The sequence below is a fragment of the Papaver somniferum genome, chromosome 9, assembly GCF_003573695.1.
Source record: "Papaver somniferum cultivar HN1 chromosome 9, ASM357369v1, whole genome shotgun sequence".
Taxonomy (NCBI): domain Eukaryota; kingdom Viridiplantae; phylum Streptophyta; class Magnoliopsida; order Ranunculales; family Papaveraceae; genus Papaver; species Papaver somniferum.
The window spans coordinates 48,207,358-48,279,446 of NC_039366.1; the positions used below are offsets into that span (position 1 = coordinate 48,207,358).

The window sequence follows — 72,089 nt, forward strand, 5'->3', positions numbered from 1 at the left end:
TAATGTTGATGGTGGTTTTCAGTTCAGGGCTAAAATTGTGAAACCTTGTATTTAATGTGTTGCAATCCTGCAAAGGAGCATAAGCCATGTAAAAGTAATGAGTGCCCAGGCCTCTTCGCTCATATATGTATTGAGCAATTCAATATATTTATATGTATAAAATTCACTCAGAATGGTGCGTATAGCAACAATCCTAAATATTCTATGAATTTTATCTCCCGCCGGCATTATTCACTAATGCATGGCCTGCCTAGTATTTTCCTATGCTATGTTCCCAGCCGAACTCTCAATATTCATATGACATGACGATTAATGTTCACTCACAGCGGAGTAACACGAATCTCCTGAAGTGTTAGTATTAAGATCTGCGTGAAAATACTCAGGAGCACACAGGCTACGTCACTCTCTGATAAAGAGATTTCCTTGGCGTCAACATGCTCTTAGTTAAAAGTGCATGGTTGACGCGCTTAAATTCCTTAAGAAAAATAAGCCTAGACTGACCATGTCAGTCTTAAAACAATCACGGCCACACGATTTGGCCGGCCAATTCAACAAGCTTAGCCTCTTCCTAGCGGAACTAGGAAAATTCCGTGACGTCCACCGGCGGACCCACTATTGTCCCAGCCAATTGGAATCCTCTAAACCCGCAAGTAGCATCCATAATCGCTAGCCAGAACTAGGCTAGTTGCGTTGCAAAAGAGAAACTCCAACGAGTTAAGACCGACCATAACGGTCTCAAAGCCATCGGGTCCTCCCAACTTAGACAGCCTGGTTGGACAGCTTAGATAGTATTTCGAATGATCAAAGAGGTGCCAGTGTGCTCACCGGCGATTCACCTCCATCCCAAGCCGATCAAACTACACACGAAAATCCAAGAGTGCACCAAACCTCTTTCCCAAAGTAGGGTGAACATGTTGTTTTGGAAACCCTAATTTGCATTGCGGCAGTGTGCTACTGTCGTAAAACGATCACAACCGTCCATCTTCGCCAGCCAAATTGACTGGCTTAGATCCAATTTCAGGCGGCCAATAAGATGTCAGCATGCTCGTTGGCAACTCACCTTTGTATATGGCCAATCGGCCTGCTCAAATCAATGTCCAGTGCCATGGATCGATTAGCCTAAAGAGGGTTGGTCACACGGCTTTAAACCCTAAAATTCAATTAACGACAGTATACAACTGCCGCAAATCATCTCATCCGTACAACTTCTCTAACCTAGTAGGACGACTTAGATCTAATTTCAAGTGGCCAACAGGGTGACGTCGTGATCACCGTCCACCCTTCTCCCATAAGGAGCGATGGGCCAATCCACGGCTTTCCCAAACGGATCCCAAACGATCGCCCAAAAGGTGGACGGTTGCGCTGCTAATATATATTTCAATAATTCAACGACAGCCATCAACTACCGCAAATCATCTCAGCCACTCAACTTGGTTAGCAAATTTAACTGGTCCAGATCTAACCTGGGCCGACCGATAGGATGTTAGAATGGCTACCAGCCACCACTGTCTCATAGGGACCGGTCGGCCAACCCCTGGGATGCGCTAGCTCCTACCAACTCCCTGAAAGAGGGCGGTCATGCTCTTTTTAAGACATTAAGCTCCGCGACTAACTCAGACGAGCTCTGGAACAACGATGCTTCATAAATATCGAAGCTGCTTGTTTAAAAGCGATGCTTTATATGCATCGATTGTAAATGATGTTTTATAAATATTGATTCCACAAATAATTTTGTTATTTGACCTAAAAGCACTATGTGTTTCTTTAAGCGGCAAGTCTCATGACTTACCCATTTACTCGAGACATCAAACATGTCACAAACTGGGGGATGCTCACTAACGTATTGGTCTGGTGGTTTACAACGTATTGCGTATAACGCGCCCATTACAAGAAAGTGTCAGGAAATGGCGGACGGTTAATAGCAGTAAGAGAGTAATGGGTGTAATGCTGGTCAGTCTTCCCTCGTAAATGGAAACGTGACGGCCACCACTTTTACACAACTCCACTTCTCCACAACTTAACTGTCTCCACTTTCCACGAGATCAGGGTGGGCTCAGTCATGACTTGTATAAATAGGTTTTTCAACCTATTTTCGATGACAACAGAGGTGATCAACACAAGTATTCAGAAAATACCAAGAACTGATAGCTTACACTCTGCAAATCAGTTCATATAAGTCATAAAACAGCCACACCTACATAATTCAACATTCTGATCTCAAACGCATTCTTCGCTTCCCTCCTTAAGATCAACCCTTCTCCTTCACTTTGTGACCGAATTGAATCTGGAACAACCATTTCTTTGTTTAGGCTAGAGTCTTACAGATTAATCTCTCGAATCTAAAAGTACTCCTGTGCAGTACATTTGTTTAGGGTTTGAATTCGTTTCTCATCAACACACCCAAATTTACCAAAAACAGCAGAATCAGTTTTTACCCCAAAACACTTGTTTGCAAACTTAGTGGTTAAAGTTCTAAAATCGGTTAAGTATATTTTTCATACTCATGAAAAAATACGTTTATGAATTAAGGAATACAATCTTTGCAAACCGTTGATTAATGTTCATGAATTGATTCTTATATAATTACTTTGTACAATTACGAATCAATCTGATTTTGTTTCAATTGGTTCAATATAATTCTATGAGATAGTGTACAATTGAACAACTCTATTTGAAACACAATTAGATTCATTTGATTATCTTTCATGATTGATTGATCAGCATAGTTGATCTAGATGTGTTAGATGAATGTGGTTAAGACAAAAGTGTTCATATGGCTAACTTCGGTTAACTGTTATTGATCCAACTCAATATACACGTTTAGGTGCTGTTACCCATATCTAAATGAAGGTATATTTCATTTTTGTGTAACAAACTGAGATCTAACGGTGGAGAGATACTGCTTTGGTTTTAAGCACACTTAGATTTAATCTTAAATCAGGATTTCATTTAACGGTGAATATTGAATGCTTTGTTACTAAGCTATCTTATCTTTGATTGCAAGAAAACCTGATTTGAAAGACTATACAAGGGAAAACTCTAGCAACTGGAAAACCTGAATCCCGGCACTTTCCCGTGTCCTGGTTGCGACTAGAGTTGATTCTCCTTTAACCTAGGTTTTTCCAAAACCATTATAGGTTAACGACTTGAACACTTCATTTGGGATTCGCGAAGCCAGGCCCAATTATTTTCTCCGCAGTTGCGTGTTCTGACCTTAATTGTTCAATCGTATTGAGTACTATCTTCTATAAGATTTGCTCGAGATTTATCTCCGATAGGTAAGATATAAAAAGTAATCACAAAGATCTTCGTCCCATTCTTTGTGATTCCACAATGAATTCTTCTACTACCATATAGTTAAGTTATTGTGAGGTGATTGATATTTCTAGGCTGCTCTTCGGGAGTATAAGACTGGATTATGAATTGGTTCATGTTCACCTTGATTTATCAAAATACGAAACAAAAACTTCGTAGGTACTTCTGTGGGAGACATATTTATCTATCAGAATATGCTATCTGTGGGAGACATATTTGTTTATAAGTCTTCGTCTTTGGTTCGTAGCAACTTTTAGTTTTGGGTGAGATCAGATAACGGAATCAAGTGCACATAATCCGTCATGGTTCTAGAGGCGTAAGGAACGCAACTGTACCTTAATCGGTGTGAGACTTGGTTAGGGCTCAATTACATTCTAGTCTGAAGTTAACTTGTAGTAGACTAGTGTCTGTAGCGGCTTAATATAGTGTGGTGTTCAAATCTGGACTAGGTCCCGGGGTTTTTCTGCATTTGCGGTTTACTCGTTAACAAAACTTCTGGTATCTGTGTTATTTCTTTTCTGCATTATATTTGTTTATATAATTGAAAGATCGCAGGTTGTGCGCAGTTCAATCAATTGGTAAATCCGACCTTGATTGTTGGATATGAATTGATTGGCACTTGGGTATTGGTCTTTGGTACCGTCCAAGTTATTTCTCATACCAATCGGGCTCACATATTTCTATTTTTTGGATAGCAGATTGTATTGAGAAAGTGAGATATAACTCTTTGATATCTTTCTTGATTGAGCTCATTTTATAAGCTGGTGCTCTCGAAATTATATTGGAGTTAGTCCATACAGATTGTCGAACGAATTATTGGGTGTGGTTGTTATACCCCCTCTTTTTCATATAATACTCTAGTGATGTGACGTGGTCATATTTGTATGATCATAGTATTTGGGAATTAGACTACGAAGTCTAACGCTTATCTTTTGAACTTCGTAGATACGACATCGGCATAATCTTGTATATATTGTTATGATTATGTGAAAGAGTTATGGTGAAGATTTCATCATAGGAAACAATGGTTTACATTCGTTTAAAGAAAGTACATTCATGAACTTGTTTCGTGAATCGAAAGGGAAATCATTAGGCTTATTGGTTCGACTATTCATTGCAAATCTTTGGATGACCAATATGTGTGAGTTGTTAGAACCGATCTTAACCTTGGTTATGTATATTGGTATAACTAATCACAATACCTGACTTATGATTTGGTATGACTGGTTTTCATTAATTGGTGTAACCGATCCTAAGTAATCACCATGAGATGGTATGATCGATATTTGTAATTGGTGTGACTGATCTTGGTAATTGGTGTGACCGATCCTAGTAATTGGTGTGACCGATCACAGAGTGTGTGTATAATCGATCCTTGTAATTGGTAGTTGGTCCTGGTAACTAGTGTGACCGATCACAAGCAATACCATGGGAATATGGAACCGATCCTGGTAACTGATGTAACCGATCATGGTAACTTGTGTGACCGATCACAAGCATTTCCATATTAAGGTTCAACCGATCCTTGTGATTGGTAGAACCGATTAAACCCATGTATGTGATTTGATATTTGATCAATCACATAGTTATCTTGGAATATTGGCCAACCAATTCTAAACTTGTTTGGAAGTGTAGTATAACCGAATAAGGATTTACAGAGAAAAGATGTCAACATACTTTGAACACGTACAATAACTCTTATCATTTATTGTTCAAAGATATTCCTTACTATTCAAGGAGATCATATGCCGAAATAAATTGAGAATCTTTTAATTAAGGTTTTTGGTTTTATATGCTTTAATTACCAGCAATTAAATGCATATCTCTAGAGAATAAAAATTAGTAATGTACATTTACTAATTGGAGAAAGATTTCGGAAATTTTGGACACGCATTTATTGGAATTAAGAAAACCGAATTTTGTCATTTATTGCAAATCTTGAGAATATTTTCGGTTTTGGAAATTCCTTGATGTCCAAACATCCTCGGTCTATAAATACCTAAGTTTGCATTTCTAGCAAACTATCCTAAGAGCCAGGAAAACTTCATTTCTTTTTGTTTCTGGTGGAGCCGTCTATTCGGAGAGGAAAGTATTCTGACTAGGTGAAATATCTTACGACCACTTGTTTGAAGACTTCTGTGGGATCAAAAAGATATACGAGTACCTTTGGTGGGAAACTAGATAATTGCAGTGTTATTAGTATTCGATTGATTTAATTGACTAACGGTTGTTGAAACTTTGACTGCACCTAGTTTGTTTATTCTTGAGAATCTTCTCTTCTGATATAAGATTCACTCAAACTAGATCGAAGTATCGACGGGATCTTTAGAACTGTTGTTATATCTAAAGACATCTTGTGATAATCCATTGTTAACAGACTTCGTTCTGTGTGTGATTGATCACAAGAGATTCAAGTGGTGTTGTGCAGGTTTTTATTGAAGATTAAAGAAGATTTAAATACGAAGAAGATTTCTTATATCTTTGTCTGTGCACAAACCTTGACTGGCTGGGATCCAGCTAGAATCGGATTTATTTGATTGATTATTTGCGTGATATCAGCATCGGTTTATAGTTTTTTGTTGAGATCTATACTGATTGATTGTGAATCTAAACTTAACTGCTTTGGTAGTTATTGGATAGATTGATCTAACCAGAAAAAGGAGTTTATCTGATTAAACGGAAGAGCCTTTGCGTGTGACTTAAGATATCTTTATATTGAAAAGAATCAATAGAGTTGTTACCGAAAAAAATCGTTGTTCCTTTGCTGTTTGGAATACGATCCAAAGGAATTGTACCAGTGCGTGACCTTCGAAGTCGGGAGTGCATGGATACTGAGGAAACTAAGTGAACTAGGGAGGGGTAGTTTCTTGGTATATATCAACTATACGAAGTTGGTGTAGATTTTGTATAGCGGCTTAGTTCTGAGAGTATTAAATTCTGGACTAGATCCCGGGTTTTTTCTGCATTTGCAGGTTTCCTCGTTAACAAAATCTTGTTGTGCCATTTACTTTACTTTTATGCATTACAATTAATTTTTTTATTGTAACTAAAGTAAATTGCATTTTACGTTAACTCTGTATTACTTGATAGTGATCTTATAGAGTTTGGTTAAGTCAGAACCTATTATCAAGTAACATACTTTGTTGTCGTATTGTCTCGATCTTGTATCCATAGTCAATCACACAAGTTATCTTGTTGTTGTATTGTCTCGATCTCGTATCCATAGACAATCACACGAAGTGTGAATCGATTAGTTGTATTGTCTCGACTCTGTCCATAGACGATCACTGTTGGTAGAGGACTTATAGGTTTAACAAAAAGATTGTAGTGTATTTGGGTACCCTTGTCTTTTCACAATACGATAGAGCGTCGGAAAGAATGAATTGATGAAGCACCTCTGATTTGGATGGTATAATGATCAACTTGGTGGGTTTAGCACTAGTGGGTCCCACTTCCCGAAAGAGGAAATCCACGTTCCACCAAGTGGTTGGTCTTTGAAGCACTAACTATGTATTATCAATTGCAGTGAACCTGCTTTCGTTGTTGTTCTAAATCCCCAAATGATTTGTGGAGGGACCAAATAAGTCTTCATATTGCATTATATTGATAGCTACATGAAATCGTCACTTGATGGTTGAATGGATGAAGATCCGTGTGGACGAATGAGGAATTTTGTCAACAAAAAAAATCATAATTTAGGTCTTCGTAAAAAATGTTGTAGAATCTTTATATGATGTCCTTTTTTGATGATCTAACCCAACTTTTTGATGCCCATGAAATTTCCTAGATGTTTGAGGGAAGATTTTTGAGTTTTGATCCCGTTTAGTGGTCGAAATTGATGGAACAGTACACTTTCAGGAAGTCTTCAGGAGCTTTTCTGTTATTATGTAGTTTGGTATTTTTCCAACATCTTTTAGCTCGTTCATACAAATGATGTGAATTTTTGATATGTTGTAGAGGACATCCATACGCAGATAACAACATATGACTCATCCTAGATTCTTCAATATTTACTCCTCGATCGTCTCTTTATGCAGAACAATGTAAAATTACGTCAGACGAACTTGTTGCAAAACATCGTTTCTAGGTCTTTTGACTATTTGCTCGTATCTTGAATGCTTTATATAGAGACTTGATGTCATTACTTCACTTATACTATGAATTTCATGATATGTGCACGAGTCTTGTTTTTGTGAATTGTCCACTCATGAAAATATCGCCTTTGAAACTTCTGGAGCCCATTGCAGTATCATGGTCCACAGACTATCAGTCCCATGGCGGGCTCTTCTCTTCGTTCCTTATTTTTATTATTTACTATTTCTATAAAAATAAATATATCGAGGTTTAAGGAATTGGTGGAAATACCTAGGTGGACGTCGATCGACTGTGAATGCTATCAATTATGTCTAGAAAAATCTGTTTGAACTCACCTGTTCTGGAAGCTGTAGAAACTTCATACGATGTTGGAATTCGGTGTTCGACACCAAATTTCGAAGCTAAGAGATTAAGTTATCATACGCAAGAAGAAACACTCAATTTGGAGTTGTCTAGGTCATCCAATGACGTGTGCACATTTGTAATTTGTAATCCCGTGCAAACTTTCAGATTCCCCAGACTTGAGTATATGGGACATATCTCTTAGCTCGTATGTGTGGTTGAAGCGCCCTTTAGTATGTTGTAGCAGAGACATAGACGAATATCTTTCGTTAAGGAAGCATTATCACATTCCTCATCCATTGACACGTTTTTTCTGAATCAATGGCCTGAAGTGTGTTGTATCTCATCTGTAGAGGTCATGAGAACATATTGTAGAAGACTTTGACTTGTTCATGTCCATCGTAGAAGCTTTGAGATGAGTTTATATTAACATGTTTTCACGTTTACACGTCTTGACATAAAACTTTTCTGCATGAAGTAGTCTGATCCATTGAGCTCGTTTCTAGATTGAGGTTGTAGAGAATGAACAATTGATGAAGTAGGCCATAATGATGTTTTCCTAAGGCCGTTGTTGATACTGAGACCACGAACGGTGGTGCTTTAAGCTATTTTTGATGCTAATACCGAGGTTAGTGTTGCTTTATAGACCAAAAGAACTGAAACCATGATGATTGATATAGTCGTTAGTTCTCCATCCAGTGAGCCCTTTACATTCACGAACTAGTATGTGGATTTAGAATTCCGAAAAGGGATCGCTTTTAGAACCCTTCAGATCTATATCCATCTTTCCTAGGATATTTTTAGCTTCCAAAATCCTAGATTCTGCCTTTTCCGTTGTCAACGGAAACTTCTGGGAGATCATTCCTCTTGACACTCAATGCACCATTGACGTTCTTTGGTACCCACTTTTGAGTGTGTTTAGGAATAACCAGAACCTTCTTCCCATTATTCTCTTCATGATTTATCACAGGAGAATTGGATTGACTATTCCTTTGAAAGTTAGTCTTTTTCCAATTGGGAGCATCGGATCATTCTTCGTCATTACAAAGTTATACTTTTGATAATCATTACGATTGTGAAAAGGCTTCGTATGACGTTTATAGGAAAGTCTAGGTTTATCACAATACTGATTCCTTTGCCTATAGGTTGGACAGTTACAACCCGTAATGTCAATGGGATTAGACTTAATATATGATCTAGATTTGATTACTTCTTGTCATTCCCAAAGAATAACATCGTGAAGTTTCTTATTCCTTATGAGTAAATGACATCCCCTTTACATGTGACCTTTATTTAAGCAATAATAGCAAACATAAGGAATGTTCTTACCCAAATCCATGTGTGTTGTTTTTGGAGGTTGATAGACTTTGCTCTTTCGATACTGCCGGTGAAGGATATCACTTTTGACTTTATTGAAATCCTTTAGTTGAGAAGAAGCACTGGATTTTACAAATTTTACCTCTTTGCCAGTACCTGGAGCATCTATTCATTTATATCCTAATCCTCGTGTATCACGATGATTTTTACTTGCTCCTAGCATTGTCGATAACTAGTTCGATCTAGTATTAAACTTTTTCAAGTCCTCTTCCAACATCTTTATTTTATCAAGAGCAACAACTAGATCATCCTCAAGGCATTTTTCCCGAGCGAGACAAGCACTTTCTATGTCTTCAAAACTAATTTGTTGAGAGTTAATCCTTGCTTCAGGATCTGCAAAATTTTCTTTCAACAAAAGAAATCTTGGAAAAGATTATCGCATTCAAGTAACTTTATACTTAGTTCTTCTTCACGATCTTTGAGGATCGATTCGTTATGGTGATTCCAACAAGGGTCTTGCCGTCACACTTGATGAAATATCTGATCATTACGAGTCAGGAGAGGAACAAGTTAACCAAATTATAATGTGAATGTTCAGGGTAATGTTAACCAAATTATAAAAAATATGGAGAAAATATAAAAATTATTATTGTTCAATAAAAAAATCAACCGTTGGGGCCCTTATATACCAGCTGAGTTGATATTATAATTTGGATTCAGACTAGTATATCAATCCATTAGGATTCGTCTTGGCATTGACATTCATATGGATATTCTGGGAAACACCATTCACATTAGTCAACATTCGAAAAATATTTATCTTCATATCCATCTTCTTAATATATTCATATGTGACTATGGTTTGTTGATTCCGAACATTGATGTTCATTGTGAGACTATCTGAGCAGAGCTCTGTTTACTTATATATGAATTTTAGTACACTTGAGTGCAAAGTCATGTACAACAATTGGATTCAAATCAGGGTAACTCCTATGCCAACTAAGGATATTGTTTAGTATCGTTCCTAGATTCTTCATAGGTAGCTAGAGTTTGGATTAAAGTTTTTGTGGGTACACCTCTTATAAACCTACCCTAGACAACACTCGAGGACTAAGGCCACCTAGGGATTCAAAGGCTTGTTGGGTAAGCTAAGTGCTATCGCGATGCCTGCAACAATGAGGTAGGATTTTATTTTCTAGATTAGGTTTGCTCGAGGATTGGAAAATAATAAGTTTTGGGGTAGTTAATAGACACATTTTTATGTCTGATTAGTCTTAATTCTATATTGTTAGTGCTCATTTTTGTACTTATTATGGTGTTTTGTGTGTGTGTAGGTGTTTTTGGGAAAGAAACATGCTTGCAACAATCGACTCGAAAAAAGTGTTAAATAACCCCAAGAAAATAGGTAAAGGCACCCCAGGGAAAGTGCTAAAGGGCCCCCATTTCGGATAGGGGACCATTCTCATCCACAAAATTTTGGGCGGGAAAATACAGATTCAAAAATCCAGTCACCTGCAAAGTTCTCTGTGAAGATTTCTAGCAATATTTTCGTGGAGATTCTCATTGATTTGGACTAGTATTAACTTTTTTTGATTAAAAAGGCTAGGTAATAGGCTTGGACGCGGAAAAAAAGATGATTCCTATGCTGATTCGATAAACCAGGGAAGAGAAACTTTCTCAGGTTTTCGGTTCATATAAGAAAAGTACGTAGAAAATAAGGGAGAATATCTTAGTTGTATTGGGTTCTATCTTTGGAAGGAGGTTGGATAAAGCAGAGAAGACACATCGAGGATAAAAAAAAAATGTCGTGATTGGCAGAAAATTATTTTTGAGATTTTCTCGAGATTATTTAGGGTCTAGTGGTGTATAAATAGTGTGGTTCGACTCACAAAAAGAATACGGAGGGTCTGGGGACCTAACAGAGGTTACACAGTCGAGAAGAAGAAGTTGCTGAGAAGTTTTTTTGTTTGTGCAGAAGAGAAGAACACAAAGAACAATTGACTGCACAGAGCATTCGGTTATTTATAATAGTGGTTTGCAACACTTATTTCTCCATTTGCAACACTTGTTCGTAACAATTGGTCTATAGCGCCTATCCATCGTTGCAATCCTCTGTGTAATTTTATTTCTTATTTGTAAACACCTTTTGAGCTATGAATAAATCTTTTGAGAGTGTTTTCAACATAAGGAGCTAAACCCCAACACTAGGACAATTAAAGAAGCCATATTTCATGATTGTGGTAAATATAATTAATTCTTTTATGACTTTTTGCATTGATTATTAATCGATTTATGGTTTTTAAAGAATGGTTGTGATTTCAATTGATGGGTCATGCTTAATTTAAATTTTTTTATGTTTTGTGCTTTCTATTTACAGTCAGTACTTTGAAAATCTACTTTTGACAAAAAACCTGAGTCAATATTGGAGTTATAATTAACATATGAATCGCATGAATATGATGTATGACAGAATCCCGAGTCCCGGTCTCTAGTAATATTGTTATCATCTTCTATTTAATTGTCGGTTTAATTTAGAATTAGGTCTAAAACCGAGTCTTCACGAGTCTGAGTTGAACGAGTCTTTTATTACCACTTTTCTACAACAAATAAAATCACATCAGAAGACTTATTTTTCGCGCATGTATCTCTTATATTAATAAATAAACGAGTCAAGATTTAAGTAAGTCGATACTTCGGTGTCGGGTATTCCACTAACTCGCAACAACCGCTTACCGTCTAACCCCCCTGTGAATATATATCCCTCCTCAAACCCCGTTACCATGTATATATGAAAATTTATGTTTTTTCAAAAAAATTTAAGTTGTGCATATATATGCCTCTTGAACCTTTCATACTGCAATGAAATTTGCTCACTTACGAGGTTGTGCTTAGTCTGTTTGCTTAGGTGCGCCTGCATAAGAAGTATTTTAAATGGATATACGACTCTCTTCGATTATTACCATTAGGTGAATTTTATGAAATATTATTGCGAAACAACACAATTATACTTATCTCTTGGATATAATAAGATAAAATAATATGCCACATGACACTTTTTAAATGTATAAGTACACAATAGTAACATGTTGGTGTATTCACTGTCTTGACATATTATTATTTTATTTTGGTTAAGTAAAATTCAGAAGTATGTGATTGTCAAGTATGATTATATTATCTCACATTAACAATTTTCCTTGCATGCAAAATGTGATCAATCTCGATGTTATGGATAAACACATTCATCTCATATATTTAGTAGATTAAACCAAGTAATGTCTGAAATAGCGCTTAATTATGTAATCATATTTGAAGTTCCATAAAATGTTCATATGTCGTCTAGTCACATATATAAGATTGTATCTTTCCAATTTAACTAACTATACATATGGTGTTTAAAGTCTCATTTACATCAATATTCTCTTGTTTTGGATTTTCCCAATTGACTACCAAAATAACCCGTTTTGAAGGCTGTGAGATGACCTTGCTTTGTAAGGATGTGAGATAACCTGACCATGAGTAAGGTTGAGGAATGATCCTACCAAGAGTAAGTCTCACAAATGATACTATCGAGAGAAAAGTAGCGACCCTACTTAAGACCTCGAAATTATTCGGCCAAGACCTAGAGTAAGATCTATAAATTGTTAAAGATTCCAATTTGAATTTTTTATTTATTTTCTCCGCTGTAAATATTTGCAATTTGATGCGCTCTCCCTATTCCGCTTTATGGTGAAAACTTCATATTTTCTAATTCGAATATTTTTGTTCGAAAAATTAAATAGCGTGAGCGTGCTCACCGGCGACCAAACAAATTACGCTTGATTTTTCGCTGACTAGTAATGTACCCTAAAAAGTAGGGGTGAGAAAAACAACTATATCCGCGAATTTTACCTGGCCCAATCTGAACTTTAGCAGATGGACATCAACCCGTATTTCGGTGGATTGGACGTGGGTGAAATCATAAAACCGGTGATTTTACCGGATTGGACGCGGATGGTATATCACCCACCCGTTTGACCGTAAGGATAACTACTAATTACACAAAAATTTTGTGAACCGTAAACACGCGACGTGGTTGAGGAAGTTGTAAATTCCCACAAATAAATCCACATTCTTGCAAAAAACTCCCCAAGCAGTATGAAAATATGACAATCGATGAGATAAACAATGAGAGAATCGAAAAAGTTTTAAGGAATGACGTTTTCACTCATGACTAGACATGCTTCGAAGCACATGAGAGAGGGAAGTAGTATCATAAATACTACCTCCTTAAACGCATACAAAGACAGTGCTTCTTTGCTCGATTATACTTCAACTAAGGGTGCCATTGTGGCTTTTACTAGAGGACTGTCTCTTCAGTTGGTAAAAGAAATAGAGTGAATGGCTGATAATATTTTGATTGTTGTTGTAGTAATGAGGTTCAAACTCTCGGACTTGTGAAGATTAAATTTAAAGATTTAATAAAATTATATACAAAAATATTAAAAAAGTGGGCGAGAGGTAACCAAGACACTAGAATCCACTATTACACATGAATGATGTCAAATATTTCATAACTCTAATTATCCTTTCAATCCTTTATTTCTTAATCCACAAATAATCAAACATATTCTCAAAAATTAATTGTATCCCTTAAGCATAGATTATCTAACCAAAGCATAACCTATCTAATTGAATCACAACTAATGAAGAAAATTATGTAAACTTTTAAGAACTCTGCAAAAGTAGTGATTGAGTGAATTATAATTAAATACTAGAGAAAATGAAATAGTTACCCATTGTTCATGTGTGAATAGCTTCATCCATTGCCTTGGTTACGAGAGAATTAGTCGTTCATCATGTTGGAAACACGCTCAAAAGTTGATTTCATTGATGCTCAAAAATGGTTTACAAATGATGAGAATATGAGAAATACAATAAAACCGGGTTTGTAACAATTATATTTGTTACAAACCAGAGAACTACGACCCTCGGTAGCAAAATAAGACTGCTGCCGCTGTGTCGCAAAAACTGTAGCAAATAAGTCTGTTGCAGATGTACGACCCGCAGATGGGAGTCGTTATCACTGTTGATAAACGACTGTCCCGTGTGGGTCGTTGTTCTTTGTGTGTTCTTCACCAGCAGCAACAATGGATTTGGTCTCTCTGCAAATTCGATTTTTTGACTCTGTGGTGCTCTAAACTTCTCCCAATCTCTCCCCCCCGATTCTCTATGATCCCCTCAACATATTTATACTCCTTAGCCCCATTTAATTACGCCAAAATTCTCAATATTCTTCATTAAACTCGGCAGTTAAAGAAAATATTTTCCGGATATTTTTTCTTCATCCGATCATCTGCAGCTGTCCAACCTTCCTTATTTTCCTTCTACACGCCTCTGCAGAGTCCAAACTCCATCCAAACACGAGCAGTACACGTTTCAATTTGTTGTAATCCCGTGATGGAGTTTTCCGGCCATGTACTCCCTGTTTTCTTCACCACGGCAATTCCAGCCAAACTGGGTCGAAACAAACACCCATACCAGCTTTGTTAGGACATATCACAACTACCCATTAAGTTTCAGCCCTTTAGTCTACCCAGAACTGCTTCAAATTTCGGTCGAAACTTCATCCAGTTTCAGTGCTTCTTTTTCCCGCCAAATTTAATTTTCAAACGAAGAAGATGGTGTCCCACTGACCATCTGTAGGGTGCGAATAGCAGCTGCCTTTTTGGGGTGCCCCTTAGTAATTGAGGTGCCCCTTAACCAAATCTGGGCTCCGTATAGCAAGTGTCCTCCGGGGGTGTTCCGAGTGATTTTTCGAGCCGATTTTTCCAACAAAATTTATTTTCCAAAAATACCTAAAAATACACAAAACACCATAATAAGGACGAAAACGAGTACCAACAATACGAAACATTGAGGACGAATTAGACACATAAATGCGTCTATCAATGGCGTCACAACAGGTCCAGTCTGGACACCATTGATTGATTCAGGCTTCCATGAGAAGAGAAGGTTTAAGGAATTCGGGTCAAAGGTTCCAATGGGTTGATGAGCACAGAACAACATGAGATTTCATAATATTTGTGTTCCTTGCTTCAACAACAAATTATGGTGTGAATATTAATATTAACCTTGCACAATCATATGTTGAAATCCACCAATCCACTTGCATCCATTCGGTCCATCCATTCACCCGTGGGTATATTATTCGTGGGTAATGAACTGGGGGTGTGTGTATTTCTGAAAATTCACCCGTGGATATATTATCCGTGGGTAATAACCGGAGGTGTGTGTATTTCTGAAATCCGTCATTTTAATAGATTGGTTGCAGACTTGCAGGTGTCATCCATCCGTTGCTAGTAAAAAAAAAATGAAAAAGTGAAAAGTACTATAACCACCCTACTATATGGGTTCAACATATAGAAGCCCATTAAATGGATCATTCATTGTCAACTCCATAATTTAGGAAAATGATATTGCTAGGCCCAAAAAATCAAATTTTCTTTAGATCTGGGTTCTTTCCGGGCATCATTCACAGTATTTCGGTGATCGTCCACGGTATTTCGGGAGGGCACCCATAATTTCAATTTATGCATTTTTCTAATGACAATTTTACTCTTTTCAATAAATACAAGAGGAAAATCAGAAGATATTTCATTTCTTATTTCTGTTTCTCTCTCTCTCTCTCTCGGCTCTACCGAAAAATAATTTCTAGGGTTTGTTTTTCTGATTTGTCTCGTTTCTGGTTTACGATCTGGTTCTTCATCGACAATACTATATAGATTCGATCGAAGTTGCATCAAACTACAACAAAAGATTCAATGAAGTTTTTCAATCCTCAAATCGTGATGTCTAATCGACGATTAGGTTTTCTATTTCAGTATTTGTTCTTCAAGTTGATGTTGTTTCTTGGCGATATTCTTAGGGTTTTCTTCTTCTTCTACTTCATTTAATTGTTTATATAGATCTGAAAATCGCTTTGTTAACATCAATTACGAGCTAAATTTTCAGTCGATTCAAGCTAGTTCAGGTAAGGTATTCATCCTTTTTTATTTTCTCCGTTTCTTATTTGTATCGCAAAAGATTATTGTTGAAACCAATCAATTTTACAATTCTGAATTTAGGTAAGTTTTAATTTTTGTTGTTATTGTTTTTGAGTTTTGATTTGCTTGATTCTCTGTTTTTGATAATTCTATTCGTTTTTGTTCTCGATACTATTTCTATTTGATTTTAACCTGATGATACAAATCCGTGTTGTTGTGTGTTGTAGGTTCTCTCAAATGATATAGAGGAGTTACAAGTTCAAGCGTTTGGTACAATCCCCAAACTCCTTCTTCATGGTAACTACTCATACTACTAATCATCATCTTCAACATCATGATTCTCAAACTATCTCCATGATTTCTTTTCATTAACATCTATGTTTTGAATGTGATAGTGAAGTTGTTTTTCCGTTTAATTTTTTATGTGATGATATACAATATGTGTAACTTACGTCTACACACCCAATTTGCATGTGTAACTTGCTTTTACACATCCAATTAGCATGTGTAACTTGCTTCTACACATCCAATTAGCATGTGTAACTCGCAGTTACACATCAATATAACTTCTTCCAGTTTTGAGTATGTTTTTGCTTTCAATTAACATGTGTAACTTTCGTCTACACACCCAATTTGCATGTGTAACTCGCAGTTACATATAAATATATCTTCTTCCAGTTTTGAGTATGTTTTTTTCTTTCAATTAGCATGTCTGTTTTACACTAGTCATATACATGTGTAACTTCTATTTACACTAGTCAAGGGCATGTAAAACTGGTTATACATTGTTGTGTGTATTATTCTTTTAAATCTCATAAAATCTTATTGATTTTTTGTTATTCTTCAGGTTGCCAATAACTCAATAAAATTGACTTTTTATTTGTGGTATTTTTGTAGGATGGTCTTCCTGGAATTGGAGTTGGCGCTGAAATGATGAAATTAGGACTATGAAGTGGAATTCATAATTGAGTAATTGTGAAATTTTAGAATGGAACTGAGGACCAAGTGAAGAAGATTGTTGACACATTAACGGTGCTGAAATTGCATCCATAGATGTTGTTGGTGAGTGGATGTGCTGATAAATGTTGCGAATACGTTATTACATTTGATATTTCTATGGATTAGAAGTATTTAAATGTAGTTGGGAATGTTTTTTGTACAAAGGTTATGGTCAGTCCTCCATTTGTGTTCCTTACCTCGGCTAAAAGGTCATTGTATCATGAGATTTAAGTGGCTGCTTGCTGGGTGAAGAAAGGAGGTGTTTTCACTGGTGAAGTTAGGTATGCCTGTGTTCAGCTTTTGTGAATTTGATTAATCAGTTTACAAACCTGATCATCATCTCATATTTGATTGAATTTATCCATCCATCCATCACTAATAGCCATATGCATGTGTACAACTCCTAGTTACACTAGTCATATGCATGTGTAACTGAAAGTTACACGAGTCAGATGCATGTGTATCTTATAATTACACATGTTATATGCATGTGTAACTCTCAGTTACAAAAGTCAGCTGGTGTAAGCTTACACGATGATATGTCTCTATATGATTCTTGGTTCATTTATGGTCAATGTATGCCGAAAAATATTGAATAGTGCTGGCAATAATTTTGATTGCTTTATTTGGTTTTGAATTATTTTTTTGTAGTGGATTGACTACCTCAAACTACACAGAGCTTGCTCAATAGTATCTTAAGTACAAGGATCAAGGTTTGTGTTTTGATTTTTAAATGCCAATACCTTTGGTTTATTTCGTCTGAAACTTATATAAGTAATTCATTGGACTTGACTAATAGACTAGCTTTGGAAATTGATATCATGAGATATATTGACATATTTAAACTGAACTAACCAATCCATTGAATCTGCAGTTTAAAATATTGTTTGCTTGTATTATAATTTTCGGGATTTTTGGTTGAATTAGATGCTTTGAATTGCATAGGATATAAAAATGATTTAACATGTGTAACTCCTAGTTACACAAGTCGTACGGATGTGGAACTTCTAGTTACACATGCTAAAATGAACAAGCATTACAACCACAAAATTACATATGCCAGGTACACAAGCCATATGGATGTGCAACTTCCTAGTACACATCCATTTTTGTAGTCCTATTTTTCTGATTGCTTTTAAATTGGTTTTATAGTTTATTCCTATTTTTAATGTGTTCCATAATTTTTGTTGTTTAAGAAGCTCGCATCGGGATTTTTTTTATCAAGGTGACACAGTCCCATGAAATAGTGTTTATGTAGTGTTTCAGTGCATATTTTTATTGTTCTTTTTTAGATTCGACACTAATTGAGAGTTACACTAGTCATTTCATGTATAACTTCTAGTTAAATTTCAGGTTACACTAGTCATTTCATGTATATTTCAGCTTTTCCACATGTCATTTCATGTATAACTGCTAGTTACACTAGCCAGATGCATCTTCAATTTTTCTTCTCTTTTATCTTTGTTGTTCTCTTAAATACTAAATAATATTTTTTTGCATTATTGTTTTGGCATTGGTTTATATGTCTGTTCATTGTAACGGTTATCAACATTAAGCACTCTTCTGGACTATTTTTTGTTGTTCTCCTAAAATATTGAACAATATTCTTTTGGGTTTTCTTTTGACACTGGTTCATGTTTGTTTGTTGTTATATTTCAGATTTCCGATAAATTCATAAAAGCTAATTGCTTATTTGTGGTATTGGTCTCGCTGGAATTGAAGTTGACGCTGAATAGACGAGTCAGAAGCATGTGTAACTCTCAATTACACTAGACAGATGCATATGTAACTCTCAATTGCACTAGACAGATGCGTGTGTAACTTCTAGTTACACATGCTAACAAATTATTATAAATGAATATTAAAGTAATACATGTATTTTTTGTATGCGTTCTTTTTAATGTCTATATTACACATGTCATAAGGATGTGTAACTTCTGGATACACATGCCATATGCATGTGTAACTTCTGTTTACACATTCACGCTATACTTTAATAATTTTGGGCCTAGATTAATAGGTAAGAGCATAAACTGAAACATTCTGGAGCTACAAAGATAGTTATTATATCGTTAGCACCACATAAAAACATTCTCCTAGAGTAGTTGTTAATAATTTTGGGCTTAAATTTAAATTTTATTTAATTTGGGGCTTGACAATATATAAAAGGGCATGGATGTCTTTTAATAAATCGGGGCCGAGATTTAAACTTCTTTTAACTAAGGGCCTCATATTATGGGTTATTCATGGGTTGAGCCTTAGCATAATTTCCCCAATTGAAAACGGGCTATTACCATGAATGATTTTTTAGGGACCATGGTTTTTTTGGGGGGACCATGGTCTTATTAGGCCACCTTCCCTATAGTTATAAGGGGTGTCCTAGAACATTGAAATGACTAACCTATCCTTAACCTAATTTAATTTAAAACCAACACAATAACCACCTCTCTCTCTCTCTATATATATATATAACCACCACCTCCTCTCACCACCACTTCCCACCACCGCTGATTACCACCACCACCAACCACCGATTACCACCACCACCACTCACCACCGCCGATTACCACCACCACTACCACCACCACCAACCACTGATTACCACCACCGCCCACCACCGCCGATTACCACCACCACCACCTCCAATTATCACCACAAACAACCACCGATTACCACCACCACCTCCGATTACCACCACCACTATATATATATAGCTTAATTTAAAACATTAACAAAGATATTCTCACAAACCCATTACTTGTCATTCATTTTTGGTTGAATAAATGAGAATTAATCATCAAAATGAGTTGAAAATGGAAGTTGCAGAGAGGTTTAATGGAGTTTTTTTCTCAGTAAAAAGTTCGGTTATCACAAATTATTTTTTTCTTAACCGAACTCAAAGTTCGGTTGATTCGCAAAAAAATACTTTTAACCGAACTCCTTGTATTAGAACAATACAAGTCCATAAGTTCGGTTCGTTCGCAAAATTATTAAGTTTTCTTTGTAACCGAACTCTACCTATAAGCCCAGTTCAGTTGATTCGCAAAATATGTTGAAGTTTGCGAACCAACCGAACTTCTAACACTAGGTTACTTTTAACCTGAAGTTCGGTTGGGAACTCGGTTGCGTTGAAGTTTGCGAACTAACCGAACACACAAGATGTACTCAAATAAATTGTCAAGTTCAAAGTTCGGTTACCTACCATTTTATCCTAGGTAACCGAACATTGCACTGTACGACCAAAACCTCCATTAACGAGCGAGTTCGGTAACCTGCGTGTTTGGAAAACGTAACCGAACTACACTTTCAGGTGTGTTCGGTTACATGTTCTTGACATATGGTAACCGAACTACACTTTCAGATGTGTTCGGTTGCATGTTGTTGACATATGGTTAACCGAACTGGCCCAAATTTACATAAAAAATTTCATTTTTTTGAAAGTTTGGAACAATTCAACCAACATTATCTAAGTTTGAAGCATACCTGAATACCCAAATACCCTTCCTCCGGTTGTGGTTGGTAAAATTTATCGTTTTTCATGTTTTCCTTCTTCATCTTCTCTAACTTTACTCTCTCAATAATTCTACTTATTTAAAAAAAAACTCATCTGATTTTTTAATATCACTAATTATCTTTAACTTAATCATCTCACTAACTATTATTAACACTAGCTAATCATCACCCAAAATTAATTAAGAGGGTAATTAGGTATTAATATAAATATCTAGATAAAGGGTGACCTAGATTTACTTCTAATGTCTTTACCCAAAATAAAACCATGGTCCCCCAAGAAAAATCATGGTCCCAAAAAATCGTTCATTACCATACCTTATGGATATTGCCTTTCATGGAACTGGGCTCAATAAATCGCCCAGGCCCTGGGTGATTTGTTAGAGATGTAACCCAGGGTTGCATCCATTTAACCAAATAGCACCCAAGTATGACGCTGAAATCTGAATCAAACACAGGATATCTCGTTTTCGTCTGCACAAACAAATTATATCCGAAAGTCATCCTACTCATCATCAGAATAAGAAGAAACCACGCCAACACCATCAACGACCAACCACATCCCCAACCGAGAAACGATACAGAGAAGAATCACATATATCTTTCAATTCCTAATTAAAATACCCTAATTTTTCTGTTTTGAATCACTTTTTCTCAGATTTTCCCGAGTTCTAAGCAATTGAGATTGAGAATTTTCAGAGATAGAAAATCCAATTGTCATGATCGTATGTATTGACTCTTATTACAATCAATATGAATCACAACAACAACAACAACGGGATGATGTCATCGTCTTCATCATCAGTAACAAACTCTCAGTTACCAGGATTGAAAGCTCATATTAAAACTCCAGAAGGTCGTTACAAATTCCAATACGAAAAAACTCATCCTTCTGGTTTTCTTCATTACACTAACAGCAAAGTCATCACTAAGGTACGAATTTCAATCACTAAGGCACGAATTTCAATAAGTTTCATTAAATTTGATCGTTTGACCGTTAACCTAATTGTTTGTATTTCGAATTGATAATCAGTTGACAGTTGCTCATCTTAAAGAGAGAACAGCACAATCACAGCCTACTCCGAGCTCGTCTTCATCCTCGTCTTCTAGCTATAGTGCTAGTAGTAGTGTAAGATTAGTAGCATCCAAACTATTGGGAGCAGGGAATGGTAGTCGTACACTTAGTTTCGTTGGATTAAATGGACCTAGTAAATCTGTTGCTGCTGGGACTAATAGGATTGGTTCGATGGGTGGCATTTCACCGTCGAATAACTTCCCGGTTATATCGAATTTTGATGGAAAAGGAAGTTATTTGATTTTCAATGTTGGTGATACTATTTTCATTAGTGATCTCAATACGCCAGATAAGGTAATTAAACTGATTTTGTACATTAAGATTTGGTTTAATTTGAATGAAGAAAATGGAATGACGAGGCTTATACATTTTGGGGTTTTTAGGATCCTATAAAGTCATTACATTTCAGTAGCTTGAATCCTGTTTGCCACGCATTTGATCCGGAATCCAAAGATGGGCATGACTTGCTTATTGGATTGTACTCTGGAGATGGTAACTTATTAATCTTTTTTCATTTGAATATAAATGTTCTTTTTCATATGACCTATGATTGGTCTGTTTATGCTTTGTAGTTTACTCGTTATCGCTGCGTCAGCAATTGCAAGATGTTGGAAAGAGGCTTGTAGGTGCACAACATCACAATAAAGATGGTTTAGTTAATTGTAGGTAATCAACAATCTGACACTGACAGTATCCCTTGATATTTATTTTCGCATTTCTATGTGAAGCTGGAATTTCCAACGTCACATCTTCTTTGAATCATGTAATGGAGTATACATATAATAATGTAGCTTTTAAAAAATAAAATGAAAGTCCCTTGCGAGGGACGAGAGTGAATTCAGCATTATGAACACTTACCTTCCCGAGTAATCTTTAGTAGTCTTGATGTTAGTAGTGACCTATGTGCGTGAGTAGTTCTAACTCAGATGCTTATGACGAATGAAGTTATAGATTTTCTTTAAAAGATCGTAATGTTCTTATTTATTAATTATGGTGATTGTGTAGATTATACGTACCGAGCACCGAGCCCAAACTCATACCAGTATCATTCTTGTTAAGTTGTTTTGACATGGGGATTTGAAGGGTTCAATACTCCTTATGGGTTATGCAACAGAACGTACCTCTTCAAATGTTTTTTGCCTTCGCTGCAAAATAGAATTTCGGCACAAATTAACATGAAGGATCTTCTAGGTTGATGAAAGCTTTGTAGTGAAGATAGGAATGAACTAAAAGATTTGTTAAGTTATTCCGGACGTCCTTAAATATGTTTGAAAGGAAAAGATTGTTGGTTAGTACGATATATTTTGATTTATGGTGAATACTTGCACACACACTTAGATGTGAGATGTCACATGTTCATTTAGTTCCATTGGTAGACCAATCATGTCCCATGGTCATTTAGGTTTCTTTAATTAAGAAAGTTATTAGTTATCTTTACTTCTCTGTACCTTGTTTTTATATTCAGCTGCTAGGCTTCAGTATGCAACTGACTAGTTGTTGGAACAGTCGATGCACCAGTATTGCATGGGTGCCTGGAGGTGATGGTACATTTGTTGTTGCTCATGCTGATGGGAACTTGTACATCTATGATAAGGTAAATTCAAATATAAGTAAAAATGTTTCCACTTGGCTCAACACTACGGTAACATTTTATTCTGCAATCACTAAGTTGAGTATAATGTTTTTTAGAACAAGGAAAGTAGCGCTGATACTTCATTACCTGTCATCAAGGACCAAACTCAATTTTCTGTTGCTCATACACGGTCCAGCAGGGTAATGCTCAGTTCCTGTTTTTGTGTTTTTTGACCAGGTTATTTTGAAATTTTAAGTAGGTTTTGCAGCATGAAATTATATCTGATAGAGGTTACCTACTCATCATGTTACTAACTTATGTATTGTTATTGAGGTTACATTGTCCTTTCATTTCATTCTGTTACCTGTGAACTTTAAGCTGATATCTATTTGATCCAAGTGAAATACGAGTATGATTTATTTATCTATTTGATTAACTTACAATTTACAGTTCTTTCCTTGTTGTTTGTGTGGTATATATTTGATCAGAACATTTTCTTGTGATTTACCTGCAGACTAACCCAGTTGCTAGGTGGCATATCTGTCAAGGGCCAATTAGTCATATAGCCTTCTCAAACGATGGGAGTCATTTGGCAACTGTTGGAAGAGATGGTACTTCATTCTCATAACCTTTTCTTACATGTATGTTCTTCTTCCAGGTCTAATTGTTGCACGTAGATAATCTACCTATCATCTTTTGCATGCAGGTTACTTACGAGTATTTGACTACTCAAAAGAGCAGCTAATATGCGGTGGAAAAAGCTATTATGGTGCTTTACTATGCTGTGCTTGGAGGTAAAAAACGTTAAGAGGTTTGCGAATTATAAATCGCTTCCATATCATTATATTTTGGTACACCGAATCAACTAAATAGTAGTCTCTAGCCTGTCAAAGTAGTAATACCTGAACAAACAGCTGTCGTCGATATGGTATTTGTGTGATGTAGAAGTAGAAACAGATGCACTGATTTGGGTTCCATCGATTTCTCCAACACAATGCTAGTACTTTAAATATGCAAAATATTTGTAAGGATACACCCTTAAACCAAGGGTAGTTTCTTTTTTTTACTCCTACTCATTCTATACGTTATTTTCATCCTTCAATTTTTTCCTGCTTTTTCTGATACTTGTTTTAGGCAGGATTTTTGCAGTCTAGAAAAGTTAAGTAGCCTTTAGTTACTGAAGCAATTATCTTTAACTGATGTTATCTCTTAGCAAGGATGGAAAATATATTTTGGCTGGAGGAGAAGATGATCTAGTACATGTGTGGAGCATGGATGAGCATAAGGTAGTTGCATGGGGGGAGGGTCACGGCTCATGGGTAAGCACCTTTCAGTGGCGGCCAGTTTATATTTCTTGTGCATGATCATCTGATAAGTCGTATACGGGTCATTGGCAGGTTAGTGGAGTTGCCTTCGACTCTTACTGGTCAACGCCAACTTCTGATGGCAGCGGGGAAAGCATCATGTATCGGTTTGGTTCCGTTGGTCAGGTAAGCGTTAATTCCTTCCTATAGTATATTTTTGTTTCTGTTGTTGGTTGGTACCTCTATAGCTTTATATTATCAGTGTATCACTTAACATTTGAAATTTTGAGTAGATACAGTAAATTCTTCAACTTAGTACAGTAGTATGTTTGAATAGATAATTTGACTAGTCTTAAGATTTCATTTCATAATCTATTATATCAGTTCACTCAAGGATGTAGCACTTAGCTGTGTATTGCCAGCAAGCTGTTCTTAGATTAAGACAACTTTCCTTCAACTATGGTACCCTAGCCTACAACTTCTACACTTTTTAAACAGGACACTCAGTTGCTTCTCTGGGACCTGGTAATGGATGAGATTGTGGTACCACTGCGGCGTTATCCAACTGGTGGTTCCCCCACATACAGCACTGGAAGCCAATCTTCTTACTGGGATAGCATTTCCCCTGTGGGTACTCTTCAACCTTCTCCTAGCATTCGAAATGTGCCCAAGATCTCCCCTTTAGTCGTTCAGCGTGTTCATACTGATCCACTCTCTGGCTTGGTATTTACAAAAGAATCCATTCTCACTGTTTGCCGGGAGGGTCATGTGAAAGTATGGACAAGACCTGTGCCAAGTGAAAGCAATTCCAGTAACTCAGAGACTGCTCTGAATACCAGCTCAAAGGAGTAACCTCTTAATACCATGGGTAATGTTTGCAGCTCCAGTTACAAGCAGGAGTAAAGTAGTCTTCTTTTCACAAAATGACAATCTTGATTTACCATGGGTGAGGGTTGTGATCTCTTTAATATAATCAGGTGAACTTATCGGGCGGTTTGATGCCCATTCCTAAAGTCTGCTTCTTGTATTTATGATGGGTTCGGCCGTGTATAGTCCTGGAGATGAATGATGGACTGCCATTTTGGTGAGGTGCAGAACACCATTGGCAAGGTTTTCATATTAACTTGTTGGCAAGCTACTACTGTATTGTTACTGCAGAAACACCACTGGGTGGTATCAGTGTTCTCTTTTTTTGGTCCCTTTGTACATAGATTTTCATTTCTGGTTTTGTTTATTCTGTTTCATTTCTCCAAAATAAAAATAAATAAATAAGCCGTTATAATGGTCATAAAAGAGACATTTATAACACAATTTTTTGATAATTATGCGTGGTATTTATAATCATACAACAGATCCTGCAGTAATGGTTGGTTCTTGCTATCTGCTTGACGCGCTGCTACTCATTAATTTTTTTTTTATTTTTTTTATCAACTCATTGAAAGTTGGACCTACTTGAAACCCTCAAAACCAAGGTTCTTAAATCGTAAATGGCTTTTCATTTTTTCTGAAATTCATGGTCAATTTTTTTAATACCTCTAAAAATTAACTTATATATAAATACATACATTTTATTTAAAAAAGAATATTATATCCTAGGTTTTTAGTTAGTAATTGGTATTAGGATGCCTACAAAAATCATTGATTGGCTAAAGCATGTTAAAATTTTGACCTTTCATTTAATAAGTAGTATATATCTTTAATAATTATCACCAACACCCAAGTTGGTACAGTGGTAGAGAGTGGTTTCTCGTAGACCTGTTGTTGTCCCTGGTTCGAATCTCTCTGCACTCCCAGATTTTTTACAGAACATCAACCCCACCGAACTTGGTCAAACTGGTCAAAATCGTAAGTCAACGGGAGAATAACACGATTCCTAGGACAAACGAGTTAATTCGAATTAGTTTAATTTGAAGCGAATCGTCCGATTCACGAGTTGAATCGGACTGATATGAGACGGTATTGGTCGTTAAAGCTAATTTTGGCGAAGAAAGTCTTCCAGGTGGTAGTAGAGGTGCATGTAGCTCTCGAAGCAAGTTTACTAAAGTTACTCTTTTGTTTTTTTGATAAAATTGATGTTATCTATTATATCTTATCCGAAAATGTGTGGAGAAATGTTTAATATAAAATTATAGTCTCTAAATATAGAACCGATATTTCAACGATAATATCCCCGATATAAAATCGTACCAGTGTATCGGTCCCGGCCGAGATGAACCGACATCGGATATTAACTACATTGCTCAAAACCATCATGCCGTGTTCTAGGGGTGTAAATTCGGGCAGGCCGGGCGGCACGCGGCCCAAAAACTAAGACAGACCGGGCAGGCCAGGCTTAATATTTGCGAGCCCCTAAAAAAATTCAGGCCGGGTGTAAGTAGATAATTTGCTATCCAAAATCCGTCCAAAGTCCGTATTTTATACGGGCCGGACAGGCCACTATTTTGAAAATATTTTTCTGTTAAAAAGTTTAAATTTTCAAATGAATGATATTAAATTTATTTATTTTTAATACAATATCATTTTCTTTCTAATATTGCATATCATAAGTGATAATATTATTTTATATTTAAATTATAATGACAAATTTCTTATTTTAATCTATAATAAATGATTAATTAAAATACATAAACTTTCTAAATAAAAAAATATATTACCCTTAATATTTTGAAAACCGGAAACTTCAAGGTGGCTCATGTTTGGTTACTCTCTCTTTCACTTTCAGTAGCCCATCAATAAGATTACATGTATGGGTAGTCCAAATTAATAGATTAACGGTGAAGATTACTTGGATTAGTTTGGTTTTAGATATCCAAAATCTGGTTAGGACTAAATTAAGCTTTATTAATTATGTATTTTTAATGAGAATAAAAATACCATATTATGCTGGACAAATCGTTAGTTAGTCGTGGGCGTTAGTCATGGGCGTGTATTGAGGGCGTTTTTTGGGGGCGTTTTATGGGAGAGTTAGTTTCTTCTTATATTTATCTCTCCATAATCTTAGATTTGTAATTTTGTTTCTCATCTTTGTTTGGCAAATTTGGCTTTATTCTTTAAACTACAACGAGAGTTTGGATCTTGGTTCGTTATTTTTCTTTTGGATATGGAAGTAGTTTGAAGAGTTCTTTTGGAAGTAATCAGGTAATACATTTCTGGGATTGTAAGAGTTTTGAGTGTGTATTTTACCTACTTGTTGCAATCAGTTAAGTTGTTATCATGATTAACAATGGTGTTTTTTGTTTTTGTTTTTATGGGTTTTAGGGTTAGTCTCTGATAATTGTAGTTTTCACGAGTTATTTTGAATCTTTTATCTTTGTAGTTAGTTGTTTTCAGTATTGAGTTGATATTTATCACTTTTGATTTATTTTACCAGGGAATGGAGGCGAGTGTTGAAGTTATTTTTCTCTTTGAAGATGAATCGTTGTCTTGCCGTGTGACGAAATCTACCACTATTGAAACATTGAAGATTGTTGTATGTGGCAGGTGGACTGTTCTGAATCCTTGGTCGGTACATTTCGTTTTGAAGGGGCAATGCAATCAAGTGTATGTTGATTCTGATTTTGCGCTCCTTGCAGTGTTTGAAAGATTTTTTATGAGAGGTGTATCAACTTTTAACCTTTTCTGTGAGAGATTTGTTTGCCCCATATCCCCCATGTCGCCTTCACCCTGCCAAAATCCTATTCCTCCTTCTTGTTCGGATAAAAATCCAACCACAGATCAAGCTAGAGGGCCACGCGTAGTTTCTCCAGTTTCGAAGGAAAATATTTCGAGGGTTCTCAAGCTGGTCTGAAGCAAAAGCAAAAAAAGAGTAAGTTGTGGCAACAAGCAATAACTGGGGTCGGAAAAATCTTTTATAATGGTGTTCAGGAGGTTAGGAATGCTGTTGCCATGGTATGTTTTGAGAATGGCCATGAACCTGATAGCAAGAAAAGAAAGAGTGAACCTTCTAGGTATACCGTTCGATGCAAAAATTGGAAAACTGCTGGATGTTTATGGGAGTTCCATGCCAAATCGATCACTAAAGATAATAAAATTTTTGAGGTATTTTTTTCCTATATTTATGTGTTTTTTTAAGTTTTGTCATTAATTTTTTTTCATCTTTAAGTAGCTGTGAAGTTTGTTTTTTTCCAATGGGATGTTAAGTGTTATATGCATTTGTCAGGTAATGAGATAGTTAAGGATCATACTTGTGGAGCTGGATACAGGGAAAGTAAAGTATGCGTTCCGGCCAAGTTTGTAAAACAAGTTATCAATGAACAAGTTAGAAACTACCCATTGATATCACCTAAGAAGATTATAAGTGATTTCAAGACTGATTATGAAATAAATCTTCCATATCAGCAAGCTTATAATGGGATTAAATTGGTTCATAAGGATATGTATGGTGATGATGTGAAAGCTTATACAGACTTGGTGTGGTATGTTAAAAAAGTAGAGGAGACGAATGAGGGTTCTATTGTCGATTTTCAGTATGATGATTCAACCGAAGAGTTTAAAAGACTGTTTCTTGCATATGGTGCATTAATCAAGGTTTTTGAATATTGCCGTGCAATGTTGTATTTAGATGCCACGTTCCTTACCGGTAGGTTCAAAGGTTGTTTAATGGCTGCAACTGCGAAGAATGGCAACGATGGTACGGTTTTCTAACCTGATTGCACACTTTTTTATTTTTGCGTAATTTTTAATAATCACTGATAAATTAATTTTTCACATTCTTGTGATGATTATGATAAATTTATTTATCACATTCTTGATACAACAGGTGATAGTCATTTGTATTATCACAAGCCAAATAGCACTTCATTGTTTCAAATTTTAGTACATATCATTTCTCTAATTCCATTTTTATTTCTCACCTGTAGAGTTTTATCCCATTGCATATGGTATCGTCTCTCATGAAGATGGTGCAAACTGGGTTTGGTTTTTGAAAAATCTAAAAAAGGTTGTCAAAGGGAGGCAGATTGTTTTTCTTTCTGATCAAGGAACAGGGTTATTGTATGATGTTCCTGAAGTTTTCCCAGATGCGTACCATTCTTATTGGTATTACCACATGAAGCAAAAGATTCCTGTCCAAGGAGATGATCAATTGTATCCTCATGTGCTAAACCACTGGAGGCATGCTGTGTACGCCTTGACGGAAGGTAAAGATTCTATAGAAAGCTTTTTCTTTTTTTTTTTACAAAGATGATCAATTGTATCCTGAGTTTGCCATGTTATGACCAATCTCTGTTTATTGATTTTTTTTTTTTTTTTTTAATTTGGATAAAGGTGGGTATAATAAAGCTGTGAAAGATCTCATTGATTTGGAATGTGGCCACGTTGTGAGATGGATGGAGAAACAAGGACCTGAGCATTGGTCCAATGCATTTTTCGAGGGCTGTAGGTACGGTGAAGTTGCTTCAAGTGTGGCTGAATCTGTCAATAATTGGGTGAAGGACGAGAAGAGGATGCCGGTATCAGCTCTCGTTAATACTATTAGAATGAAACTCATGGAAGTGATCCATAAGCGTCATAAGATTTCCGAAACTATGACAAGTCGCTTGACTCCAGACTATGAAAACAAGTTAAAAGAACTTACTGATGAAGGTAACTCTTGGATTGTTATACCTGCTGGGGATACTTTGTTTGAAGTTGTTGCAGATCACCGTTATGCTGTCAATTTGGAGATTTTTCACTGTTCTTGCAATAGGTGGAAGGTTTATGGATTTCCTTGCAGCCATGCTATTCAATGCATATTGCTGTCTGGAAAACAAGTATATGACTTTGTTCAGCCGTATTTCACATCTAGCTGGTACAAAACTCTTTATTCTTTCGCTATCCATCCTGTTCCAGATTCCGAGAAAGAGAATGAGTCATCTGACAATGTGCGAGTTATTCCTCCTCCTGTTAAAAAGGGTCCAGGGCGTCCAAAGACTGAGCGTTTTCAGCCAAAGTCTGTGAAGATGAAGAGTGAGAAGAGAAAGATAAGATGCGGAAACTGCAAGAGGCTATCGAATCACAACAGCCGAACTTGCCCGAATCAGGAAGTTCATGATTTTTCTGGGATATGATGTCTTTCTGGGATATGATTTCTTTGTTATTTTTTTAGCTTTAGAGATGGTAAGGGTTTTTTAGTTCTCCCATTGCTTTAGAAAAAGGTTTTTAGTTGGATTTTTAGTTTCATTCTTAGTTGTTTTGATTATTTCAGTACATTTGACATCAATTTATCATATCATTAATTTAAAGTTCTCTTTCCTTCATTAAAGGTCTGACAACATATATAACCTCTTTTGACAACATATATTGTCACTGCGTAAATGGTACACTGAAAAAAGAAAAAGAAAAAAACAGAAAGCTGCGTAAGTATTATGTACGATCATTATGTAAATTAAGATGTTGGTGTTCTGAAATACGGTAACTATCATCTATGACGATAACATTTCAATCTTTAGTAAATGGAATCATCATTCTATCACATCATAATACAGGATAAGTACATTCATCACAAATGTATGACCATGATTAAGTACATATATCACAATTACATGTCCATGGAAAAGTGTAATTATCACAAATCCATGATAAGGGATAAGCACATCTATCACGTTTTTTGATGTGATATGCAAGTAGAGAACGCCATGGAGTCAAAAAAACTGAGACTGCTTGAACCGAAATAATTAAAATAACGTTCTGTAACATTTGAGGTTCTTTCAAGTATCTTAATTATTCCAAAAAAAAAAAAAAGACTAAAAATTTTATTTTAACCGTGCTGTCAGTCAAAGGAAACCCACAATCCTAAGTAAGATTGCTATGATCCTTAACAGTCACTAGTTTAACTGCCAATCATTCTATCACATCATAATACATGATAAGTACATATATCACAATTCCATGACCATGGATAAGTACATATATCACAATTCCATGCCCAAGGAAAAGTGTAATTATCACGAATCCATGATAAGGGATAAGTACATCTATCACGTTTTTTGACAGTAATATGCAAGTGGAGAATGCTATGGAATAAAATAAAAAGATTGCTTGAACCGAAAACAGTAAAATAAGCTTCTGCAACATTTGATGTTCTTGCAAGTATCTTAATTATTAAACCAAAAAAAAAAGTCTACTTTATTTTAACCATGCTGTCAGTCAAATGAAAACCACAATCCTAAGTATGATTGCTATGATCCATATCAGTCACTAGTTTAACTGCCATCTTGATCCGCTTTTCTTTAATTTTCTGCAGCACTTCGCTTCTTTCCCGTGGGAGTCTATCTTCTCCCCTCATGATACGTTTCATAAAGTAGCATACGAAAAGTAGACAATCAGATTTCTTCTGTTGAGTACAAACAGATTCAGAAAAAGGTGTGTCCACAATTTCTTCGATCTCTGGCGAGATGCTAGCTCGATGATTCATATTTCTTTGCCTAATAGGAAGATTACAAGCATCCATCATGAGTTCCGCAGTAGTCTTGCATGCCTTTTTGGTGTAAATATTCGACAAGGAGTTGTAGTGCTTCCAACGGTGATCAGAGAAATTGAAGTGGAGAAGCGTCCAGTGCAAGGCTGATCTTGTAAATATGGGATGAACAGTTCTGTTACATCGTCTGGGATACGTAGGATGAAGTCCCGGATATATTCATTAACACCATCTTCATCATTTGATTGCAGTAGTTCCTGTAATAAGTGATATTATCAGCAACCACATAAGAAAAGACTTTGAAAAACCACTAGATAGGGCATTAAACATACATATTGTCATTAACATTTTGTTGATGCAAGAGCATGCCAACAGAATCCCACAAGTTCAGATTCATATGTAAAATATTGCAATTATCACTTACAAAGAACTAGTCGACCATTCACCTAAATTTTTGATTATTCATTCATCTCATCAAAAAATTAGAATTACTTACTAGTGCTCCCGGCTTCATGAAAACAGATTTTGCATATTTTTCTGGAGCTTGGCTATCCTGCATTTGAGATTCTGCATCTTTTTGCTTAAAATCAAGCTTGTACATGTAGTATTCCAGTAACTCGCCCTCAAGAAAGCCATTATCAACAAGATCTTGAACATGCGTCCCCAATACGGAGAATGATACTCCCCCATCATGGTCAATCAATCTCCAAGCAAAATCCCTACCAAATAATTATTTAAATCAGTGAATAAACATGTGAAAAGCTGAAAACCAAAAATAAGGAATATATACAAAACTTACGAAGGGGTTGTCCGCTTAAAGTACGATTGTAAAGCCTCTCTATCACCCTTTTTCATGTCTTTGTACAGTTTCAAGTTTTCAAATTGCTTGTAAACTCACTACATGTTTACTTTCCTTTTTCTTCCCCAGACCATCCGGGGTAAAATCTGCTCCTATACCTTTCTCCGGCCTTGATGATCTGGTTTTCACTCCCCTGACTAATGAGCTGACATGTACTTCATTGTTTTTCTTCATCCTTGGACCTTTTTCCGGACTATCAAAGTCAGCCACATCTGTGTGATAATTATCTCACACATTGTCAGCTAAATATAAAACACAATATGGGGTTTCAAACATGTAAGTTAAAACATTAAATACTAGGAAAAATTATCAGTGATTTGCAGACGAATTGGTTACCATCTCCTTTTGATCCTTGTTCGTTTAAATACTGGGTGAGACCGAGTGAGAATAATCCAGAACCATCTTCAGCTGTATCCCCACCTTTGAATGTTAATGAAAATCCAAAAAAATCACTTTATAAGAATATGAAAAGAGTTAATTTCACATGCAATATTACATGGAAAAATATAAATATCTATGAATTAAGGGATTTTTACCAGATTTTGTACGCGGAAGCGATGTTTCCGTGTCCGGTGTTTTTCTCCCATACTCATCTGGTCCTATATCATACTCTTCTTGTTGCGCTTCCATCCTTTGTGGTTGATCATCGTGCTCTTGCACTTGTTCGCAGTCCCTTGATTTTTCATCCAAGCTCTTGAAAATTTCATCTAGAGTTCCCTCCATGACCTTATATATTTCACGCTTAACATCAACCTTTAGTAGTTTACTCTTTGCTACCAATTTGTTCCTTTCACTACGAAACCTTACTAAAATTCCACGTTGAGTGTTTATCCATTCCTCCTTTTCTATAATCAAAACAACATTCTCCTTCTCCAGATTCATAACTTTCTCTTGTTCTGTTTCCAACCTTGATAGCTGCTTTATAGGATTTATCAATTTCCTTTCGGCGACATCCAATGGAATTGTTAAACTATGACCAAATTCAAATATTCCTGACTGCAACCAACAAATAAGTGTTTGTGTTACTATCCAACATATGGAAAAAATCAAGACATGTTTTTTAGGCAAGGTTTGGTATAGTGAAAATTTGAATTGTCACCAAACAAAGCAAAATCTGGGGACTATTGATTACATGTTATACCTCTGATATTTTATATGGGAATTTTTCGAGTACCGAAATAGCGTTCGATATATTCCAAGCATCCCATCTTGCAAATCCGGGACTATTGATTCTGCACCTCCCCTTCTTGGAACTAATGAAGAATGTTCCGCAAACCAATACTTTTCAAACCATACACAACAAACCAGATATAACTTCGTTTTCCAAAAAGAAAAAAAAAAAGATTGAGTGTAAGATATTTACCAGCAGATAGAAAGTGCAACCGGTGATACGTCTAACATCCCCTTTGCTGGATTCAATACTTTCCATCAGGGAATTATGAATAAGATGAGGCCAACTAATTCTGTTGATTACATCCAGACTTTTCACGTAAATCAAGTAACTGCATGGAAGACTAAAATTACCTGTTTTTGTGAAAAAAATTGTTTGACATGTAGAAAACAACGAGCCTCACAAAATCTTCAACCCTGCCATTTTTAATTGCATCTATTATAGCTACTTGAACTTCAGTACTCCTAACTACTGGTGGAGATGTTTCTCCAAACTTGTATCTTATACACAAATCATTTGTGCTCGGGGTGACTTTTCTTTCATTTATTAATTTGTACTCAATACCATTCTCAATTATCTGCAATCCAAGATCAACGACCATGTCTTCCGGTGTCGAGATAAACAATTCATGTCCTTCAACGAGATTGAAACCATACTGTCCATCTTTAGTTTTAGTGAAAGTATGTATGAGCATTTCCAGTCCATGGTTACTCTTACATAACTCATCTTTGCTAATCTTATTATCTATGAACACTCGAACCATGTCACGAAATGGTGTCGCCTCAAGAGCTTTTATCAGTTCCTTGGTTAGCAGTTGGCCCTTATTCTCGAGGTCACGGAAGAGGTCATGCAAAGGACCAAAATTTGCTCTGAAAGGTTTTGTCGAATCTGTATACAGGTAAGTAATAACATCATGAAATTGGATTTTATTACATTGATGATAAAGTTAACTATCACATCTTCAATAACAGGAAAACATTTATTTTCACGGCGTAATCATCGGAATAAGTAGATTTTGCTCATTCTATCTGTCAATGAAGGTGGAAAACTCGAATTTTCACGACATTAAGTAAATGAAATGAACATAATCAAAGAAATAAGTAAATGAACATGAAAACACAGTATGTCAATGAACTTGGAGAACACAATTTTTCACATATTCATAACTCTGAAAAATTCAATTATCACATCAGACATCATGATTCATTCAATTTATCACAATCTATCTACCTAACGAATACGAGTAGCTTAGCTGATTTGTTGCCTTTTTTTTGCCGGTTTCAGCACATTCCTTACTTGTTTTTGGTTTTTCAGTTTTCTTAATCGTTTTCGTTTTCTTAAGCGGCTTCACAAAATCATCGTTATCACTGGATTCGTTACAACCAGCATCTTTATCACGATGTTTCACCATCTCCTGCTTTTCCAATTCAAAAATAAGAACACAAGATCAAAACGTAAATTCTGATGATTTTGGTTATCACCAAACAAAGCAAAACAGTCCCAGACATGACATATAACAATAAAATCATCAAATTCAGTAAATCTTTCAACTTATATGATCACGGAAAACACATTCAATCATGATTATCACACATGCATGATTGAATTATCATTAGTTTTTTTTCCCTTGAACAACATCGAGATGGTGATAAAGTCACTTTATTGAGACAACATTAGCAAGCATAAATCATACTGATCTACAAGATCTTGTTACTCCGTTTTGTGTTGCTGCTGTTTTTTTTTTCCGGAGCTCCTGTTGAGAAGAGAGAAGAAATTTGGAAGAGAAGAAAGAAGAAAGAGAAGGAGGACGATAATAATTAGGTGAGCTTGATTTTTGGGATTATCCTAAATTTCTGGTTTTTGACTTTTTTCACGGTAGACTAATTTTGGATAATTACTAGTTTGTTTTGGATAATTACTATTTTCAAAGTCAAGATAATTACTATTATAAAAGGATATTATAGTAAAAATACTAGTATTAAAACTAATGATGGGCTTCATATACAAGGTATCTTAACGGTGGGTTTCACATATTAAAAAATAAAAGAAATGGGCTAGAGATATTTCCCCATTTTGAAAATGTTAATTATAAATAAAAACAACTATATATTTTATTTTTCAAGATACACAATTGACAATTATAAAATGGTGACCTTTAAGTTTTTTTAAGAGGATACTAAATGAATCTTAGACTACAAAGCACAATTCGGACAAGTTAGGCAAGATAAAGAAAGGTCCAGAATTGTCCAGGGAGAAGATAAATCAACGACCTTGGTTTGTTCAACTTAAAACCATTATGAGTTAGTATTTTATTAATTAGTGTCTCATTAATTGTTCATAATGAATAATTTATTAGATATTAATTATAAATATCATCTTAATTAATATAATGAATATTATATTCCCATTAATAAAGAATTTAAGTGGACATTATATCAATAGATGTTAGTGGTAGTAACGGAGAAAGTAGCGACTGGTAGATCGATGGCCGGTGTTATTGAGTGGCGGAGGCGATAGTATTAGGGTTGGTGGAAGTAATATTGGTGATGGGTGGTTTTATGGTGGTGAGTATTGTTGAATAGTTGTGGACAATATTAGATATGAACCCTAATAACGCGGGTAATATTGTATTGTGAAAGATGTAGTAGGCTGTTTTTAGCACGATTGATAAAAACAAATGTCAAACATTCTGAGGATGATGCCATATTATTTAGGACAAAATGATTATGATCTCTGGATCACCTAAATAGTACATGCTATCTTTAGTACTCGATTGTGTAAATCATGATTTTTATTGTTAAAATAAAATTGATTGCAACACAAAACAAATATCATAACAATAAAAAATATAATGAAATAAACTAATTAACGACCTAAGTTTTTTCAATCAAAGCTTTACACATGATGTTTGTGATTCGAAATTAGAAGTACAACAAATAGCCAACAAGAGGTGGGCGACAGTGGTGGTAGAGAAAGAAATGTATCATATGGTTTTGTGGTGGTGGACAGTTGGTGAGCAGTAACAGATTATGTTAATTTGGGCTTGCCACAAACTGGGTAACATTATAAAGTAGAATATGTGGTTGATCATCTTAATGATAAATATACTCAATTAAAATACATGAAAAAGAAAATACATGTCACGTTACATAATTACTAAAAACGAACATCACGAGTCAAAATCAATACACAAAAAATTAATTACTTATTATCGAGACGTGTCATTACAATAAGGTTTGTACCATAATTAGGTATTCTTTTTTGCCTATTTTTCTATTTCAGTATTATAAAATGCAGCTACGCTAAGTTAGGCAGGATAAATGCGGCCCTGATTTTTCCTCCCAATTGATAAATCCACGAGTGCGGTCGACCCCATGAATGCACGTTTTAGTTAAGAAAAAATGCATTACATATTCTATTCTTTCCATCTCAAAAGTAAAAATCAAAAAGGAAAAACTTGATCGACTGATAACAACAAACCTACTTTCCATAAAAAATGAACAATTGATTCTCTCGCTCACATCCGGTAGGATAAGGGGATTTAAATACTCTAATTCCCCATTTTTGAGCAAACGAAAATCATAAATAAAATTGGGAGGGGCAATAGATTACTGGGAGGAAAAAACTTAAATCCAAAATATACTTTCGCTTAATCTTCTTTCTATGTTCTCTCAATCTTCTTCCACTGCAACGTACATCTTGACCAATAAAACTACTTTGAGGTAACAATATTTGAGAAAAACTTTTGTTTTTACATTGCTTCGTGTATGGATTTTTGTGGTTTCAATCGTTTTCTTGAATTTCATTTGTTGTATATGAAAAAGAGGGGGTCTAACAACACCACCCAATATTTCGTTTGGCAATCTGAATAGACAAACTCCAATATACTTTCTAGAGAAACAACTACACATTCATACTCAATCTAGAGTAAAGTATATCAAAGAGTTTAATATCTCTATTTCAACACAATCTAAGTTAAACAGAAAAAAGTCTGTAAACCTGATTTTAGTGTGAAGCTCTTGAAACAAAGTCTTTTGTTTTAATCACAACCTATTCAATATCCACCGTGTATAAACCTCTTTAAGCAACAATCACTAAAGGAATATTTCAACACAATGTCCACTTGAAATAGGGTTAGTCCAGACTGGTCTAACAATGTGAAAATAACAAAATCAATTGTTCAAGATCAATCAAGTCTTATCCAAAAAACAAGGTCGGATTTAACAACTATGATTGACTAGCGTACAACCTGTATTATATCAATTATATAAATAAAATATAATGCGGAAAAGAAATAACACAGACACCAGATTTTGTTAACGAGGAAACCGCAAATGCAGAAAAACCCCGGGACCTAGTCCAGAATAAACACACACTGATTATAAGCTGTTACACCAAATTCCTACAACCTATTCGGACTAGATGTAATACCTTCTTCAGCACCTGTAGAACTCCTAGCAGAATACCGATTCTCTTTAGGAACTCTTCACACAAATCTTCTAACAGAACCCAAAGTTCTCTTTAGAAGATACATCACAACAATCGATACGATTTGATATTTTATCTGCACAAAACACCAGTTTGATTTCCCTTTAGATGTGAATCAAGGTTTTGGAAATCTTGTGTTTATTTTGATAAAAACAATTACTAGGTAAAAGTAATATCAAAAAAAAACTTGTAGATTAGGGTTTTAACTTACAATCAGTATGCGTACACACAATGAGTCCGTGAACCTGATTTCTGTAAGTAAACTTGGGTGATTCCAAAGATCAATTTCCAAGTTAAGAAAACCCTAATAAATCTACCACAAGAAAAACTAGAATAAATCTAGAGATATCTTGTTTAAAACTTCTCAAGGATTTTTACGAGATGCCTCAAAAGAAGTTTTTCTTTCTAGTCTCCGATTTCGACTAACAAGTGTTGGTATACGATCGGAAACTGAAATCTATCAAAACGTAGGGTTTATGATCAACAACTCTTGAATGGTTTTATATCATAAGAGAAAACCTTAGAATAGACAAGAGGTGAAAAACCTAGATTACAAGTTGTATGATCAATCACCAAGATTAAATCCAACTTGGCTTTGTGATCCCTAATACAAAGACTTTTATCTCACTCTCGTTCACGAAGAACGGAAGACGTTGAAAACAACCTGCAGAGCTTACGCCAATTTTCCAAAGGGATGAAAAACTTGTAAACTCACGAACTCCTTATTATAATGAACAATAGCTTGGAAGCTAAGCAAAGCTATTTTCCTTTTACAAGACTCTCCTAAATAAGGGAGTCTTTCCTAAGTTAAAACTCTTGCCAAAATAATTAAATAAATAACTTACTTAGCAAAAATTATATTTATGTGAATAAATCACATTTTAACTTAGGCAGAAATCACAAACACTTTAATATGGTAATCAAAAGTGTTTGGACCAATAGCTAACTTGCCTAGATAAGGAAACATCACCAACTTGACCAAAAATCCCTTTTAGTCACGTATTGAGCCCAAGTTCGCGGACCACTCCAAAGCCCATGGAATATTTCCTACTAATGAACTTAAATCACTCATAACTTTGTCGTTATAACTCGGAATTGAGTGATTCTTGGCTCATTGGATTCGCAAGCTCATTTACTATAACATGAGATCCTTTATAGGGATAAAGTTTATTATCACCAAAGTCATGAATCAAATAACCTCAAGTATATATACATAGATGTACATTTACCGTCATGGGAATTGTTCCATATAGTGAGCATATATCTTGATAGATTAGAAAGGTAGAATAGAACAAGAATCCAAATGAAATCAATCACATACCTTTGATGAAGTATTTTTTGATGTCTTCTTGTAGTCTTCAATCTTCATCCTTTAAGAATAGCTTCGATTCAACTTTTTAGACCTAATCTAGTCCGAAACTATCTTTAGTATGCTAAATCAAGAATGCATTTTGGCAACTAAAATTGACAACTAACTTGACATACCAATGCTAGTGGATTCAACCGAGCAGTGCTCTAACAATCTCCCCCTTGTCAATTTTAGTGACAAAACCATTTTACATATGGCTTGTACTTGTTAAAAGTAAAAACGACAATCTTGATTTCCTTGGTTCTTCAACTCTTCATGTGTTCATCCTGTACTTGTTGAAGATCCATCATAGTATTATTACGCAGCATCAAAGTTTCATTGAATCACAACTTTGAAAACAATACTACGGTGATATGTATCACTCCCCCTTAGTTAATTCTCCATCTCACATGGAAACCACTCCCCCTTACACAATGATCCGGACCATATGTATATATAGTAGAACTACACATTAATTCTCCCCCTTTTTGTCAATAAAATTGGCAAAGGTACAAGAACGGGTTCCTAATGAAATTTCCGAGAAGAGACGTTTTATAGACTAAAAGAAAAAACATACCAACTTAATTTAGATGCAATCATAAAGCCGAAGCTAAATGCATTCATCAAGGAGTTTTAAGATACAAGATAACCCCTATAAAATTCCACAGCCGCACACCCCGCAAGATATTACCATTGAGCACAAATTCAAAAGAACTCTCCCCCATTTGATGTCATTCCCGAAAAAACAACAAGAGCGACCTTACTCCAGAGAGAAGGATTTATAATGGATCTTATAAATCCTGCAAGGAGATATGATTTAAGAACCAATCATTGAAAGTCTCTCATGAGATCATGTTACTAAAAAGTTTAGAACTATCTCATGGTAACAATACACAATATGTGATCATCTTTTCTAAGATACAAACTTGTATAAACAAGACTTGATATGCTTATAAGGAAGAATAAACTTTTCCACAAGGATTTACGCCAAGAATGGTTACCATAAGAGTATGAAAAAGTTTCTTTGACAATAAAAACCAGCATCCATGGATTTGATAATTGCTTCTAACCTGTTATATTTAAGAATTTCAATCACAAATCAAGTTAGGTAATTAAGACTCATACATGTGGTATCTAGCCATATGATCACTTCCATATAAATCATATTCTTCTTCACCATAACTAGTTCAATTGGCTCAAATGAACTAGTTAGAGAGTTTTTCAATTGCTATGAGATCTTATGTAACTACACAAGACACAATTGAAACAAATATGCTTCGATTCGATGAATCGGCTCATGAACTTTATAGCCACGGTTTGCATAAAGCATTCCTTAGTAATTTAAGTTTCATGTTCAGACCACATCTTTAGATCATAACCTCTTAAGTTCACAAACAAGTTCGCGGACTTAAGTTAATCGGTTGAGTTTTCCAAACTCAACAGAAATTCTCGGAAAGAGAACTTCCGCCAGTTTGCGGACTTAGCACACAAACGAGTTTTGAAAAATCCAGCTGAAATTCTCGGTCGAGAACTTCCGATAGTTCGCGAATTGAGTATGCGGACTGGGTTCGCGGATTTGGCAAGCCAATTCCACAATCCTTACGATTTCTCTTGATCAACAAAGTTCGAAAACTTCGGTTCAAGGAATACATGGTTATGTAATCTAAACTCTCATTTCAATCATTGAGACATTCTCAGAGGATGCTATGTAGCCGTTATTCACGGATCGATTCACGTCAGAGCAATTCTCAAAGTGATTGAAACTTTTCATGACTTTCGTCACTAGGTGAAGATAAACTTGATCAAAGCGAAAGATTACCAACACATGTTTCGGGGAATATATAAGCGAGTTAAACTCAACTCGAAACAATAAATTGTTCCACATATTCAGAAATTTCCCAACTGTGCGCCCAATTCTTTTGCAATCCTCGCCGCATTTATCAGGGCTTCTTGGCAAGGATGCACTTTCAACACGATCAGGTTATATTGAGGTGAGCAAAATCTTGCTCACTACAGATATTCAAAACAAAATCATGCATGGACTCTAGGAATTTAAAAACTTCCTTGAAACTTTCAATAAATGTTCCATACCTTTTTAAGATGTTATCCCTTGTCAAACTCTTGTCTGGGAGATCCTTCTTAATAGAACACGTTGTTTTATTGGTCTTCTTTGGTACTCATTTCTAAGTAGCTTTTCGAGCAACGTATTTCTTTTTCTCCCCAATATAATTGTAAAACTTCTTTGGGGGAATACTGAAAGAACTAATATTATGAGACTCAGTTTTCTCTAGTTTGGAACATCAGATCTTGTCATCCTAACAGAATCATATCTGGTTTTATCTCGTTTAAGAAATCTGCAATTCCTTTGCAAGTGACATGGTTTTCCACAATAAAAAAAATGTTTAGTATAATGGAAAAAGTTATGTTTAGTATTACCTGAATGTGTATGTGCTTGCTTTGGAGCTTGGCAAGATTTCTTCTTTTCGTCATCCGTAGTTGGTAGAGATACTTTACTTTTGTCAACCGTGGAAGGTTTTGGTTGAGAAGAATATTTAGTTTTGACAAATTTTATCTCTTTACAAATACTAGGAGCGTCTATTCCTTCATAGCCCAATCCTCGTGTATCACGATGAATTCTACATGCTCCCAATATCGAGGTTAATTTATCTGAGCTGCTATTTCTAGACAAACTCTCTTTTAAGATCAAGTTTTCTTCTTCCAAACTTTTGAACTTCTCAAGCGCAATAACTAGATCATTCTTGGATGATTCACATTGAACTTTGAGATCTTCTCGTTCCGAATCAAATAACAAGTTCATCTCAATATTCTCCAAGTTATCTAGCTTTGCTTGAAGAGTAACTTCCCGATCTCTACCTTCGGCAATTTCTTCTTTAAGCTTTCGTATTTCATTGAGATAATCTCTTGCACCAATAAAATCAAGTTGGTCTTGAAAGTCTTTATTCCGACTACGAAGTCTGTCATATTTAACTTTCTCACTGAAAATGGTGCTTTCAGCCTCCGAGAGTTTCCGATGACTTTCTTTAAGAAGATTATTAGCTACTGGATCATCATGGAACACTTCTTCGTCAGAATCAGAATCAGTATCAGAAAGAATTTTTCCAGAAGCTAATGCAACCTCTCCTATGAGCTCTTGAGGATTATAATATTCATGTTCATCATCAAGAGTAGGCAAATCTGCTGCATATGCCGATTGTCTACGACTCCAGCTAGGACATACTGCAGACAAGTGCCTGAAACCACGACAGTTATAGCATTGTACATCATCCTTAGGAGATGTTACACTTTTAGAAAAAACTCTTTTTCCTGTCTCTCAAGAATTTTCTAAATTGTCGTGGAGTAACATCCTTAGTATCTGGCGAACCAAATTTATCCTTAGAGGATTCAGAATTGTTTGCAACTTTAAGAGAAATCACCTCTTTTCTTGCGTGTTTATTATCAAAGATCTTTAACTTTCCAGCAAGAGTACTTCTGGAGAGTGTAGAAAGATCGTTTCCTTCTTCAATGAAATGTTTCTTAGACTCGTATCTTGATGGTAGAGACCTGAGAATTTTGCACACAATATCTTTCTCCGGAATAGTTTTTCCTAATGAAAAAGAGGAGTTAACTATTTGAGAAAGTCTTTGGTTAAACTCATCAAAGGTTCATCATCAGATATGCGAAGGTTTTCCCAGTCAGAAGCTAGATTTTGAATCCTTGCTTCTTTCTCAGCGGCATACCCTTCGATTACGGTTTCTAAGATATCCCAAGCTTCTTTAGACTTATTGCACGTAGTCACGTGGTGCTGAAGATCTGGGGTAATGGCATGGATGATAACATTCAAACCGTCGGAGTTTTGCTTTGCAGCAAGTATCTCGGCAGGACTGTATTCACCAATGTTCTTGGGAACGTTTACATCTCCAACTGCCACAACGGGAGCATCATAGCCATTAACTATATAAACCCATGATTGAAAATCACATGCTTGAAGAAAAGCTCGCATAAATTTTTTTTACCATAAGTAATTAGTGTTATTGAAGGCTGGTGGTACGTTTATAGAGATAGCACATCTGTCCATAGAATCAGATTGCTACAAACACAGATTTATGAGGTCTTAGCGTGTTTGCCTGCTCTGATACCAATTGAAAAAGCGGGGGTCTAAAAACACCACCCAATATTTCGTTTGGCAATCTGAATAGACAAACTCTAATGTACTTTCTAGAGAATCAACTAGACAGTCAGACTCAATCTAGAGTAAAGTATATCAAAGAGTTTAATATCTTTATTTCAACACAATCAAAGTTAAACAGAAACAAGTCCGTAAACCTGATTTTAGTGTGAAGCTCTTGAAACAAAGTATTTTGTTTTAATCACAACCTATTCAATATCCACCGTGTATAAACCTCTTTAAGCAACAATCACTAAAGGAATATTTCAACACAGTGTCCACTTGAAATAAGATTAGTCCAGACTGGTCTAACAATGTGAAAATAACAAAATCAATTGTTCAAGATCAATCAAGTCTTATCCAACAAACAAGGTCGGATGTAACAACTATGGTTGACTAATGTACAACCTGTATTATTTCAATTATATAAATAAAATATAATGCGGAAAAGAAAAAACACAGACACCAGATTTTGTTAACGAGGAAACCGCAAATGCAGAAAACCCCCGAAACCTAGTCCAGAATAAACACACACTGATTATAAGTTGTTACACCAAATTCCTACTACCTATTCGAACTAGATGTAATACCTTCTTCAGCACATATATAACTCCTAGCAGAATACCGATTCTCTTTAGGAACTCTTCACACAAATCTTCTTGAAGAACCCAAAGTTCTCTTTAGAAGATACACCACAACGATCGATACGATTTGATATTTTGTCTGCACAAAACACCAGTTTGATTTCCCTTTATATGTGAATCAAGGTTTTGGAAATCTTGTGTTTATTTTGATAAAAATAATTACTAGGTAAAAGTAATATCAAAACAAACTTGTAGATTAGGGTTTTAACTTACAATCGGTATGCGTACACACAAGGAGTCCGTGAACCTGATTCCGTAAGTAAACTTGGGTGATTCCAAAGATCAATTTCCAAGTTAAGAAAACCCTAATAAATCTACCACGAGAACAACTAGAATAAATCTATAGATATCTTGTTTAAAACTTCTCAAGGATTTTTACGAGATGCCTCAAAAGAAGTTTTTCTTTCTAGTCTCTGATTTCGACTAACAAGTGTTGGTATACGACCGGAAACTGAAATCTATCAAAACCTAGGGCTTATGATCAACAACTCTTGAATGGTTTTATATCAGAAGAGAAAACCTTAGAATATACAAGAGGTGAAAAACCTAGATTACAAGTTGTATGATCAATCACGAAGATTAAATCCAACTTGGCTTTGTGATCCCTAATACAAAGACTTTTACCTCACTCTCGTTCACGAAGAACGGAAGACGTGGAAAACAACCTGCAGAGCTTACGCCAATTTTCCAAAGGGATGAAAAACTTGTAAACTCACGAACTCCTTATTTATAATGAACAATAGCTTGGAAGCTAAGCAAAGCTATTTTCCTTTTACAAGATTCTCCTAAATAAGGGAGTCTTTCCTAAGTTAAAACTCTTGCCAAAATAATTAAATAAATAACTTATTTAGAAAAAGTTATATTAATGTGAATAAATCACATTTTAACTTAGGCGGGAATCACAAACACTTTAATATGGTAATCAAAAGTGTTTGGACCAATATCTAACTTGCCTAGATAAGGAAACATCACCAACTTAACCAAAAATCCCTTTTAGTCACGTATTGGGCCCAAGTTCGCGGACCACTCCAAAGCCCATGGAATGTTTCCTACTAATGAACTTAAATCACTCATAACTTTGTCGTTATAACTCGGAATTGAGTGATTCTTGGCTCATTGGATTCACAAGCTCGTTTACTATAACATGAGATCCTTTATAGGGATAAAGGTTATTATCACCAAAGTCATGAATCAAATAACCTAAAGTATATGTACATAAATGTACATTTACCGTTATCGGAATTGTTCCATATAGTGAGCATATATCTTGATATATTAGAAAGGTAGAATAAAACAAGAATCCAAATGAAATCAATCACATACCTTTTATGAAGTATTTGTTGATGTCTTCTTGTAGTCTTCAATCTTCAATCTTCATCCTTTAAGAATAGTTTCGATTCAACTTCTTAGACCTAATCTACTCTGAAACTATCTTTAGTATGCTAAATCAAGAATGCATTTTGGCAACTAAAATTGACAACTAACTTGACATACCAACGCTAGTGGGTTCAACCGAGCAGTGCTCTAACAGTATATTTAACTGAAAGTATACATTTTCAAAGATAGCTTAATTGATCACAATATCTTATAGTTGAAATTTAGGTGTATGTATTTTTTTATTAGCCAGATTATGAAAATTTGTCTATCGCAAGTCTCTAGGGTTCAAATATATTTAGAACTTTTTGATCATGATAGATGAGGTTTTCTCAAGTACCAATTTTACCTTTCTATTTGTTTAGGCTTTAGTGGAAGACCATTTTTGTTTGATCTTGATTGATACACTTAGAGACTTAAAAGATTGTTCAAATTGCACATTATAGTTTGGCAATCAATTGGTATTTACCAAATAAATGGTTGAGTTACTTCATCGAAATAATATAAATGGGTTAGAGTTGGTTCCGATTAGATACTACTGATTCATGCATCAAAATGCCCTTTTTTTTGGACTTCAGTTTCAAAGTCCAGGAGGATTGGTCAAAAAATTTACTATTTTATATAAATAATCGAACAATTATATGTAATTTATATAACACCCATGCCATAGTGGCACGGGTCAAACCCTAGTCAAGAATATAAAACACAGTTTGGACAAATTAGGCAAGATAAAGAGTGGTCAAGATTTGTCTAGGGAGAAGATAAATCTATGGTCATGGATTGTTCAAATTAAACATTATTTAAGTGTTTTATTAATTAGTGTCCAATTAATTCCTCATAAGGAATGATTTATTAATTTTTCATTTCATCACAAATATTCCCTTAATTAATCTATCATTACATATTTTCATCAATAAATAGTTTTGATAAAACTTATTTCAATAGATAATAGTGGTGGTAGTGAAAGAAGTAGTGGGTGGTGAGAGCTATGGCGGGTGTTAGTGAGTGGTGGAGGCGGTACATTAGTGGTGGTGGAAAAAATAGTGGAGGTGGATGGTTTTAGTGGTGGTGGGTGTTGTTTTTTTTTACTAAAGCAAAAAAAACAAAAAAAAAAGTCTTTACATGATGGGTAACATTGTATTGTGAAAGATGTAGTTGGATGTTTTTGACACGATTAATAAAGGTAGGTACTAAATGACACGATTAATAAAGGTATGTACCAAATATTTCGAGGATGATACCAAATCATATATCACGAAATGATCATGAACATTGAATCAAATGGTACCCCTGTTATCTTTGGTAACCGATCATATGAATCATTGTTTTTAGTATTAAAATAAAATTAATTTCAATACAAAAGAGAATATAGCAAAAAAAAATATATAAGAGAATAAATTAATTGACGACCTAAGTTTGTTCAATCCAAACTTTATATATGACATTTGCGATTAATCGTCCAACATCCTTCAAGGGATGTAGTGGTTTTGTGGTATTGACGGGTATTCGTGAGTAGTAATATACTATGTTAATTTTTTGCCACTACAAAACGGGTAACACTATAAATTAGGAGATGCGGTTGATCGTCTTAATGTTAAAATAACCTCGACTAAAATATATGACAATTAGAAAAGAAAAAAAAATACTGGGATGTCATGTTATATAATAATTACTATAAATTACATATTGAGTATCAAAATTTCTCCTTTCAAATTGGCTCTTGGTTTTCTGAATGATGATGAATACAATGAAATGCTCCTTCTCGGTTTCTCCAAGGAAAACCGAAACCTTCTCAAAAAAAAAAACAATTAAAAAAAACAATTGAACAACAGTTAGATGGAGCGCCATCACTACCACTGTAAACTTCTCTGAATTGCTACATATCCAGTGAACTTTCCACATATTAATTTGGTGATTTCGTACTATCGTAATTCTTGATAAGACATGCAATTAAAACTCTAATGGTGACTTTTGAAGGTATTTTCTGATTATGAAATTCTCTTATAAGTTTTGTTTATGCAAGTATTGGTTCAACTTGGTTTCTTCTATGTTTTTGTATTAAGTTGATGAATTTTTAATTTGAATACATGTTTAGATAACATAATTTGATATATATAAGGTATTTTCTTTGTAACACCGATGTTATTCTCTCATTTTTACCTATATTGGCACTCTGTAATGATCCCGGATTCGTAGACATTATTTGACCAATGTTGGGGGTATTTGCTTCACTCCGTAGAGCCTTAGCTATCAGTAATTTTGGAAACCGTGAGTTCATAAATTTCGTGGAATTGGGTTGGCGTGTTAGGCATATTTATTGTTGGATAAAATATTTTCCCTGAAATTTGAAATTACGGTGGGATGAAATAGTAAACCGGAATAATATCTATTTTATTTTTAATTTTCATGTTGGGACGACATTGTTACTATGGCTGAACACTAAATAGAAATAACATGTTTAAGTAAAACAAAAAGGTAAGGTAACTAATCATTTTCCTGGTCGAAACCTATTTGAACATAAACACTATTACCCACGGAAAAAATAAAATAAACTGAACGCAAACAATGTTGAATTAGAGAAAAAAGCATCACGTGTCGTTACGGCACGGGTTAAGCCCTAGTGATGGCATAAAAAAGGATTTCAGGCCGGGCACCAGGACGGGTATCAAGCCGGGCATCATAATTAATTGCAAAGCCCGAGGCCGCCCAATAAATTAATCCAGGCCAGGCAACCCGCAACGGGCCATAACAGGCTTTGGGCTACTTAGGGTACAGGCAGGCTCAGGCGGGTACAAGCATGCCGAGTATTTTCGGGTATTATTTACACCCCTACCGTGTTCTTGATCATAAAGATAAAAACTGTCCTGCTTGGAAGTTAAAGCAGAAAAAAATCAAAGAACTTGATGCTTCTAGCAGAGAGTATGTTCTCCCAGCTGTCTCAAGGCTAATGATGCCTCCTCCAACAGTAACCAAGCAAGTACAGACTCTTCCTCTGCTGCCATTACAGATACCATCATGCAACAAACTGAAACGGTACCATAAACTCAAATTGAATCACCTGCACTTGAAATGTGCAGCAAAGGAAAAGCAAAGGATATTGATCAGAGAATGGAAAATACTACTCATAAGGGCTTATCAAACACTTTTCAGATGGGTCCTTTTGTAAACAGATCCACTATTCTGAAGATCTTTGATGTTGGTCATGTTCAGCAACATTCGACTCAACTGGAGAATGGCTTACCAATCATTTTCAAGCAGGTTACCACTCAAAATGGTTCCGAGCCAACTCTTAGTGGTCTGATTCGTACTACCAACTCATCAAGAAGGTTCAAGACTGTTGTTGTCCCAAATACCAACCCAATCATCACTGGAGGAGCTCTTAACTCAGCTGAACATGATGCTCTAGCACATCCCAAAAGAAAGATTAACCCCAAGGCTGATTTGAGGAAACGTACAACAGTTAATTCTAGTTTGGCAAGCATAGTGGTTATCCCTGAAGAACATGACACTACTGAACCTGATTATGCTCAATTTTGTCCTCCAATTACCAAATTGGGGGATTTACCGTCCATTGACCTTTCTACATGTTCTCTCAATACCCAACCAGTGTTTAATTCCTTTGGGAGCTACAATGTACCTGCTGACAGTTCCCCAAACAACAATGGTGTCCGCAACAATTCTCTTCTCAATGCTGCTACTTCTAGTCTCGATTCTTCCCAAAATGCTTCTCAAAGTGGTGATGATACCAGTGCTTCTCTTGGTGGTGGATCTGACTCTACCACTCAGGTAAATCAACCTCAACCAACCCCTTTAATTGATACTGCAAATAATACTATAAACCCTTTCCCTGTTAATAAAATCAACCTAATTGCTTGGAACATTAGAGGATTTGAAAAGAAATCTGCTAATAAGGAACTTAGTCTACTGTGTAGGAATGTCAACCCAGACATTATTTTTCTCTCTGAAACAAAAATGAACAAAGATATGGCATCCAGAAAACTTAAAAGTATGTATTTCCTATGTACCTTTAACATCCCAAGTGTTGGTAGAAGTGGTGGTCTTACTATTGCTTAGAAGAAGGAAATTCATCTCAACATTGTTTCATCCAGTATGAGGGGTATCTATGTTACATCTACTGACATCATTCACTCTAAGACCTGTCATATTCATTTCATGTATGGTGAACCTAATAGTAGTCTTAGACAATCCTTTTGGGAACAACAATGTCAACAACCTAATGCTCCCTTAGATGAACATGTTTTCTTCATAGGAGACTTTATGCCCTCTTAGGTACCGAAGATAAAAATAGTGGCCTAGAAGTTGATGATCCTGATTTTGAAAACCTTAGAAATTTCTGTTTTATCTTTAATTTGCATGATCCTGGTTTCTCTGGACCTAGGTTTACTTGGTCCAATATGCAACAAGGTCCTGATTTAATTATTGAAAGATTATATAGATGTCTAATAAACCAAACTGCTGAAGATCTTTGTCTTAAACTTTGTGTCAACAATCTCCCCAGGGACTCTTCTGATCATTGCCCAATGCATATAGGTTTTAATTATGAGGATATTTGTATGCCTAGACATTTTCATTTTATGGCTGTGTGGATTGAGCATCTTACCTGCAGAGACATTATTGCTAACCCTTGGTCTGTCAATGTGGTAGGCTCCCCTGCCTACAAGCTCAAAGCTAAACTGTTAAGTACTAAGAAAGGTCTAAGAGATTGAAATAAGTCTTCTTTTGGTAATATTCAAACCAATATATCTACCATTAGAAAATACTTAGCTGATCTCCAACTCTCTAACCCAACTGATACCAATAATACTGCTAGACTTGAGTACCTTTATAATTTAGAAGAGTTATATTGGAAAGATAAATCTATGGAGGTCTGGCTCATGGAAGGTGACAGAAATTCACCCTATTTCCATAGAGTAACTCTCTTTAGGAGAAAAAGAAATGTCATCAGTTGGATTAAGAACTCCTTGAATACTATTCTAGCTGATAGAGATAGTATTGGAAATTCTTTCATAGACTATTTCAAAAGTCTTTATTCTCCCACCCTCAACAGTTTCAGGATGAAATCCTTGCTGATCTTCCTATTAAATTTTCTACTGAGGATAATGCATTGTTAAATATACCTCTTACTCTAGAGGAAATTAAGAATGTTGTTTTCCAAATGGGAGGAAAAAAGGCTCCTGGACCAGATGGTTTTACTGGTCTTTTTTATCAAAAACATTGGGATATTGTGGGAGATGCTGTCATTGATGTGACACAAACCTGCTTCAGAATAGGGCATATTGCTAAGGTCTTTAACCATACCAATATTGCTCTCATTCCTAAAGTCCCTCTTGCTGAACTTGTTACTCAATACAGACCAATAGGGCTCTGTAATTTTATCTACAAAATTCTTTCAAAAATTCTAGCTAATAGACTCAAACCCTTTATGAACAATATAATTTCCCAAAATCAAAGTGCCTTTATTCCTAAGAGGAATATTTCTGATAATATTTTGCTAGCCAATGAGGCCATATATGTTGTCAACCATAATAACAAAGTTGAAGGCATAACTACCATCAAACTTGATATGTCTAAGGCTTATGATAAACTTGAATGAGATTTTCTAGAAAAGGTTTTAACTAAAATGGGTCTGTCTAACCACTGGGTCAAGCTCATAAACCAGTGTGTGTCTACTGTCTCCTACTATGTCCTTCTTAACCCAACTGGTTTTTTCCATCCTGAAAGAGGTCTCAGACAAGGAGACCCCCTCTCTCCGTATCTTTACATCATTTGCTCCGAAGCTCTATCTTCCTACATTGATAGTCTTCAAAAAAAGGGTATTTTAGAAGGCATCAAAGTTTGTAAAGATGCCCCTGAAATGACTCACATTTTGTTTGTTGATGATTCTCTCTTATTTTCTAAAGCTACTACTCAGAATTTTCAAGTCATTAAAGACTATCTTTAAAAGTACTGCCTAGCCTCTGGGAAAGAAATAAATTTTGAAAAATCTGGCATTTTGTTTAGCAGGAAGATTCCTGAACATAGAAAAGCTCTTTTGGCCAATATTCTAGAAATTTCCAGCAGGGATTTAGGAGAAAAATATCTTGGCACTCCTACTGTGTTTCAAGCATCTAAAATCCAAACTCATATGGGTATTCTCCAAGTTGTTGATGCCAGAATCTCTATCTGGCTTCATAAGCTCCTATCCCAAGCTGTTGGGACTACTCTAATTAAGCACATTGGCCAGGCTATCCCCCTTTTTCAAAGGGAGCCTTTCTTATTCCTAAGCATATTTGTAAACAAATGGACTCTCACCTTTACAAATTCTGGTGGTGGGAAACCTTAGACCCAAAAGATAGAAAGTTGCATCTGCTTGGTCGGGACATTTTATGCTCCCCTAAAGCTGAAGGTGGTTTGGGTTTTAGGAAGGCTGAATTAAATAATCTGGCTATGCTGGCTAGGAATGCCTGGAGAATCCTGGAAAATCCTAATTGCTTACTGCCACTGTTCTTAAGGCTAGATACTTTCCTAGAACTGATTTCTTGAATGCCAAGTGTACTGGTAAGTGCTCTTGGCTTGGAAGTATCTTCATGCCATAAAGGAACTAATCAAGCCTTTCATCTCTTGGATTGTTGGAGATGGTCAATTTATTGACCTATGGTGTGATAAATGGATACCTACTTTGGGTTCTGCTACACCCAACCCTCTAGTTCCTCCTGATCCTCGTATTAAAGTGTCTTATTTTATTGATCCTCAGTATAGAAGTTGGGATGTGTCTAGACTTAACACCCACTTTGATAATGCTTCTGTCCAGAAGATTATCACTATTCCCTTAAGCCAGTTTTGCACTCCTGATAGGAGGGCTTGAGATCTTTCAAAGAATGGAAAGTTTTCTTCTAAATCTGCCTACTTGGGTCTCAGAGGCCTTAGGCCTTCCCCTTGTAAAAATCTTTGGAAGCGTATTTGGAAATTTAGAGTTCCTTACATAAATTCAAGTTTTTTTATGGAGAGCAGCTAGAAATGCTTTTCCCTCCAGAACTATCCTTCTCACTAGAATGCATATGCATAGTGTGGATTGTCCTAGGTGTTCTGATCCTCATGAAACTATTATGCATGCTCTGATCACTTGTCCCTTTGCTAGCAGAGTCTGGTTCATCTCTGATTTCAACATAAACACTCAATTTTTTCAAAATAAGTCTTTTATTGATTGGCTTCTTTTCTGGTTAATTGATCCTCAATCTAAACTCTCTGAGGATGATCAATGTCTTTTTGTGGCTATTTTATGGTCTTTTTGGACTAGTAGAAACAATTTCATCTTCCAAAACATTAAGGAAAACCATACTACTGTCCTTGCTGGAGCCAAAGCTATGCTCCTCACTAGGAAGACTAGTTTGCCCGTCTCTACTACTATCTCTGTCAGTATTTCTGATAAATGGATGCCTCCCTCTATTGGTTGGATCAAATGTAATACTGATGGTGTTTTTGATATTATCTCTGGAGCAAATGGTGCAGGGTATGTGATGAGAGATTTCTCAAGAAAAGCAACCTTTTGTGCGTCCTTAGTCTTTGAAGTATTTTCTGCTGAAAAAGCCGAAGCAAGAGCCATCTGGGCGGTACTGAAGAAAGCTTTGGAGCAACGTCTAACTCACATCATCATCGAAAGCGATGCAAAGTCCCTTATCGACCAATTTTCAACAAGGAATTTCTAGGGGAACTCGCGTACGGATGCTATTTTTAAAGACATTCAGTTTTTCTCTTCTAAGTTAGTTGCTTGTATCTTTACATTCCAACCTCGTTATTGTAATTCTGTATAGCTCATGAGCTTGCTCAGTGGGCTAGAAACAACAATCATGTACTGGTCTACCCCTCTGTCCGGCTCCTACCAACAGTTGAGGGGGACCATTAGCGTTGTTGAAGGCCTTCGTCAAAAAAAAAAAAAAAAAAAGTCCACTTTTAACAGTCAAACATTCGATTAAATTCTGGCTGTCTATCCTTCTTTGATGGTCCACAAGTGGAGCAAAGCTCTACTTCCTGACTCAGAAGCCAGTCTTATGCTTCGACTTACATGATTTCGTTTGCCCCACCTTTTTCTGCAGGACTGTATGAGAAGCACATGACCAATTGGCTAATTCGCCTAGATTTTTACAAATAAAAGGTTCAAGTCACGCAATTCAAGTGTCCGATCTTTAGAAGCATCAGCCATAAAATCATATTTCTAAGGAAGCTCGGCGAAATTTACCCCTCCCTTCCCATGTTGCAAATTTGCAATACATTAGAAGTCTCTCATAGGCAATCAAGACGATCCAACTGATTCCCTTCCCAAATGCCTTTTTCTTCTCAATCTAATCAAACATCGTGAGCTTTCATTTCTGCCGAACAAACTTAGGATGATTCAGCATAATCTTAATCATACAGTTAAGAAGTTCCAACAGTTATTTACCACTGAACTGAACTACTACTAGAGTACTAGGTACATGAAAAAGAAAAAAGAAAGAAATGATTCATTCATATATTAAACAAACAAAACAGAAATGTAGAGCAAAAGTAAACTTATTCTCTATGTATCAGAGGAATCTTTTTCTTATCATCAGAGTGGAAAGAAAAAAAAAAAAAAAAAAAAAAAAAAAAAAAGGAGAAAAGAAAAAGAAAGACACAAAATGCTGATCATCATCAAAAAAGCAAACCAACATATTCTGATGATCTGACCTCAATTTAACCCGTATATAAATCGAACTATCAATTGGATTGTTACCAGCAGCAACAGAGAAAAAAGTTGAGTACTTCCTCTTTCCCAAAATTATGAAGAATTATTGATCTTGATCTGGATGGTACTGGTCTTCATCCAATTAGCAATCTGTAGTAATCAGTAATCACAGTGATCAAATTGGACCTATAAAGTGTAGAATGAATGAATCGGGTCGGACAAGACCCATTTCAGATAGAGTACCAGTACTTTGCTTTCGCTAGCTATAGGAGGAGGAGGTACTGTACATGTTCCAAAAAGTAATGTGGTCTGAGTAATGATGTGTTAAAATCGATCTCATCAAATTAGGCAGGTCCCCCCACCACCACTACTGAGTGATATCACTCACTCACCAGACCAGACCTCCTCCTCACTACTTTGCATGCACGTCTCTTTATCCTTTGTTGCTTTTTTGACCAAAATTATTCATTCATTCTAGCTAATCTAATCACTCTCCTCTATTCGCTGAACATTTCTTAGTTTCTACCAACTCTCTTTACGCTCTACCAATCCATAATAAAAGTTAGAGAGAGAGATTAGTAAAAGAATTAACACAAGTTAATCTATCAGTTAACTGTAGTTGGTTTGAATGTATGACCATCTGATCTGATCAGATAAAATCAGGTTACTTTAGTTTGACCCACCAGATTATCAGGTGACAATCGTGTGTATGTATCTATCAAGTCTAATCGAATTGATCACTACAGAGAGAGCTAACAAAACCATGATCCAATTAAGAACTAAAACAGAAGTTTAAAACAGTTGCATATTGTTTGAAAAGGGACAGCTAGGATCATCTAAAACAAGTTCTCTAAATAAAGAAATGAATGGAAAAGCAGAACCTTAATTGCAAGTCCCAAAGAACCAACTCTACCTAGCTATAGCTAGAATTAACAGAACTTTAACAGAGAATATAATACACCATTTCATTATTTACCTGAAAATCAGACATGGGACTGTGCATACCTGCATTTCTCCAATTAACCGGAACACATATATACCCTCAATTTCCAAGACAAGCCAACACAAAGTTGGATCAGTTACGGGGGTTGTATGTATATGTATCTTTGATGAAGATAGGACATTATGATGAAATTTGATTCTCATATGCTTGGCTCCTCGCACGCCATACACGAAGACCATCAATTAAACATTTCTTTCAATGGACTCTGCAAATGGCATACAGGGAGCCAGGCATATATCTATACATGTACAAAACCCCACGTATATACATGCATGCACCTACGTATGAACCATATCTTCACTCCCTAGATCTTCATCATTACTCAGCAGAAAACATAGAATGTAAGATGTCTGTGTTTTTATACTAAACGATGAAAAAACCAACTAGTTTGAACCCTGAAATGTAATATATAGCTAGTGAAGAAGAGAAAAGAATGAAAGTGTATGTTTTTTCATACCACATCTATATCTATGTATATATATAGATAGATCTCTCTCACACACACTCTCTCTAGGTAGATCTCGGCCCACAGCCCTTCACTAAAGGGAACAGACCGGCTTCAGCGGTGGAGTAAAACATAATATAAGAAGACACAAAGTAAGATATATACAGCTGATAATGATGATGCAAAGAACACAATGATGGGATTTCACATTAGTTCTAATCACGACCTTCAACAGCTACGCACTCTTTCTACTTTTGGTGGGGAAACCTTCGCTAATCAACGCACCATTTTGTGGTTTTTTTTTTTTAATATTGATTGATACATAGAGAGGTATGAGAAATAGAAAACCCAAAAAGATGCAGGTTTTTTTCTTTCTTTTGTGTGGGTTAGTGAAATTGTACCCCCACCACCACCACCACCATCAACATATAGCTACAACACAACACCATTGAATATATAAAGATAGAAAAAGGGAGAGAGTGGGAGAAAGAGAGGGTTACTTGCCAAGCAATTTCTTGAAGCAGCTTAAGATTTCATTTTATTTGAAATTGTCTATAGCTTTTTTTTTCTTTTCTATAATGTGATAAAGCAGTATTTACTTTTCTTACTTCTGAAGCCAATTTGTCTGCAAGTGTTTGGAAGGATTTTAGATTCCTCATCTCCTTCTCTCTTTATATACTTGGAGTATTTTTTTGTATTAAGAACTGAAAAAGGATAGAATTGTTACATAATTGTAGTTACTTAAGTACTTGACCATTCTTCAACACAGTGGGTCTCTGATCTCAAAGTGATCATGCTTCATAATTTAATACTATATGCTGCATTTTTTGTCTATTCAAGTTTGTACCTATTTTGTTGAATTTTGTTTATGTTTGTATTTCTTTTCTAGTTAGCTAGGAGGTGCTTTCTTCCCCATTACTCTCTCTTCTCCTCCTCCTCCTAGTTTATTTCTCTCTTCGTATTTGAGTTTGACTACTCCATTATATGATGTCTTCTTTTGAACCATTAATTCATAATTAAGGCAAAACATATATTTTATCTACTAAAAAGAAAAGCCACTTTAGAAAAACCACTTCATTTTCTTTGAACAAAATGTAGTTATAAGAACTAGTAGCAAAGAATTAAATTTATGTTTTCTGTTGTGTACAGTGGAGGAAGTATGTTTTTTTTCCTCAAGAGAAATGGAAGGGTAAGGATATCTGATCTGATGTCATGGGTGAAAAAGAATGAGTGAAGAGATGCACCACAGGTCGGCAGAACACCATCATGTGGGGGACGTATTTGATCACTAGTCCACACAATATTATACAGAGTATGTCAGGATCAATATTTTTTTCAAGACATTTTATTGAATCGTATAGTAATAGTACAAATTTGCGTACAGTAGTGAATAGCGATGACTCTACACTTCAGACAAACTGTGCATCTTGTGATCAGAGAGAACGGAAGTATAGTCGCTAGCTCTGCGTAATTGGTTTCATATGATATATATGGTTTTTTGTATTGAGAGAATGTACCTAGCTGGGGTTGATGTATACAAGAATAGTGATGGGGCTTGGGGATGTCGATCTCCAACAATTCTTGAGCGGAGAAAAAACGGTCTTCTACTCTCCTTGCGAATGGTAATAGAAAAGGGAGATTTAAAATGGCGAGTCTTGGTATTTTACTCGTAAATTTTAACGTGTATAGAGTTGGAAAAGAACATTTGCGGTGCGGGAATCTCCATGTGTCAGACTCTATATCTCAGACGATGATATGAAATCAGAGATATAGAAAGAGATAATATAACCAGCAGCAGCATATGTCTTGGTGTTTGGATGAATGTGAGTCAGTTCATATTCTTCTTTTATAGTCTCTATGTACCACCACTCACTCTTTAGAAAATTGGGGTAATTTGAGTTACCTCCCCGGCAAAGATCATAATTTGAGTTACCTCCCCTATAAAGATTGAATTAGCAAAACCTCCTCTCGTTACATATTCCATCCAAGACCAGTTAGCTGAGTCAGCATCTTTGTATAGGTGTACTAAAAAATACACGTGGTACTTCGATGCCGAAAATACCCTCATCTTCTACGTGAGATATATTGATTCTCAAAAATCATCGGGGTTGCAGCAACGACACCATCTCAGTTTCTCCCTCAATTCTATCTGCAATAGATTTTATAAGCCAATACACTCCATGAAAAGGAATTCTACAATCAAAATCAGTGTCCTAATATGCTAATACCTTAGGAGGGAAAACCATTATCTGTCACAATCATTCGGAGTTTTCATCCTTAAACTAAAACTTAAAGGTAAATTAAGGGTTTGTAATACAAAATTGAAAAGAATTCTACAATCCCAGAGCTTTATACTGCAATGTTACGAAATCTTTTATATATAAAAAAAAACAAGACAAATCAACCCATGTTGCTATCTGAAATTAAGCAAAGCCTCGTAGGAGTTGATTCAAATTTCAATTGAGACTAAAGATGTTAGATTTAGAGTTGGGGTTTCACTTACAAGGAAATTTAAGCAATGATTAGAGATTCAGAGATGGGATTCGCTTTTTGCTTTACTCTCTTTGTACATCGGAGGAACGATTGAGATGGAGGTTTATGAAATTATATTTGGAGTCCTAATTTGGAAGATCTGTTTGCAATTTTGGATGTCGAAGATGTTGTACTCTGTTTTGTGCTTCAATTTTCTTTAGAAAGAATTAAATTTTCGTTGCATTCCAGCGGCGACGGCGGAGAGATGGTGTCGGTGAAAACAATTTCATTAACCATTCAGAACGATAGGTAGTCGAGGAATCATCTACAAATTGCAAATTGAAATGAAACCCAACCTATAATTCCCACCTGAACCGTTAATCATCCACTACCCCTCTCAAATCAAGAATAAAAAGGTCTTCTCTCTGTTACAATCCCTATCAGTTCCTCCATCGGGATCAACAGTCAACGGCAGAAGCTTTGGATTCTTCTTAGTTCTTCGATTTGATTTGTCTTCTCAATTGTTTCTCCATCAGCACCAAGAGTCAAAACCCTTACCAAACTCCTAATCTCCCATCCATGGTTGCTGCTGATACTTTGGGGAAGAACTATTTATTTTTCTGTTCAGAAAGAAAGAGAAGACGGATGCAGTACGCATCTAAACCATCTATTATCTAACATGGTCAAGAGCCGACCGATATCACATGCGTGCCTGTAATCAGCTTTGTATGGAGGGTATACTAGGAAACTAAAGATCCATGTGTATTTTTTAGTCCACCTATACAAAGATGCTGACTCAGCTAACTGACTTTGGATGAAATATGTAACGAGATGAGGTTTTGCTAATCCAATCTCTGTAGGGGAGGTAACTCAAATTATGATATTTGCCGAGGGAGGTATCACAAATTACCCCTTAGAAAATATATATACTATATGGAAGAGAAATGTCAAATTAGAGATGCATAAGACTTACTCTAACACCATTCACGTGGCTGGATGATTCTTTGAAAAGACATCAAGACCATTCACATAATAAGAATTATGTAAACAAACAAACCGTTAGACATAGGGAAGAGGCATTATATATCTATATATACTTGGGGATCAATGGAGTGTTTGAAGAAGTGCTTGATGAGACCGTTTCTTCTCCAATAGGACTCGAAAGTGTTGTCTGGTTTTGTTGTTCAAACTTTCAAATAAGAAGTGTTGTTGCATGGAGTGTGATACCTCAAAGAGTGTGCCGAACAGGGTTATGATGATGAATTCTACGCCACAAGAAAACACCTTTAACAACAAAGGAAAAGAAAAGAACAAGGGAACAAACAAACGTACAAAAGAGAAGGGAATCTAAGTGTAGAGAGTCAGGTTAGTTTTTCAATAATCACGATTGTCGGTCATCTTTGACCACGTTATGCATCTTCAAAAATAATGCATTTTCTATTATGTATTTAAGAATAAAAATGAATAACGTTATCTTATAAAAAAAAATGCATAACCCGTTATGCATCTTCATAAAAATAAATGCATAACTTACTATGCATCTTCAAGAAATAATACATAATAAGTTATGCATTAGATGCATCTTCAAAAATAAATGCATAACTTACTATGCATCTTCAAGAAATAATACATAATAAGTTATACATTAGATGCATCTTCAAAAATAATGCATAACTTACTATGCAATAACATTATCTGATATAAGCAGAAAAGAACAATGAAAAGAGAATTATTTTTTTTCTTCATAAAAACCAATACAAAATGAAAAAGTACTTGTTCATAAAATCCCATACAGAAATTAAAATAAAGAAAAATGAATTAGGTTCAAACGTGAAACTAAGCTTGAAGAAACCAACAAGTTAAATTCTCTCCCTTAACTTCCCTTAGGCTGCTTCAGCGGCTTCTTGTAGCAGGTAGGCTTTGTGCAAGTTTGCTTGTTGTGATAACCACATCGAATAGATCTCCTTGGCGGCTTCTCGTAACTGCTCAAATGTCTATTAGCTGGTGGTCTCCCAGGCGGCCTCCTAACATCAGGCACATCGATAATCTGATTACCTTCATAAACTTCGGGCATGTTGTAGTTTCGAATAGGATGAATGGCATGGTTGTAGGTATTATTGAAGTATGAAGTAGTGAAATAAGGTTCAACAAAATCATATGGATTAGAACCTGACATTGTTATCGAAGCAAAAGCATGCACACATGGAAACTCATAGACGCGCCACCTCTGACAGGTACATGTCTTTAGCTCAAGGTTAACACAATGAGAACTCTCCCCGCCCTCCACTTCATAAACATGAGTATCGGACTGTATAACCATCCAGGTTAAACCCTCATCAATAAGAGCCTTCATCTTTACTTCATTCTTCGGTGTGAGAACTGTTATGAAACTTTTACCGGTACTTCTCCTTTCTGACATCATCCTCATCACATCCTTCCTTATCTGATCCAGAAGAGCATTAGCAGGGAGCTTCTTATGTACCTTCATCCAACTATTGAAGGATTCAGCAAGAGTAGAAGATGTCCTTCCATACCTACAACCCTGAAAAAAGGCATTTGACCATCTCTCGGGAGGTATATCTTCAATATAGTTTGCAACCCAACCACAACCAAGACCCATAATCGTAGCAATGGCATTTTGGAAGCCTTCAGGACTAAGAGCATATACAGCAGCATGAAATGCATCAATAACGGCACCAAACCTTTCGTCAGAAGCATTAATAGGTAAGTTCATCTTAAGATGATAATAGCAGAAACTATGGAAGGATCCAGAGAAAATAACTGGAATCGATCTCTTTAATCCTTCTGCACGATCGGATAAAAATGTGATTGGCCTTTGATCATGATCAACAACATTACTCAAATTCCTCATGAACCATTCCCAGTTATCATTATCTTCAGCAGGTACTAGGGCCATGGCTAGTGGAAAGAACCCTGTACAGCAAGAAAACATGGTTCAGGACTTAAAAAATTATAAAATCAAGCCAACGTATACATAAAGTATGTGCATCTAAATAAAATGATGCATAATGTCTTATGCATCTAAATAAGATGATGCATAATGTCTTATGCATCTAAAAAAAATGATGCATAATGTCTTATGCATTATGCACGTGCATAAATTCCATAACAGAAAAGTGGAAATAGTAATACATAAGGCATTATGCAGCTATAAAAAAATGCATAATGTCTTATGTATCTAAACAAAACTGATGCATAACCAGAAAAGTGAAAAGAGTAATGCATAAGATATTATGCATAAAACACTATGAAGCCAAAATAAATAATGCATGAAACATTATGCACATATATAAAAAGGATACATTATCAGAAAACTAACCATTTTCAGCATTGATACCGGTTGCAGCCATGAGGCATCCTCTAAATCTCCCTGTAAGAAAGGTAGCATCGACATAAATCATAGGACGAAGGTAACGGTAACCACTGATGCATGCCTCGAAAGCAAAAAAGACGCACAAACTTATTTGAAGGTGGTTCAACTTCTAAATCAGTTAAACTATCCTTGTTCGATTCAGTTTCATCCCTTTAAACTTAAAAATCAATACAACTCCCAGGATTTGTGCTGCGAATAGCATCTACATACCATACCACATGCGAATACGAAATGGCATCATCACCAAATATATCCTCATACACTTTCTCTCTTCCATTATAAGCTTGGTAGTATTTCATATTGATACCGTAGTTATGTTTAAAAAACTTTTTCAAATCAGAAGCTTTGATACTCGGATCACTTCTGATTTCTTCCTTGATAAGACTAGAAACAAATTTACTGCTGAGCCTGTGGAAAAGCCTTTGACATCCCACACCACAGTGATGACTGCTATAATATTTCTTAACCTTAAGCATTCTGTTTTCAACATCAACAGCACAAACCTTATACTCCCAAGGGCAATTTTCTTTAGAGCATTTTGCATAGAACCTGCTAGGTTCATTCTTAGTATATATAAGAACATACCCAGACTTTAGCTCGTATTTCTTCACTGCAATACGTACCTCTGCTACACCTCCAAAAAAAACTTTACTAACTTCACCAAGTAATTTATCCCAACCCTCAGTCCTAAGAACCTTGTTAACAGGGACAGATTCATCTTCAAGGAAATTCACCATAACTTGTTCTGGTTCAGGTTCTATCAAATGCATACTTGATGAAGCTCTACTACGACTGCTGGAACAATTGAAAGAATTGGAGACAACTTCAACAAGTAAATCAAAGCTCTTCTGACCTTTATAGTGGCAACGAGATACAAAACACTGAAGCAGAAAATCAGAATCAACTCGCAAAAACTTGCTTCCATCATTAAAAGAAAAACTGACATGATGAGGTAGTAAACGAGTCTACTTCAGGCAAACGGCTGTCTTCAAATTCTCCAGAGTTGAATTGACATCAACATGATGTGCTAAGAATTCACCGAAGTAGTGAATCACAGCTAGTGCACTAATAACAGGTATTTCACCCTGCAAAACACAAAAAGAGAAAAAATCAAGCATATCTATCCTGCATGTTGCTTCAGAAAAAAAATTCTTACTCAAAATTAAAATATCAAATCAACAACAGCAAAGATCAAATTTCAAAAATCAAATCATATCTATCCTGCATAACATCTTAGGCAGATCCAAAATTAACTGCATGATTTGTTATGCATTGTTTAGAGTATCTGCATAACTTGTTATGCATAACTGGTTATGCAGTAAAAACAGATATGCATAACTGCTTATGCAGTAAGAGCAGCTATGCATAACTGCGTAACTTGTTATGCATAACTGGTTATGCAGTAAAAGCAACTATGCATAACTGCATAGCTTATTATGCATAACTGCTTATGCAGTAAAAGCAACTATGCTGAACTGCGTAGCTTATTATGCATAACTGGTTATGCAGTAAAAGCAAACATGGTGAACTGCATAACTTATTATGCATAACTGCTTATGTTGTTAAAATACAAACATTGTTTAACTGCATAACATCTTATGCAGATCCAAAAATAACTGCATGACCTTTTATGCGTTATTTAGAGTATATACATAACTTGTTATGCATATAAAAAGCCTTATTATATTGGTTAAGCATACCCTGCATCACACATTGTTTAACTGCATAACATCTTATGCAGATCCAACATTGACTGCATGACAAGTTATGCATTGTTTAGAGTATCTGCATAACCTGTTACGCATATAAAGTTATGCCTTACCTGATGAGTGTTATTAAATCATGTTGCAGTTTTAGGAGAACTTTAGAGATGAGTACAGTGCAATGGAGTTGGAACTCTGTGAAATCGAAACTAAAAGATTGAATCGAAAAGATCTGCATTGATCGTAAATTCAAAAACAAGCTTAAAATATCTAAAAATCCATTCGAAAACCTAAATTAAACTCTGTAACTTAAAATAATAGATCATAATCTTAAAGAAACTAAAACCTAGAATCGAATCAAGATTAAACAAGATCAGAATCAAAGTTAAACAAGATCAGAATCAAAGATAAAACGAACGAACCTGAACTTGAATTTCAGATTATCTTTGCTGAGTAAATTGAATCTCTCAATCAGCTCCTTCGCAACTCTCGATAATTCAATACTTCAGCTCTCGCTCCGGCTCTATCTCAATCTCTCAGAACAAAATCTCAATACAAAATCTCAAAACATAAAGTGAGGTTAAACTTGTAATAAAATAAAAAGAAAACTGAATTTTGAAAATTTTGGGTTTCGGCAGAATTTATACGCCGATTTTAGGTACGTGTGTGAACTTTTACACGCGTGGATTTGACAGTGGTGGAAGGTGAGAAAATGGGTGTGGCTGTAGTTTTTTGTTCCGCGAAATACCTTTTGGTGTCCCAAATATTGGGCCCGGTGCTTAAGTTTCCTCTACCCGCGACCAATCTTAATTTTCTAAAACCCACTAGACCCTTTTGAGAATTTTCTACGCTTGCAGAGACACACATACTCGGGGATCAAGCCTTCTTCTTGAATAACCCAAGGATGATGAGCCACGGCCTCCAAAGTGATCCGCTCATTTGGATCTGTAATACTGAAATGAATCAACATCAATTGAGGATGCTGTTAATAAGTAGAAAGCAAATGACTGGAAAAAGAAATACAGAACGAGAAGTCAGGAAGGTCGTAAAAGAAATCACCGACCTTTGCAGAGAAGTTGTTCTAGTAAGTTTTTCAGCTGCAAATCGATGGACTCAGGTATATTTATTGGGTTATTAACGATCTGGAAAATTATGTTTATTAAATTATCTAATAAAGCTACACAAAAAAGAGAATCAAGCAATACTCAAATTCTAATAAGAATGTAAAATATCAGTAACTAGATTACCTTGTCATATGTATCCTGTAAAGTTTCTCCAAGAAAAGGGTATCGTCCCAGGATCATACAGTATAGAGTGACACCCACAGCCCATGTATCTGAGGCTTTACCATGGTAGCTTACACCTAATTATATATTATAAGGGGAAGTCCATACATTTCATAGAATGTCAATGCATTACACTTCTTGCAAGTCTAACACAAATTTCAGCAGGCTTATTTTGAAAATAAACCATTACCTGAACAACACTCAGGGGCAGTAAAAACGGGTGTTCCAGGAGACCGCCGGAGCTCATCTTTACCATCCTACAATTAATTGATATCATTAAGAACCACGGAGAAGACTCAACTCCAAACCTTCACAAATAGTTGGATGCAACAATAAATAATTAACAACACACTGCTATATTAATTACTTTAGAACATACAAAAACTCCCTAGCATTTGTGAGTATCAGATGATGAAACAAAAAGATTCACTTCAGAATACCTACCCTAAACAAGCCATTCTTACAGATAAACAATGATAATAATAATAATAACAATTGGGTTCCTACACATAGATGAAAGCTGAAATTCTAGTACGGGAAAATCATGCACCTAAAACTTACACAAATAGACGCCAATTGTAGTGTCAGCTTCTCGCTACAATATTCCTCTAATTTGGCACTTCCAAACATTCTACTCATGGCTTGTTGACTTTTAGCAACGCATAAGACACTGACATAATAGATAACAGTGAACGTCAAACTGAAGTAATCATAGAGCAAAAACATTACCTCAAAGACCTGGCTGACACTGAAATCTCCAATCTTTACTGCACCAGAGCTTGTAATCAAAAGGTTATCAGGTTTAATGTCTCCATGTATTACATTCTGCACAAAGAGAAGAGAAGTAAGGATTCAACAATAACAGGCTCAATAAATAATGTACAAAATGAGACCAAATAATGGTATAACAACAAAGATGAACCCCTACTGGAAAGCGAAAAGTGGTATACTAGGTAAAAAAGGATAGCATACATGAGAATGAAGATACATGACACCAGCAACGATCCCCCTAAGGTATCTTCTAGCAGTGGTTTCATCCAATCCTTTTGGTGGATCAGAATCCTGACAGACCCACTTGCTTTCTACATATTCAAGAACTGAAAGAGACATTTATTGTTAAACACGCATATAAGTAAAGGTTATTAAAGTAATATAATGACATACTTTTGACATGATGCCTAATAAATAAATTTAAAAAAAAAATTGCAGACAGTAAATCATGATTGAAGTCACAAAATATAGAACTATGAGAATTAAGTGTCAGCAAATACCCATGTAGAAATTGTCCATGTTGGAGTCATCAATCACCTCAACAAGATTGACTATGTTTGGATGCTCCAACATTTTCATGATTGAAACCCGAAAGCGATGGAAAGTGCATAACTTCAAGCATCATCCATGATACTATGTTTTAAGACTTAAAACAAACATGTACTAAGAGAAGGGAAGAAAATAACACAAGTAACATGGACGTAAATGTATCTAACCATTAGAAAAATAAAGTTGCTATCGGAAATCCCTAGGGCATATAGTTACTATAAAACTTAAATACAGGGGCTCATACAGACCTACTAAGTGATCTTGAAGCAGATCTATAAAAGCTAAGCAACCATAATATTTAACAAGAGCATCTCCAATGGTGAGTCTAAAGATTCCCATGGGGAGGTGTTATTTAGACCTTCATCTGTGATGTGGTAAATAAGACCTTTTGACGTAAAAATCGTCTCCAGAAGAAAAAAATTTTGTCTGGAACTTTCATGTGGTTTAACAAAATAATAAATGAAATCATGGTGTGAAAAGATATCTAAAAGAGTCTAATTCTATTTATTTTTTTGGACCTTCTTTTGTCATCACTCCAAAGGTCTAGAACCCTACAGTTGGAAATTTATTTCTGGAACTTTCATGTGGTTTAACAGAAAAAAAATCGAAGTGGACCTTTAAATGAATGAAATCATGGTGTGAAAATATTTAAGGTCTAAAAGAGTCTAATTCAAACTTTTTTTTTGAACCTTCTTTTGTTTTGTCATCACTCCAAAGGTCTAGAACTCTATAGTTGGAAATGAAATATGGAAAGAAATGTCTATCTAAAATCCTATATAGAAATAAGACCCGTGAATGCTCTAATGCCAACTTAGCGAAAAAAACTCACGGGTCAAACGTTTGAAAAGAGACTATTCAGATTTTTTTCCAGAGTTTGGTTTTCTTGGCTGTTGATCACACTAGAGTGAAATCAGATTTCTACAGTCCCAAACACATTTAAGATATGCTTGTGTAAGCTTCTTACTACTTATCACTACTCCCATATTTTCCCTCACAATGCTACTCGGTTCCCCTTAGTGATTTTATACTTCAAAAAGACGCAATATCAAATCCCATCAGGGAGATTAAGATAGCTGCAGCTAGGCGTATAAAGAGTCCCAAAAAGAAAACTGAGTGTGAATACCACATACCTCCCGAAGAACATCAGTCATGGCAGTTTCTGAAGGTGCTACTCGCAACTTTAACAAATGAGACTTGTGAAAAGCCTGAAATGAGACCATAATGGAAATGTAATACATAACCAATAATCAAAAGGAAGTAACTCGTAATACATTTCAGCGTTACTGCCTAAAGCACAACCCCCCAACGACCCTGAAGAAGGTTATGAAAACTACTGTTAGGCTTTGTGTTTAGACTTTTTTTTGTGAGGGTCGAGATAAAATCAACAATCACTTCAAGCCATTAAAATAAAGTTCTAAAAATAATGAAAGTATATGCACATATACCTCAAGAATGATAGTTACCTTAATTGCATATTGCTTTCCATCGCTAATGCTTCTGTAAAGAACCTGTTGTACAAGAGAGAGTTGAAACTTCAGAATTTGGAAAATGGAAGACCAATAGCTTCTACCACCAAGAGAGGGAAAGAAAGAAAATGAAATAGGAAAAAAAAATGCAGTTAAGAATCAATCCTTACCACTTTTCCGTAGCTTCCAGAGCCGATCTTACACACTCGAACATACTCATTCACCATTTTGTCCCCGTTTTCATCCTGAACATGCATTCAAAAATGATTAATTAAGCCCTAATAACTCGCATGCATGTGAATGCAGTCACACACATGATAGAGAAGGATCAAGATAACATAGTTGGAATCTATCTCCTGAATCATTTAGCGTATAATGTTACCTCAACTCACAATACTCAAACCATTATGCACTGAACCTACATGATAACCCATTACCAGGGACAAAGTAGATTTGTCAATAGCCTGATAAGTTTGAGGTAGATGACATGCTTTATGTATCCATGTCAGGGAGAAAAAATAAACCACCAATCGCATAACAAGTCAAGGGTAACCAAACCAAACCAAACGAGTAACAAGAGTAGGTGGAAGAAGTACGTGATAAATCTATCTATCTTGTCATGACCAGTTTTTTTTTTTCGCGAAAGCCAGACCCAGGCCCCTACCCGAACCCAGCCAGTTGGACTGGCCCCACTGCCAGACCCAACACCGCTAAACCCACTATACAACTAATCTACTACAAACCTTTACGGCGGCGGGGATTGAACCCCTGACTTCCTCCTTATTGGAGTTGATGGGATACCACTGAGCTATGCTCTTGGACCCATTCGAGGATTAATTTCAACATGAAACATCTACAAAGCTTAAACTACAGTTCTAAGCAAATTGATCCCATATAAATAAGGTACAGAAATCAAACACGATATTACCTACAGTAACAGTAAAGGTTCTTTACCACAAAATAAGCTACTCACCTCTGACCGGATAAGCTGATGAGTCTCCTTCACTGGAACTCCTCTGCATATCATTCCATTTTGAGCTCTACGCGAGAGAATATTTTCAGAAGCTTTTGCAGTGCTAGGCAATACGCCATAACTTCCATGTATACCGTTATACAAATCAGTATCCGAGTCTTCCAAATTACCATTCAACAAAAATTCTTGAGAACACAAACTAGCAGCAACAGAAAATGGCTTCAATTTTCTGGTTTTCTTTGTAAATCCAAAGCAACTACAGCATCCCATTTGTGTCAACCTCGAGAAGCCACTAGTCTTGTAAAGCATAAAAACAAACTTCAACAGCTCCAGAAAAACATTTATAATTCCAATGTAAAAGACTGAATAATTCCTGGACCTGGAGAATAAAACAAACACAACAGCATCGACAAATCACTAACCTAATTACTCCAAGCGTTTAAAACAAATTTAGCAGTTAGAAAAGACAAAAACAATACTCGTATAAAGGTAGCAACTTTATTAATTCAAGGCAAATTCTGAAACTTGCAGTCTGCACCTAACCAAACCTAATCACAGGATTAAGACTTTCCCAACCAACAAAAATGACTTGCCCTTGACTTTTAATTGTGCCCGTGTCAGCAACCAATAACTAAATGTAACTGACAAGAATAAGCAACCAATTTCTTTCAGGTCTTAAACTCAATTCAAATACTAGCAAAACCAAAACCAGAAAAGAAATAAGTGATCAAAACAATGAAACCAGTACATACCTGATTTGATAAAGCAAGATTAGGGCATGAAGCCCAAATGAGCTTTCGTTATTCCAAGGGATGCCATTGACCCAGAGGAACGAAGCAGCTAATGAAATAAATACAGTCTCTTTTCAAAACTATCATCTCCAAAGCTCCAGTTTATATAAAAACCCTTACAAAATCATACCACCACCAACAGTACCCTTCTCAAATATCAACCCTTCCCTACAAAACAGTAGCAGAAAGCATTAAAATAATGGAATCGACGAGTACATAAAAGATTCCTTGATTTTACTTTAATTAAAGTTATCATAAAATTTCTGTGACGCAATTATGAATTACTGATAACGAAAGATTGTAATCACGTTAATAAAGCCATAAAAAATACTTTAACTATAAAATATGTCGGTAAACTATCTTTATTCGATGATGATCGCTTAGATTGTTCTGGAAACCGTAGAGATTAAGAATTTGGTGCCTTAAATTACTGAAAACCCTAGTTCTAATATTCTGAAATTTGTCTGTAAGTAATCAGTCAGATCAGAATTTCTCAGATTTTATCAAGAATGCTGTGAGTGAAAGAAGAATAAATGGAGCCCTAAGATCTGGAGTTGGAGTTTGAACGATGTAAAGTAGGCAGCAGAAAAGAGAGAAAGAGAGGAGAAAATTCAGTTGCAGAAGCGGAATATCGGAAGCGAGATGGGAGGTATTTGTGCCGAGGGTAAACTGAGATTTGCGCGTGTTCTACGTTTTCATTTGGAGTGGGTCTTCTTTTTTACATACGGACGGGGGTAATATCTAAACTAATCGGAGGTTGTAGAAATTTAAGTGGACTCGGCGCAAATCCAGCGGAAGTGGGCAAATGAATAGATTTGAGCGTGGATAGGCAAACTCAGTGGTGGGCAATGGGAAATAGGCTTACCGTACTAAAATAAACCAAACGTATCAGATCAGGTTGGTCGTCCTAAACTGTGACGCTACTCGCCGCAGTTTGAGTTGTGGCTAGACTCATATTGAGCCGGCCGTCCCTAAATGGAACGATAACGATTATTTTCAACGAGCGGAACTTTTCTTTTATAAATAACTGAGATTTGCGCCGACGTTAAACTGAGATTTGCGTGTATTCTACGTGTTCCTTTAGACCATGTTTGGTATCCTGGATATCCCATTCTAAATTGGATTATCTGTTAAAATGTGTTTGTCTCACTACAATTCCAATCCTGGATAAGGATTACTAAACTTTCCTTGATTTTAGGAAGCTAAAAAAGTGAGTTTAGGGTATTCTTCCAAATACCTGGGATACGTATATCCTCACCTGGGTTAGACAGTTATTTTTCTTTAAAATAAGTATTTGACTAAGAAATAATTATATATATTAACCTACTTCTGTAGTCAAACAAACACAAGTTAACCTAGTCCAAGATATGATAAAATTTTAGACAAACACCATTATAACTAACCATTAACAAGGTTATCATAAATTAAATTAAGATAAACTTTTTCGGGATATATTATCCAGTTTCCAAGCTCCCAAACAGACCCTTAGAGTACATCTAGCTTTTTTCTTTCTAAGTCAAAAATTTATGAAAGCGAAAAAATACTTACAAAATTTACATGATAGACCAAAAGAAAAGAAGGCCAAATTGACCTCCAAAAACTCCAAATCTAACTATTTCAAGCGATATTAAGAAATGGTTTGCCACTCAACAGCTTGAGTGAACTCCGGAGCGACCTATAAAACTTTCACTATAACCCTCAATAAAGGAACATGCTCGCTTTGCTAAGGTATCAACAGAAAAATTAGCTTTTTTATATGTTAGAGCATTGCTCGGTCGAACTCGCAAACGTTGCTATCTCAAGCTTGTTTGTCAAGTTTAGTTGATCAAAACGATATACTTGATTTTTAGTCTACTTATAGTTATGTCTCGGATTATGATAGAAGTGTGTAGTTGAGATTTAGAGTTCACGATGTTCACCAAATGAAGAAGAAAATCTACTAAAGAGCTTGGAGGAACTTCATCAACAAAAGGTATATGGAGACTAAAACTTATCTATCACTCAGAAGTCTACTTCTAATGAGACTACGTCTTATAGCTATATAGACTTTTACATTATACACATTTGATATTTCGAGCCGAGTTTCTCTCGTTTATCTATTTCTCGAAATACGTGTTGGAAGCTTTTAGCTTTAGCTAAGTTCATCATATACTTGACGAGTTTAGTTGGAGACAATTTATTTGTTGGAAACTAAATATTAAGTCAAAGATGATCATGTGAAAATACCTTGAATATCTTACATGATTTGTGTTAGACAATCATTTGATGTCAACTTGGGAAGTTTCGCATTGATCGATTAATCACTTGAAAAGTTTCGCATTGGTATGTTTAAACCATTGTTGTCTTCCAAGGATGTTTCAATGATTAAATGAGAGTTTTAGAATGATTATCATGTCTGGATATAATACAGGTTGTATACATTGTATGCTAATTGTGCAAGTCTAGTTCAAGTCTGGAACTATTGTTTGCGAACTGGTTTACCTATGAAAAGGTCTGGAGCTGTTGTTCGCATACCCTGTTTGCGAACGGCTAGACAAG

The 72,089-nt window shown here is 35.6% G+C and overlaps 4 protein-coding genes and 1 long non-coding RNA gene across 15 annotated transcripts; 2 read left to right on the top strand and 3 right to left on the bottom strand.

Moving 5' to 3' along the window:
* Positions 1–21,056: 21,056 nt before the first annotated feature.
* LOC113310366 (probable catabolite repression protein creC) lies at positions 21,057–25,840 on the top strand. Its single transcript, XM_026559017.1, has 11 exons — positions 21,057–21,533; positions 21,634–21,969; positions 22,059–22,167; positions 22,248–22,341; positions 23,182–23,269; positions 23,365–23,448; positions 23,763–23,859; positions 23,955–24,042; positions 24,462–24,567; positions 24,646–24,738; positions 25,051–25,840. Exons 1-11 carry the CDS (start codon positions 21,354–21,356, stop codon positions 25,402–25,404), a joined length of 1,629 nt encoding a protein of 542 aa, XP_026414802.1. The 5' UTR covers positions 21,057–21,353; the 3' UTR covers positions 25,405–25,840.
* Positions 25,841–27,524: 1,684 nt separating this feature from the next.
* On the top strand, positions 27,525–30,786 carry LOC113309488. The gene is made up of 5 exons (XM_026557908.1): positions 27,525–27,690; positions 27,923–28,590; positions 28,712–29,182; positions 29,412–29,690; positions 29,818–30,786. The coding sequence occupies exons 3-5, from the start codon at positions 28,927–28,929 to the stop codon at positions 30,597–30,599; spliced, it is 1,317 nt and encodes a 438-aa protein (XP_026413693.1). The 5' UTR covers positions 27,525–27,690; positions 27,923–28,590; positions 28,712–28,926; the 3' UTR covers positions 30,600–30,786.
* A 766-nt stretch (positions 30,787–31,552) lies between these two features.
* Positions 31,553–35,802, bottom strand: LOC113309583. Of its 10 annotated transcripts, none has more exons than XM_026558031.1 (9): positions 35,275–35,802; positions 34,332–34,866; positions 34,171–34,228; positions 33,949–34,088; positions 33,344–33,803; positions 33,144–33,227; positions 32,748–33,019; positions 32,445–32,667; positions 31,553–32,205 (listed from the first exon to the last, which is right to left on the bottom strand). In XM_026558031.1, the coding sequence occupies exons 1-5, from the start codon at positions 35,387–35,389 to the stop codon at positions 33,773–33,775; spliced, it is 879 nt and encodes a 292-aa protein (XP_026413816.1). In that variant the 5' UTR covers positions 35,390–35,802; the 3' UTR covers positions 31,553–32,205; positions 32,445–32,667; positions 32,748–33,019; positions 33,144–33,227; positions 33,344–33,772. The 10 variants fall into 10 exon arrangements, with proteins under 10 accessions (XP_026413816.1, XP_026413810.1, XP_026413808.1 ...); XM_026558025.1 differs by having other exon boundaries at positions 34,171–34,216; positions 35,209–35,802; XM_026558023.1 differs by having other exon boundaries at positions 33,144–33,215; positions 35,209–35,802.
* An 18,143-nt stretch (positions 35,803–53,945) lies between these two features.
* Positions 53,946–56,657, bottom strand: LOC113309524. Its single transcript, XR_003340642.1, has 2 exons — positions 55,675–56,657; positions 53,946–54,848 (listed from the first exon to the last, which is right to left on the bottom strand). It is a non-coding gene; the product is annotated as an uncharacterized LOC113309524 (long non-coding RNA).
* A 3,679-nt stretch (positions 56,658–60,336) lies between these two features.
* Positions 60,337–70,631, bottom strand: LOC113309240 (serine/threonine-protein kinase GRIK2-like). 2 transcript variants are annotated; one of them, XM_026557645.1, is made up of 15 exons: positions 69,883–70,631; positions 69,513–69,719; positions 68,761–69,139; positions 67,958–68,032; positions 67,785–67,829; positions 67,452–67,526; positions 66,273–66,360; positions 65,974–66,098; positions 65,731–65,826; positions 65,192–65,258; positions 64,963–65,078; positions 64,779–64,857; positions 64,138–64,660; positions 61,959–63,097; positions 60,337–61,552 (listed from the first exon to the last, which is right to left on the bottom strand). In XM_026557645.1, the coding sequence occupies exons 3-13, from the start codon at positions 69,067–69,069 to the stop codon at positions 64,530–64,532; spliced, it is 1,206 nt and encodes a 401-aa protein (XP_026413430.1). In that variant the 5' UTR covers positions 69,070–69,139; positions 69,513–69,719; positions 69,883–70,631; the 3' UTR covers positions 60,337–61,552; positions 61,959–63,097; positions 64,138–64,529. The 2 variants fall into 2 exon arrangements, with proteins under 2 accessions (XP_026413430.1, XP_026413431.1); XM_026557646.1 differs by lacking the exons at positions 64,138–64,660; positions 64,779–64,857; positions 64,963–65,078; ... (8 more) ...; positions 69,513–69,719; positions 69,883–70,631 and adding an exon at positions 63,835–63,888.
* Positions 70,632–72,089: the final 1,458 nt, after the last annotated feature.

Excerpts from the sequence above, each read along its gene's own strand:
- LOC113309583 (XM_026558023.1), bottom strand. The coding sequence starts at position 35,389 with ATGGTGAAACATCGTGATAAAGATGCTGGTTGTAACGAATCCAGTGAT. Across the intron at positions 34,867-35,208 it reads AAGCTACTCGTATTCGTTAG|ATTCGACAAAACCTTTCAGA; the intron begins GTAGATAGATTG and ends ACCTGTATACAG. Across the intron at positions 34,089-34,170 it reads GTTGCACTTTCTATCTGCTG|TATTGGTTTGCGGAACATTC; the intron begins GTAAATATCTTA and ends TGGTTTGAAAAG.
- LOC113309488 (XM_026557908.1), top strand. The coding sequence starts at position 28,927 with ATGTATGGTGATGATGTGAAAGCTTATACAGACTTGGTGTGGTATGTT. Across the intron at positions 29,183-29,411 it reads TGCGAAGAATGGCAACGATG|AGTTTTATCCCATTGCATAT; the intron begins GTACGGTTTTCT and ends TCTCACCTGTAG. Across the intron at positions 29,691-29,817 it reads TGTGTACGCCTTGACGGAAG|GTGGGTATAATAAAGCTGTG; the intron begins GTAAAGATTCTA and ends ATTTGGATAAAG.
- LOC113309240 (XM_026557645.1), bottom strand. The coding sequence starts at position 69,069 with ATGCTTTACAAGACTAGTGGCTTCTCGAGGTTGACACAAATGGGATGC. Across the intron at positions 68,033-68,760 it reads ATCAGCTTATCCGGTCAGAG|GATGAAAACGGGGACAAAAT; the intron begins GTGAGTAGCTTA and ends ATGCATGTTCAG. Across the intron at positions 65,259-65,730 it reads GTGTCAGCCAGGTCTTTGAG|GATGGTAAAGATGAGCTCCG; the intron begins GTAATGTTTTTG and ends AATTAATTGTAG.
- LOC113310366 (XM_026559017.1), top strand. The coding sequence starts at position 21,354 with ATGAATCACAACAACAACAACAACGGGATGATGTCATCGTCTTCATCA. Across the intron at positions 21,534-21,633 it reads ACAGCAAAGTCATCACTAAG|TTGACAGTTGCTCATCTTAA; the intron begins GTACGAATTTCA and ends ATTGATAATCAG. Across the intron at positions 23,860-23,954 it reads GGCAACTGTTGGAAGAGATG|GTTACTTACGAGTATTTGAC; the intron begins GTACTTCATTCT and ends TTTTGCATGCAG.